The sequence below is a fragment of the Mustela putorius genome, unplaced genomic scaffold, assembly GCF_011764305.1.
Source record: "Mustela putorius furo isolate JIRA1106 unplaced genomic scaffold, ASM1176430v1.1 tig00003896_pilon_pilon_pilon, whole genome shotgun sequence".
Classification (NCBI taxonomy): Eukaryota; Metazoa; Chordata; class Mammalia; order Carnivora; family Mustelidae; genus Mustela; species Mustela putorius.
The window spans coordinates 15,148,876-15,220,964 of NW_025422045.1; the positions used below are offsets into that span (position 1 = coordinate 15,148,876).

The 72,089-nt window shown below is 36.5% G+C and overlaps 3 protein-coding genes and 2 pseudogenes across 3 annotated transcripts; all 5 read left to right on the forward strand.

Moving 5' to 3' along the window:
- Window positions 1–13,487: 13,487 nt before the first annotated feature.
- On the forward strand, window positions 13,488–14,394 carry LOC101689325 (annotated as a pseudogene).
- A 7,950-nt stretch (window positions 14,395–22,344) lies between these two features.
- LOC101690193 (olfactory receptor 4K13-like) lies at window positions 22,345–23,286 on the forward strand. Its single transcript, XM_004782246.1, has one exon. It carries the CDS (start codon window positions 22,345–22,347, stop codon window positions 23,284–23,286), a length of 942 nt encoding a protein of 313 aa, XP_004782303.1.
- An 8,136-nt stretch (window positions 23,287–31,422) lies between these two features.
- Window positions 31,423–34,100, forward strand: LOC101689928 (olfactory receptor 4K13-like). The gene is made up of 2 exons (XM_004782245.2): window positions 31,423–32,344; window positions 34,084–34,100. The coding sequence occupies exons 1-2, from the start codon at window positions 31,423–31,425 to the stop codon at window positions 34,098–34,100; spliced, it is 939 nt and encodes a 312-aa protein (XP_004782302.2).
- Window positions 34,101–52,666: 18,566 nt separating this feature from the next.
- LOC101690864 lies at window positions 52,667–58,454 on the forward strand (annotated as a pseudogene).
- A 10,213-nt stretch (window positions 58,455–68,667) lies between these two features.
- LOC101690573 (olfactory receptor 4K14-like) lies at window positions 68,668–69,609 on the forward strand. The gene has a single exon (XM_004781930.3). It carries the CDS (start codon window positions 68,671–68,673, stop codon window positions 69,607–69,609), a length of 939 nt encoding a protein of 312 aa, XP_004781987.1. The 5' UTR covers window positions 68,668–68,670.
- The last annotated feature ends 2,480 nt before the right edge of the window (window positions 69,610–72,089 follow it).

Here is a 72,089-nt window from a genome sequence, read left to right on the forward strand (position 1 = left end):
ATTTATTTCAAGAACCTGAAGGCTGATTTTAAGTTATGACTTCTGAATTTTGAATTGACTCCTCTTTGCCTAGAAATAGTAAAACAATTGACTTCTCCATAGGATCAAACATCCATATAATAAAAAAAGAAGGAAGGAAGGAAGGAAGGAAGGAAGGAAGGCAGGCAGGGAGGGAGGGGAGAGAAAGAAGAAAAAAAATATATATACATGAATAATAAAATGATGATATCTATTTTTGTCCTGTTAACATCAAACCTCTGTATTGAAGCAAGCTTGACTTCTATTTATTTTATCACCCTATATTTAATATAATTAGGGTTCAAGTTACTAGAAAGAGACCACTGCTTGAAATGATATTTGAAAGCAGTTCACTGATATTATACAGGAATATTTTCTTTAAAGTTTTCATGTGGACTAAACAAAAACAAGCCTAACTATACAGTAATGAAGTATTACTAAGTACAAAATAACATGGATTCAGGAGCTAAAATAGAATAAAGAATGTAACTCCTGGAACATTAGAAAGCAGAGAACAAGTCTCAATCATGGAGGACATGGCTGGAGTAGAAGTTTTAATAGGGCAGGGTAGCCTAGGGGAAATAGGTATCAGAGAACAACCTGAAGTTATTCCTGTAATATTCCTGTAAAAGATTCCACTAGAGCCACTAAACCTGACAGTGAAACACCAAACATACTAACCAACTCACCTGCCTCCTTTGTCACCTTTTCAAAACTTTTTGGATTTCTTCCCTCCTTCTCTTTTTCTTTTTTCTAAGCTATTGATTTCTTCTGCTTTCATCATGAGCAATTTATGATTTTAAAAAATATATTTTAAGTTACAACCCGTGACTTAACACTATCAAGACCTCTATAACTTTCCAGAAATATTAAAATCTCATTATCTAGTCATTCCTTTTTTCTTATCCTGAAGATAAAAGACAGACTGTTTGCTATTATATCTTGTAAAAATTGAGATAGTTTACTTTTCAAAATGGAAATATCATTTTTTAAAATTTCAGACTTAAGTAGTTTGTTTTACTAAGGTTGAAAACATAAAAAAAGACAGATAAGAAAATAAAATGATTCTAGAGAAAGGAGTTTTTCATTATTAGAATTTACAGTTCCCAGTGGGTAGAAATCTGGTTGGTTACTCATGCATTGGTCCAGAAAACCAGAGAGCAGATAGCAGTAGAATAAAACCTAAAAGAATCATTTAGGCAAGAAAACATAACCCAAATATTCATATCTGGGAAAACTGCCACCCAAATAAAAAGACTTAAGACAAAAAATTATAAATAAAGTGGAATAATTCAATTACATATTCTTTCTAAGGAATATTTTAGATCTAGAATAAACTATATTTAACTGCAGTACGTTGGAAAAATGGCTACATTTCTTTGAAGCTATTTCCATAAAAGTAGAGTATGCTTTTATGTTTTCATTAGAACAATGGGATGTAACAGAAATATTTTGTACTACAAATTTCTCTCTTGTCTATATGAATGCTTCTTTGCAATGGAGTATATGTTCCAAAGGTGCATTCTATTTCTCCCTTCCCTTCAAGTCTGGCTGCCTTTGGGACTGATTTGATTAACAGAATGTGATGGAACCACCATTCTGGAATTTCTAAGCTTAAGGTCACTGAAACTAGTTCTTCATGTCCTCAGACATCCAAGAACACCAAGCTGCACAGAAGCCCATGGCAGCCTTCATTGAAATGAGAGGTCATATGAAAAGAGAGGTCCTGAAGTTTGAAAGGGCACATGGAGTAAGAAGCCCACTCATACACCAGCTGCTGTGTGAGACATGGCTGAAGTCATCGTAGATCATTTGCACCCAGTTGACCAACCCAGTCAACACAACATGCCTTTTTTTTTTTTTAATTTTATTTATTTATTTGACAGACGGAGATCACAATTAGGAAGAGAGGCAGACAGAGAGAGAGAGAAGAGGAAGCAGGCTCCCTGTGCAGCAGACAGCCTGATGTGGGGCTCAATCTTAGGACCCTGGGATCATGACCCGAGCCAAAGGCAGAGGCTTTAACCCATTGAGCCACCCAGGCGCCCCCAGTCAACACAACATGGAGAAGACTTGGTTAACACTGTTGAAACACTGCCTGATTTCCAGAATCATGAATAAACAATAAATTATCATTGTTTTAAACTAGTAGGTTATGGGGTAATCTTTTTGCTGTTACAAGTAACAAATGGAGATAGGTACCTGTATTTGGGATATTGCAAACCAAAAACATGTGGCAGCAGCTTTGGGACCAGCAAAGGCAGAGTTTTGAATGTCAGCAAGGAGATAGAGGGGACAGAGTATCAAGTGAGTTATTTGACTTGAAGTATGGAAAAGAGAAGGCCCTTGCATATCATAGTGACATGTTTGGTCAAGTGTCTTCAGATTAAATATGGAAAATGTATAAATATCCTTAAAAATAAGCCTCAAGAATATTGCAGACAAAATGTTGACAGCACCAGAGGATTTTAATCCTGTGTGTGATACAGTACAGGAAGACAGAGAAATCCTAAGAAGAAATACTTATATCTGTTTTCAAAAGATTTTAGGGATGACTGGGTGGCTCAGTCATTAAGTGTCTGCCTTCAGCTCAGGTCATGATTGTGGGGTCCTGAGATCTAGCTCCACATGGGCTCCCTGCTCAGCAGGAAGCCTGATTCTCCCTTTCCTACTCACCCTGCTTATATTCCCTCTTTTGCTGTTTCTCTATCAAATAAATAAAATCTTTAAAAAAAGTATTTTAGACAAAATATGGATAGTCAAGGCTAGTCCCTCCAACTGGCAAAAACAGAAGAAACTTCATGAAAGAAATAACTTCAGAATAAAGAATAAATCAATGATGTGGCTCCAAGCCCCTCTGGCGAATCTTTAGAAACACTAGAGACAATGCCTAGTAGAATATTGGCTGGAAAATAGGATCTCCAAGAATCTTACAGGTTTTGTTCACCTTATCTAAGAACACTTAGTTGCCAGAGAACATTTGATTTGTGTCCCTTTTCATTTTTCTTCCATATTCCTTAGAATATTTGAGATATTCTTCTAGAGAATGGCAAACAATATTATCTCCACCCCTTTACCTCTTCAATTTTCATTATTTCCTGCTACACCTCTGGCTGAACTGGGCATATCTGAATGGAAGTATACTTGATTGTTATATTGTATTTCTTTGTAAAATTTAAGTTTGTTACCTTTGTTAAGTTTGTTAAGTTTGTTACCTTGGTTTTAATATGGCTCAAATTGATCCCATCTTCCCTTTTAATGTATAACAAACTAAATTAAATGGATTTTTATATGATTAAGTATTTTTTCTTTATGTAATATTCTTTTGTTGAAAAGAGAAAGACCTTTATTTTGCTATGGCTGAACACAGGAATTGCATCTCAAAAAAGTGAGTTACTATAAATACAAAGATCAAATAGAGTATTTCTTCTTTCAAAGGGCATTTACCTAAAAGAAGTAGTCTCTAAGACACCCTAAAATTCTCTTATTTAAGGAGAATTATTCCTGAAAAATCTTTTTTGAGCATAATATGCTTTCTTTCTAACTAACTCTTTTGCAGCCATAATATACAGATGCTAACATATACCACTGAGTTAGTCACACTACTTAACCTCTTTTTAAACACCAAACATCACTTACATGAATCATATAAGAAAGATCTAAAATAACCTCCCCAGTGGGGACTTGGCTGGCTCAGTCAGTAGAGCAACAACTCTTGATCTCAGGGTTGTTAAGTTTGAGCCCTGTGTTGGGTGTAGAGACTATTTAAAAATAAAATCTTAAATTAATAAACAAATTAAATGAATAACCTCTCCAGGCTTACTAATTTCATTATGCTTGGTAAACATGTGTGCCATTGCATTATCACTGTCAATGTTAAAATGTCAAATTTGAAATGCTGACATGAGGGGTGCATGGGTGGCTCAGACAGTTAAGCCTCTGCCTTCAGCTCAGGTCATGATCCCAGGGTGCTGAGATCAAGCCCCACATCTGGCTCCCCATTCCACAGAGAGTCTGCGTCTCCCTCTGCCTCTGTTTGCCACTCCCCCTGCTTGTGCTATCAAATAAATAAATAAAATCTTTAAAAAAATAAAAGAAAATTAAAAATAAATGCTGCCACGAGTTTGTGGGGCCTTAGCTGGCACATGTTTTGAATTTCTTTAATCCTTAAAATATTCTTGTCTTATTCTTTTTCTAATTTTACTTGACATTCTAATAATTCCCATTGGATGCATCCTGCATGCTTAAGGTAGCCATAAAATCCCAGAGTATATTCCCTATTGCATCACAAATTAGAGAGCATATTTCAGAATTTACTAAGTCCCACCATGAGAACATATATTTAAAGAATGATTCAGGAATGATCAATTAATCTTTTTTCATCAAAAGGAAGATGATAGCCCTTGTTTGAGAGTAGCACTGGAATCCTAAGGAGCTGAACTATTTGGTCACGCTTCGTATTTAAGAGAAACTGAACTGTTTTAATCAGGAACAGCTGCTGGAGTATAGGGATAGAGGGAATACTCCTGATCTTCATAAAATCTAACAAAGAAAAACCCACAGCAAATATCATCCTCAATGGGAAAAGGTTTTCAGCCTTCCCGTTGAGATCAGGAACACGACAAGGATGTCCACTCTCACCACTCTTGTTCAACATAATATTAGAAATCCTAGCAACAGAAATCAGACAACAAAGAGAAATAAAAGGTATCCAAATTGGCAATGAAGAAGTCAAACTCTCTTTCTTTGCAGATGACATGATTCTTTATGTGAAAAACCCAAAGACTCCATCCCCAAACTACTAGGACTCATACAGCAATTCAGTAACGTGGCAGGATACAAAGTCAATGTACAGAAATCAGTGGCTTTCTTATACACTAACAATGAAAATACAGAAAGAGAAATTAGAGAACCGATTCTATTGACTATAGCACCTAGACCTGTAAGATACCTGGGAATAAACCTAACCAAAGAGGTAAAGGATTTATACTCGAGGAACTATGGAACACTCATGAAAGAAACTGAAGAAGACACAAAAAGATCGAAGACCATTCCATGCTGTTGGATCGGAAGAATAAACATTTTTTAAATGTCTATACTGCCTAGAGCATTCTATACTTTTAATGCCATTCCGATCAAAATTTCACCAGTATTTTTCAAAGAGCTGGAGCAAATAATCCTAAAATTTGTATGGAACCAGAAGAGACCCTGAATTGCTAAGGAAATGTTGGGAAAAAAACAAACAAACAAACTGGGGGCATCACGTTGAAATCATACCTGATTTCAAGCTTTATTACAAAGCTGTGATCACCAAGACAGCATGGTACTGGCATAAAAACAGACACACAGACAAGTGGAACAGAGTAGAGAGCCCAGATATGAATCCTCAGCTCTATGGTCGAATAATCATTGACAAAGCAGGAAAAAATATGCAGTGGAAAAAAGACAGTCTCTTCAATAAATGGTGCAGGGAAAACTGGACAGCTATATGCAGAAGAATGAAACTCGACCATTCTCTTACACTGTACACAAAGATAAACTTGAAATGGATAAAAGACCTCAACGTGAGACAGGAATCCATCAGAATCCTACAGGAGAACATAGGCAGTAACATCTTCAATATCAGCCACAGCAACTTCTTTCAAGATATGTCTCCAAAGGCAAAAAAAACAAAAGCAAAAATGAACTTTTGGGACTTCATCAAATCAAAAGCTTCTGCACAGCAAAGGAAACAGTCAACAAAACAAAGAGACAACTCATGGAATGGGAGAAGATATTTGCAAATGACAGTGCAGACAAAAGGTTGATATCCAGGATCTATAAAGAACTTCTCAAACTCAACACACACAAAACAGATAATCATATCAAAAAATGGACAGAAGACATGAACAGACACTTCTCCAATGAAGACATACAAATGGCTATCAGACACGTGAAAAAATTCATCATCACTATCCATCAGGGAAATCCAAATTAAAACCACATTGAGATACCACTGTACACCAGTTAGAATGGCCAACATTAGCAAGACAGAAAATAACATGTGTTGGAGGGGATGTGGAGAAAGGAGAACCCTTTTACACTGTTGATGAAAATTCAAGTTGGTGCAGCCACTTTGGAGAACAGTGTGGAGATTCCTCAAGAAATTAAAAATAGAGCTTCCCTGCAATTGCACTACTGGGTATTTAGCCCAAAGATACAGATGTCATGAAAAGAAGGGCCATCTGTACCCCAATGTTCATAACAGCAATGGCCACGGTTGCCAAACTGTGGAAGGAATCAAGATACCCTTCAACAGACGAATGGATAAGGAAGATGTGGTCCATATACACTATGGAGTATTATGCCTCCTCAGAAAGGATGAATACCCAACTTTTGTAGCAACATGGACGGGACTGGAAGAGATTATGCTGAGTGAAATAAGTCAAGCAGAGAGAGTCAATTATCATAAGGTTTCACTTATTTGTGGAGCATAACAAATAGCATGGAGGACAAGGGGAGATGGAGAAGAGAAGGGAGTTGAGGGAAATTGGAAGGGGAGATGAACCATGAGAGACTATGGACTCTGAAAAACAATCTGAGGGTTTTGAAGGGGTGGGGATGGGAGTTTAGGGGAGCTAGGTGGTGGGTATTATGGAGGGCACGGATTGCATGGAGCACTGGGAGTGGTGCATAAACAATGAATTCTGTTACACTAAAAAGAAAGAAATAATTTTAAAAAATTGTTGCAAGATTAGCAATAAATCTTGAATCAAAAATCCATGTTGGGTTGTCAGTAGTTGAAAAAGTATTTTAGTATTGAACCTATAGGCTCAGTCTAACCAATATGTATAAATCATTATATTCTTTTTCTTATTAATAAAGGTAAATACATGAAACTTGTAAACTTTTGCACACATTTCTCTAAAGCAGCTGAAAGATCCTGGGTAAACTTTCTTAGACTTTTAAAAGCATGTTAGTAACTCATGTAAGAATGTATACATGTATAAGAAAAACATGTTGCTTTTTCTAAATTTAATATAATGAGAGTTTATAATTTTAAAAATATAACAAAAATATGAACCTGGAAGCGATTAAATAAAAATTGAAAACAAATCAAAAAGGAGAAACTAGAGGGAGAATAGGAAAAAAAAATCATACTATCTGTCTGGGACACCTGCTGCCTTAGAATGCACCAGAAGAGAATTAATCTGCAGAAAAAGAAATATTAATATAAATTCAGACAGCCCTTTCTACGTTATCCCTAAAATATACCTCCCACCAGCACTCCTCATGGATAGTATTATATTAAGGGGACTAAAGTCTTTAATTGCATTATTACAAAAAAGTAAAAATGTCAATTGCTTAGGGAGATTCCACATTTGAATTTACCTTTGCATATCATTCAAATGACTAAATTTTCCCCCATGGTAAATCAGAGATAAGGGGAGAAGAAAATCAGGAGTCACAAGTCACAAATGGCAGGTCAAGTCCAGAGACAGATTTCATGGACTTCACAAGCGTGCAAACGTTTTGGTTTCCACACTCAGCTGGCATGAGTTTCTTCTCCTGCATATGGTCCCAGCATACATTAACATAAGGCCCTGAGTTAAAGATCTTAAAACAGGAAAAATTTGTTTCACAAAACCTAGCTGAATTAGGTTAGAAAACTACAGCCTTCCTTGAAACAACACAAATATTTACCCTGAAGTGACTCAGATTGAAACAGTCACCATCTCTGGGATTAACCCCAGCACAGTGAGAAAAAAAAAATAAATAAATAAAAATAAAATAAATCTCCTGACAGTAGATCCACTTAGCATTTTTTACTAGAATTTGTCTAATTACTAAGGGCTTTCTTAGGTTAGTTTGCATAGATGCATCTTGGCTATTATCTCATTTGATCTTTATATTCAGTTTGTGCAGTAGAGAGAGCAGATATATTATTATTTATAGATTTAAAAAATTCACATTTTAAAAGACTAAATGACTTGCCTAAGATTATACGGTTACCAAATTGCAGAGCTAGTGACTTCAGTAAGATGGAATAATTCCCAAAGAAGGATCCCTCCTGTAACATTCATGATACTATCCAAAATTGTAAAATATTAAAGGACAATAGAGGTTCCCATCATCCAATTTAGTTATCCCACTGAATTGATAACTAGTTGTCTGGGTGAAATTTGTGTAAGTGAATAAAGTTGTATATGATATCAACTGTAGTATCAATTAAATATTTTTTATGTTCTTCAGCTTAACCTACATTTGTCAAAACTCATAGTAATAGGCAAGAATGTATTTTAATGATTAAAACAGGAGAATCAATATCATATCAGAAACCACACTTATTTACAAAATTTCATTAAATAGATCCATGTCATGAGGGGTGGTTTTAAGATTTACTTTACAGCACAAAGATAAGTCACTTTATTTTTATCATATGAGTTAAACAAAATATTTGAGAATGTGAATTAACTAATGAATGGGTGAGACTAAGTAAATTTCAAAAAGGTAATGTTCAGGACAAATTCTTACCAGTGAAGAGCAAGCCATGCTTTCCAATCTGTAGAAGAATCCATTGGCACTGGGTGTTATACAGAACTGATGAATTACTGAACTCTATAGCTGAAATTAATGATGCACTATAAATTGGCTAATTGAATTTTAAAGAAATCCATTAGAATGGAACACCTAGGAAGCACATACTGTGCTCCCTCATCTTGGAGAAAAACAATCTTTTGTTTCAGAATTAATGGAAAGACAAGCACTGAATACAATGATAGAATACATGCCCAAAACAGAGTGAAAATGAATTGACACTCAAAGAATGTGGACAAATGAGAGAAAGAGAATGACAAGAAAGAGAGCAATCAGGAAGGAAAAGCAAAACGTTGGTGGAGAGAAGCTTCATGGGAAATAAAGGAATAAAATATAAGGCAAATGTAAAAAGTAACAGAAAATGAGTGCATAAAACAGAACTAGCAGGAAGAGAATGGGCAAATGGGAAAAATAAAAAAGAAGCAAGAGGAAATGAATGGGGAGAGATGGAGGAGATGCTAGGAAGGTGATCAGTCTCCAAACACCTGGTTCCAGGAGCTGATCTGATGGCAGCTGGAATCCAGGCATCCTCAGCATGGGCTGTGGATACTGTGTCTGCACTCTGAGAAAGACGGGAGGATATGAGCCCCCTCTCCACCTGCACATCTTCAATACCCATGTGTTTTTCCACCAGTTGACATAACAAGGAAGGTTAGGGATGATGAAAACATTCAGGTCTCTATCTGGGCCTACATTGACAATACTTCTTTGTGCTGACAAGAGGAAAATGCTGGTCTCTGTGAGAGTCACTGTTCTGGGCTTCTTTTCCCCAGGAATTCATTTTATGCAGAGTAATGTTCCTCTGATGCATGTCTGTTCTCAGTCTCTGTGAGGAGCACAATTTGAGAAGCACAGGAATAGAAGGTATATAAATGAGAACAGAAGAAAGTAGATTAAAGAATGGTATGCAATTCCATCTGTTACTAACAGGGAATAGAGGTAGATCCAGAAAAATAAAAGTAGAGAAAGAGTAGGAGACTATAACTTTCAGAATGCTCCCTGAGGCTTACAATTGTCAACCCGGAGAAACATGAAGTAACTGTAAGTGAGCACTCAAAAAGCACGAAACCTAAAATTAGGCAGAAGGAGCTAAGGACACTTTCCTAAGAGCAGGTTTCTATAGGGAGAGTAAGAAAGAAATGCAGAGGCCAATAGGTATGTGGGTGGATAAAAGACAGAAAGAAACTCCTACGCTAACCTGAAGGACATTCAAGACTTTTTCCTATTTCAACTTGCTTAGACTTACTATCTGTGTGTTTACATATATGTGAATAAGTATCCCCATGCACAAATATGTGCCCATGTGTTATAAATTCCTTTTGCATAACATTTGGGAGCTAGATACAAATGTTATTAATCACATAGAACATATGTTCTTTTTTTTTTTTTTAAAGATGTTATTTATTTGACAGAGAGAGAGACCATAGGTAGGCAGAGAAGCAGGCAGAGATAGAGGGGAAGTAGGCTCTCCACTGAGCAGAGGGCCTGAAATGGGGCTCGATCCCAGGACCCTGAGATCATGACCTGAGCAGAAGGCAGAGGCTTAACCCACTGAGCCACCCAGGCGCCCCAGAACATATGTTCTGATATTTCCTGATAAGTGTTCCCTAAAACACCAGCATATTGCCTAAATTTCCCATGAGTTTCCTAATAGACTTTTTAAGATTGGTTTTTCTTTAGTCTTCCTTTTTTTTTTTTTTTTTTTTCCTCTTCCTACCTTCTCCTCCTAGGAATGCTATTAAAAGTTTCTGTCAAATGTCTACCTGGAAGTTTTCTTTCTCCAGTTTTCCACATTACTTTTTTTCTTTATTTAGACTCAATTAGCCAATATATAGTACATTAGTTTCAGATATAGTGTTCAATAATTTATCAGTTACATATAAAATCCAGTGCTCATCACATCATTTGCCCTCCTTAATGCCCATCACCCAATTACTCCACTCCCCCTCCCATTTCCCCTCCAGCAAGCCTTACTGTTTATTAGAGTTAAAGGTCTCTCATGGTTTGTCTCCCTCTGATGACTTCCCCTTCAGTTTTCCCTCCACTACCCTCTGATCCTCTGTCCTGTGTCTGATGCTCTATATACGAGAGAAGCCATATAATTATCTTTCTCTGACTGACTTATTTTGCTTAGAAAAGGAACCTCCAGTTCCATCCATGTAAGTGTAAATGATCAGTATTCATCCTTTCTGATGGCTGAATAATATTCCATTGTCTATATATGCTACATCTTCTTCACCCATTCATCTGTCCATGGACATCCCAACTCCTTCCACAGTTTGGCTACTGTGGACATCGCTGCTATGAACACTGGGGTGGAGGTTCCCCTTCAGATCACTACATTTGTATCTTTAGGGTAAATACCTAATAGTGCATTGCTGGGTTTTAGTGTAGCTCTATTTTTATCTTCTTGAGGGACCTACATGCCATTTTCCAGAGTGGCTGTACCATGTCACTTTTGAGGTTTAGTTACATATGGGATAGAGAGAGAGAGAGAGAGAGAGAGAGAGAGAAAGAGTATGAGTAAGGAGAGGAGCAGAGGCAGAGCAAGACAAGCAGACTCTCTACTGAGCAGGGAGCCCAATTTAAGGCTTAATCCCAAGACTCTGATATTATGACCTGAGCTAAAATCAAGAGTCATAAGCTTAACCAACTCAGCCACCCAGTTACCCCCTTCCATACCACTTTTAATGGCACTTAAAAAAAATTCGGGGTCCTGAATGGCTCAGTCTGTTAAGCATCTAACTCTTGATTTCGGCTCAGGTCATGATATCAGCATTGTAAGAAGCCACACATATCACTCCAAACTCAGCACAGAGTCTGCTTGAGATTCTCCCTCTCCCTCTGCCCCTCCCCTTGCTCTATCTCTCTCTAATAAATAAATTTTTTAAAAAAATATTTATTGAAATATAATCAACATATAAAATTTACCATTTTAAATATATAGCTCAAGGGTTTTAAGTGTATGTTCAGGGATAGATAAACATTACCATGATAAATTTTAAAGCATTTTCCTATACCCCAAAAAGAAAACTCATATTATAGTCATTCCCCATTCCACCTACTGCCCTAGGCACTCACTCTTCTATTTCTCATCTCTATCAATTTGCCTTGTCTGCAGTATTTCTTTCTTTCTTTCTTTTTTTTTAAGATTTTATGTATTTATTTGACAGACAGAGATCACAAGCAGGCAGAAAGGGAGGTAGAGAGAGAGGAGAAAGCAGGCTCCCTGCTGAGCTGAGCAGAGAGCCCGATGGCAGGGCTTAATCCCAGAACTCTGAGATCATGACCTGAGCCGAAGGCAGAGGCTTAACCCACTGAGCTACCCAGGCACCTTTGTCTGCAGATTTTCATAAACTGAATTGTACAGGATATGGTCCTTTGTGACTGGCTCCTTTCACATAGAATAATGTTTGAGTTCAAACATCTTGTAGCATGTCACAATATGTCATTCCTTTTTACTGTCAAACTGTATTCCATTATATCCATAGTCCTTTAAAGAAAATTACCATTACATGTAATTCAAAATCAAGAGAAATGTAGTTATATGCTCCATTACAGTACTGCATTACAAAAAGCAATCTTTCATGTTTTAAATAATTCATGCCAATAGTCAAACATGAACAAGTATCACAATATGAGTATTTACTTATAAAATGTCTCTAAATTATAAGAATATACAAAAACATATATAGCAATATAGTAATGTACAATAACATAACCACAAATATAATTCTAAGTAGAATTCTTCCTTAGACCAGATTACAACCTGAAAAGGGGAAATATTTATGCAAGCAATATTATGACCATTTAAGGATCTAAATAAAATTACAACAATGGATGGATGCCAATTATTAACATCCTCATTGGTTTAAAATGAAGAATACACACCTCTTATTTTTCTTACCACTTGTGAATGATAATTTAAAAAATCTCATTTCAAAACTAAGAATCTGAAATGCAATTGCTTTATTTTTCTCATCTGTCAAATGAGTATGTCAAACTGTATGTTCTACATGACCAATTTCAGCTCAACCATGCTTTGATTAGTCAAGATATTTAAAATATTTTATATATTCTGATAAGTTTTACATGGAAATATTTGTGGGCAGGATATCATCTGGCTATCATTCTGAGATCTAAGGGAAAAGTAGGTTATGGATACATGACAAACAAATAAAAGTGTATTAGTATTCATTAGTGTTTAAGAACAGGGTGTACAGCAGATTCAGGATTGGGACCCAACCAAGTGTGTACCTAGGGGGATACCTCTATGTGAGGAGAATACAGGATTTTTGTTAAAGACCCTAAACCAGTTTGGAACAAAGGTGCACGAGGGAACCAAAGCAGAACTATGTGATAGGAACAAATAAGGCACACATCTAGAAAACAAGATTTAGAGATAACAATCAAGAACTAGGGATTCTAGAGGAGCCAAAGAAAGAAGCACTTGCAAAAGTACTTTGCTCTATGGAAATGAAGAAAAGCGACAAAACCCAGTGACAAACCTAAACATTAGAGACAAGGCACCACAGCTAACTGAGAAAACAACACACCTAACAAATTTAATAATGGTTAAGTTCTGTTTTCATTAGGAAATTTCCACTATTCTTCAAGCAAAGTATCCCAGAGTCCTAGAAGAGCGTAATTATATAGAAGCACACGGTTAAATGGGAATGAGAGTATGATTATGAAAAAAAATCTTAGGGATGGGTCAAGAAATGGAGGGTAGAAGGGTCAACTCAAAACATAAGGCACTTATGGGACATGCATTTTTTTCAGCTACACAAGTGTTGGATGTGGTAAATGTATTTACCTGGAGAAGAGCTATGGAAAAGATGAAAAGGTGGTTATAACAGATAATACTTTGTTATCCTACAGACAGAGGAGAGATGGAGAGGGAGAACAGCATGATGGTGACAGAATTCATCCTCCTCAGTCTAACCCAGTCTCAACATGCTCAACTCTTAGTCTTCATGTTAGTCTTAGTTTTCTAACTCATCATCCTTCCTGGAAATTTCCTCTTGATTATCACCATCAGATCAAAACCTGACCTCAAAGCCCCATTCTACTTCCTTTATGGGCAATTTGGCTTTCCTTGATGCATCCTATTCCTTCATTGTGGCTCTGAGGATGCTGGTGGACTTCCTCTCTGAGAAGAAAACAATCTCCTACAGAGGCTGCATCACCCAGCTCTTTTTCTTGCACTTTCTGTGGACAGGGGAGATGTTCTTTCTTGTGATGGCCTTTCACCACGACACCACCTGTCATCCTTTGCACTATTCCATGGTCATGAACCCTAGAGTCTGCTATGTCTTGCTGTTGGCTCTGTGGCTTGGGGGCTTCACTCATTCCAGTACAAGTAGTCCTATTCTCTGCTTACCTTGTGGTCCAAACAAGCTGAATAACTTCTTCTGTGATGTGTCACAGGTCATCAAACTGGCCTGCATAGACACTTTTGTGGTGGAGCTCCTGATGTTCTCCAGCAGTGGCCGGCTCACCTTGCTGTATATCCTGGGACTTCTGGCCTCCTATGCAGTCATCCTCTGCCATGCACAGGGACATTGCTCTGAAGGGAAGAATAAGGCTCTTTCCACACACATTATCATTGTGTTTTTGATGTTTGGACCTGCCATCTTCATCTATACTTGCCTACTCAGAGCCTTCCCAGCTGACCAAGTGGTTTCTCTCTTTCACTTGGTCATCTTTCCTTTGATGAACCCTGTGATTTATAGTTTGCACAACAGGGAAGTGAAAGCTTCCGTGAGAAGGTTGTTGAGTCATCACATGGTTTGCTGAATGAAATAGAAGAATGGGACAAACAACAAAAGAGAAAATCCAGCTAGAATTGATTAAATCACTTATACATTAATGCACTGAATCATTCAGTCATTTTAGCAAATACTGCATTTATTAAGTACTTGCAATTTTCAGGCACTGTTCTAGCTATGTGAATAAGGCAGAAAGATTCCAGGTCTCCTAGGGTTATATTCAGGTAGATAAACACAGTTTAAACTATTAAATTCAAAATAAGCTATAATATCCAAAAGAGATAGTGCTCTGAAGAAAATAAAAAATAGTGCTATGATAGAGAGTTTGACTGGGAGATGCTAGTTGCTTTGCTTTGGGTTGTTAAGCAAGGTCTTTAGAGCAGTGGTTAGCTGATATCCAGTCAACTTGAAAGACACACCCCTGGAATTACATGCGGACAGAAAATTCTAGAAAAAGAGGATGACCAGTATAAGGGTACAAAGATCTTATAAACTGGTACATTTCTAGACCACAAAGAGAATGTAGGAGCTTGTCAAATACGTTGATATACATAAATAAGTATGCATTAAATACTGAGTACAAAAAATATTATGATGTCTTGTTACACACACACACACACACACATATACATGTATGTATGTATATGTTTGTATGTTGCTTATTTTACAGGATCACTGTCATACATATCTCTATATACACATATATGTCTATATATGTGTGTGTGTAAATGCATGACAGTGGTCCTGTAAAATGAGGAACATGTAATAGAAATATTGATATGATTGCATTAAAATCTGTTTTCTTATCAAATGTTTTATATTTCTTTCTATTGTTTCACATTTTCTGCTTTCTTTTGGTTTGATTGATAAAGGCAATATGATTTTAATACTGTAGGAGTTACCCGGACATATGGCCCTAAGTAGTAAGGCTCTTTTCACTCTCTACTGTATCTACTAACATGCCTTTCCAGAACTATGTTCATAAAAACTAGAAACCTTGTGTCAGTAATATTTACACATTAGAATATACAGCCTCTAGAACCTGGAGAGAACTACCAGACATTGTTTTCTTCTTAGTGGTATAGTGAATGAAGTATAAGATGCAATACTTTAACTTTTAAGCTGATGTCTCAGCATACTTTACAAATGTGGCAGGACCCTATCACTTCAAAGAATGAGGTTTTTGTGCTCATTCTGTCTCATTGCTGGTCTGCTAGTAATCAACCATGATTACAGTGTTATGGTTAAGTTAGATAGAGGGTTATTTTCTAGTGTGAAACAAATCATAGTATCTTAGTCCAATGTTGGTATAGTAGTACCACAGTATCACCAGAGACTCGAAAACCTCCTATGTGTATGCTCTTCGTTAAACGATTTGTCATAAAATGCCTGTAGAAATTCCACACACCACACTTGTATTCCAGAAAGACTGAATAATAAAACAATGTATGCCATCATATGTCCATTTTCCTTTTTTAAAAATTTTTTAAAATTTATTTTCAATGTAACAGTATTCATTGTTTTTCCACCACACCCAGTGCTCCATGCAATCCGTGCCCTCTCCAATACCGACCACCTGGTTCCCCCAACCTTCCACCCCCCCGCCTCTTCAAAACCCTCAGATTGTCCATTTTCCTTTCAATCCATTATTTTCATTTCTAAAAATATGCTCTGTATCATAGGCTACCTAATCCATGAAGAATTCATTTGAAGGACTCCAGATGCTTACAAATGAGTATCACTGTTAGATTAACATGAGGTAGGAGGAAAGGACAACAAAGAATACAATCACACACACAAACACACTCACACTGCCTTAGCCCAGACTGCAGCACTTCTGTGGCTCACTCTGAAACTTAGCCACACTTCCATGGCTCTAGCTCTCCTACTGAAATGAGCCACAACACTTCTGACTTTTGCATTGTAGCTGTTATAACCAGAATAATGGTCTCCCAATGAAGTCAACACCCTTATCAGGAAACTGGTGAATATGTTATCTTACATGCAAAAAGACCTTTGCAGATATGATTGTTTACAAACCTTCAGACGAGGAGATTATCCTGGATAATCTGGGTGGACTAATCTAATGCATGAGTATTTAAAAACATTGAACCTTTCAGGGATTCAGAGAAAGCAAAAGGAATACAGGAAGGATGAGACTTGAGGAAGCTTTAATGTACTGTTTCTGACTTTGAAGAGGAAGAAGACATGACCAATGAATACAGGCAATGCCTAAACTGCAAGAACAACCCCAGACTAAATATCAGCAAGGAAATAGAGATGTTATTCTACAACCACCTTGGAATGAAATTTGGCCCATAGCCAACATGAGCCTGGGAGCAGTTCCTCTCTCAAAGCTTCCAGTAAGAAATATTGTCCTGCCAACCACCTGATTGAGACCAATGAGACCAATGTTAGATTTTGGACCTACACAGATACGAGATAATAAATTTGAGTTGAATGAAGCCTCTATGTTTATGGAGACTTGTTAAAGGAGAAGAAGAAAATAGAACATATGGTTACATCCTTGAGATGTCTTCTCTTGTCCTTCCAGCTTAGATCTGGGGGTAGCTTCCAGTTGACATTCATCTTTCATTTCCTTGAACATTTGCTGCTAGCATTTCAACTTTCTTGTCACTAGAATAATTATACTCCTTCTATTTATATATATACCATGTTTAATGGAAAGTGTTTGCCTATAAATATTTACAGGACTTAACATTAGTATAAAACTAACACTTTCCCAATTAGACCTGAGAAAATATGGAGGTGGGGAGAAACAAAGGGCATCACTCTTCCAGAAGTCAGCCCCTACACAGAATTTTTACCAAGTAGCCTCCTGATAATACTATTTACTTTTATGTTATTGACCACTTTTACTTGCAAAGAAGGCTGTACAATGTCATTTAATGCATTCAGGTGTCAGTTACCAATGAGGAATGGGAGAAGGTTACTCTGCAGTCTCTGCTACACAGTTGAGCCTCATGCCTAAGCTAGTCACTGGTGAGGAAAATGAAAAATTGATTGGCTCAGGCTAGTGAGGTGCAGCTTTTTGGACATGGATGGATACTCCATGGGAGTGTGGACATCTGATCCCAAGAAAATCTGCCTTTTTTTTTTTTTTTTCCTTTCAAGAAAGAAGGGTCATGGTTGGGAAACTGCCATAGCCAGTTATAATCACTGTTAGTTTAATATTGCTCTACAACTCTAGTTAATGAAATAAGGCACAAGAAATATATTAGAAAAAATATTATTAATGTTTATAGATCATTTATTAGTAATCCCCCAAAAAGAAGACAATTAACTGGGAAAAATTTACAACTGAGATTTCTACAATGATATCATTTACAACTTAAATATTTTTAAAAAAGGAGACAGGGGCACCTGGGTGGCTCAGTGGGCCTTCGGCTCAGGTCATGATCTCAGGGTCCTGGGATGGAGTCCCACATCGGGCTCTCTGCTCAGCAGGGAGCCTGCTTCCCCCTCTCTCTGCCTGCCTCTCTGCCTATTTATAATCTCTCTCTCTTTGTCAAATAAATAAATAAAATCTTTAAAATAAAATAAAATATAAAGGAAACAATAGCAATTAAAATCAATTATCTCATAGAAAAGATCATACAGCATCAAAGTTTTTTTTTGTTAAATTAAATTTAACAAAAAAAGTTGATAATGAAGATGAAAAAATTTTATTGTGTCATGAAAGGGGCAGAATTAAAATCTTTCTTGATGAAAGACTCAATCTTGTAATTCTGTTCATTTTTTCTATCTTTCTTAAAAGTTTAATGCTGTGTTATCAAAATATCATTGGAACTTGTTTTAACTTTAGAAAATAAGTTTATTTTATTTAGAATTAAAAGATATGAAGCTAGCCAAGAAAACCGTGAATGAATAAAGCAGTGAGAGCAGACTTGCCCTTCCATACATTAAATATGCTGTTAACATAATGAGTAGTAAAATACATAGTACCTCCTCAAAAATTATCAGGGAAAACAAAACAGTAAATGAGCATACCTGAAGAAGAACCTGATCTCTTGGCAAATTTAAAAGCTTATAAAGAAAGTGTAACAAATTCAAAAGGTTATAAAGAAAGCATGATAAGGGGCGCCTGGGTGGTTCAGTGGGTTAAAGCCTCTGCTTTTGGCTCAGGTTATGATCTCAGGGTCCTGGGACCAAGCCCCGCATCAGGCTCTCTGCTTGGCGGGGAGCCTGCTTCCCTCTCTCTCTCTGCCTACCTCCCTACCTACTTGTGATCTCTCTCTCTGTGTCAAATAAATAATAAAAATCTATAAAAAATGGCATAATAAACTCAAAAGGTTATAAAGAAAGCAAAACAAATTCTTAGTTGAATGGTTATTTAATTGCAAAGATGAGAAATGATCTCACATTAGTTTTTTTAAGATATTTATGTATTTATTTATTTATTTGACAGACAGAGATCACAAGTAGGCAGAGAGGCAGGCAGAGAGAGAAAGAAGCTGGCTCCCTGCTGAGCAGAGAGCCTGATGTGGGGTTCCATCCCAGGACCCCTGCATCATGACCTGAGCTGAAGGCAGAGGCTTTAACCCACTGAGCCACCCAGGTGCCCCTATCTCACATGATTTATCAATAAATTCCAGCTAGAGTTTAAATGTGAAAATTTCAGTCTTACTAAAATTTAGAATTAAAATAATCCAGAATATTTTTATTTTTCCTAAATATCACATTAATCAATGCTTAATGTAGAAAACAAACTACAACAAAAGAATGAATGTCATACAAGTTTCTCATAATTCAACTCTAGTCCTATCTTTCCACTGCCTACCTGAATACTGAATATTGTCTTTAAAGTATTATCAATTTTATAGATGGAAAATGGTGTCTCATTTCTGTCATATCAAAACTGCATTTAAAAATCCCAATTACTTATTTACTACCAGTCTCTGAGGAATTTAAAACAATCAAATGAGTTTTCTCCTCTGTGCCTTCTACCAAGGGATACATTGATATACTATTGTCTTTTGAATTTCAGAGCAGAAAATAAAATCACTGGATGATTAAGCTCTATTTCATACTGATGTTACTTCTGAAGTCCGAGTGAAAACCGGTAGGTTACATAATCCTGACCTGTTACTTTACCTTACATACCACATCTATCTCATTATTTTCATTAACAACCTTAAATGTGTCCGTAAATGTTAATTACAAATGCCAAAACGATAGCTAAAGGGAAAGCTGAAAGGGAAAAATTAACCTTGAACATACCTGATTTCTTACAACTGGAAAAAAATTACAAAAATCAGAAACACCACACCAATGATTGCTGGAAATTAAGATAATTCAGCAATCCAGACTAAGTAAATTATTCTCAGAGAAAAGAAATCTAAGTATGTTCAAATTGTTTGACCAGCCTTATCAGGTTGAATGATCTCATTCTTTGAATTACAGCAGAAATATAGAAAACGTTCCTCAGTTTGTTGTGAGATTAACTGAGGAACGTTTTCTATATTTCTGCTGTAATTCAAAGAATGAGATCATTCAACCTGATAAGGGATAAAAATATATGTTTATAAAAAATAAAAAATTAAAAAAAAATTAAAAAAAAAAAAAAAAAAAAAAAAAAAAAAAAAAGAAAACGTTCCTTTGTTGTTTTTAGAAATTATTTTAAAAGAAATAAATAATAGAAATGCAAGGATAAAGTGCCTGATTCATGGCTTTGAAAAATCACAGAATGTCACCACTCATAAAATATTCAGGCTATCATTAACTTCTTAGGAATCATTAGAAAAACATGTGAGAAAATTCAACTTTCCTATGGCAACATTCTGAAAATGACCAAATAGTTAAATGCTCATTAAGAAAAAAAGATTTAGAGATAGCATCTTGTCTAGGACCCTATCTCTGCCAGACCCATGTGCACCTGCAAATGTACTTACTGCATACTTCAGACAAATAAAGAAGGTCCAGGGGCTATAGCTTAGGTAAGTAAGATTGCTATCTTATAGGCAGGGTATGAAGCACAAAGAAGAAGTACATATTCATATCTGTGAATGAGAACTAACAAACATTTTTATTTTCAGTTCTATTACCTTGTGAAAGAAGGAAGTTTTTATATACTCTTAATGATGGTGTCAAACATAATGGAAGATTATGAGCCATTTACATTAACTGTGCATTTTAGTGACAGTAACTATACATAGAAAGGAAAATATGATTAAATGTTATTACAGTTATCTAGATAGACTATATTTTTAAAAATTTGAACTGTGTAACTCAAAAGTTAAAATGTACCCCAAAACCATGTATATTCTATTTTCTTTTCTGACAATCTGCATTAGTCCTGGGTCTAGGCTTTCATAAAAGCAAGGGAAGGACTGGAGATGAACAACAAGCCTGGAATAAGACTTGAAAGAGCTACAATCAGGCAAACAGGAAGGTTTTTAAAAAGTGAATTTGTATACATCAAGCACTGATATATTTCCCTGACATGTGTGTATTTTTTAAAAGTTCATTTAGCTTAGAAGAATCCACTTTAGTTGGTAACATAATACCTATGACTTCTTCCATCTCAGCAAAGTTAAAGGTAAAAAGAACTTAAAGGAAATAACTGTGAGAAAGGATAGGTCCAAGGAAGCTAAGTAACCCAAGATGACACTCTATTCAAACAATCCATTATATTTTAATTTTTTAAGAGATCTTTTATCTATTTAATAGACATCAAGAGATACAGTGGGAGAAGGAACACGCAAGGGGAGTGAGAGAGGGAGAAGCAGGCTTCCCGCTGAGTAGAGAGCCTGATGTGGGGCTCAATCCCAGGACCCTGAGATCATGACCTAAGCCGAAAGCAGATGCTTAATGACTGAGCCACCCAGGGGCCCTCATATTTTAAATTTTTTAAAGCCATGTTTACAAATGTCAGTGATTCACCTTACATATCTTTACCCCTCACTAATGGAGTTAAGTGGAACAAGACTACAATGGTAAACTTCACTAGTCTTAACAAAAGTGATTTAGATGTTTCTATACACTTACATATGTGAAAACATATGACTTAAAAACAGATACCAGATAAAATAGATATTTAATTCAATTTTGCAACAACTGGATAAGCATGCACAGATAGGATACACTTTATGTCTAATCACTTGAAGAGTTAAGCAATATGTAAAGGAGCACATGTAGTTCTGAGAGTCAATCTGGTCATTCAAGTCTAAAAAGTTTAATATTTCTCAGTAATTGCCTTTAATCTCAGCTATAAGTGTTTATACATGCAAACTTCTATCCACAGTATGTTCATGGGCTATAATCAGTTCAGGAAGCATAATGCAGATTATGTGACTTCAGCAATATTTGATATGGCAAATCTTTTTTTTTTTTTTTTAAGATTTTATTTATTTGAGAGAGGATGAGCAGAGGGAGAGGGAGAAGGAATCTGAAGATGTCTCCATGGATTCATCTCAAGCCTCCAAGGGGCTCATCTATTCATGATATCATGACCTGAGCTGAAACCAAGAGCTGGATGCTTAAGTGATTGAGCCCACCCACGTGCCCCTAATATGATAAACTTTTTACTGCATACTGAGACTGTCACACACAAAAAAAGTGTCAGTAAATGACTTCCTGAAAGATAAAAATCTGCTTTGCTGATGCCTTCCAGAACTGTTTTCTATCATTCTAATAAGTTAAATGTTCACATACAGCCTGATTTGCAGCTGAACAAGAAGGGAGAGGTTTTCTCAAATGTCTAACTGACCTTACCCCTATAACCAACACACACATTTCACTTATTTGACTCCATGCCCTCCACACTTTCTACTGTCATGCAGTCCTATGAAATATCTCCTGCAAAATACCTGCAAAGTAATCATGTTACCAAAATGGTTGTTTGCCTACATATGAGACAGCATGTAAGTAAAGATCAGGTTTACTGACTTCTGAGTCCCTATGGCACCCTGTTTTTTTCTTCTTCTAGGCAACCTCTGACAAACATGCAAAAGGATAAATGGATCTCCTGAACAACAGATCAAGTGTTTCTGAGTTCATCTTGCTCGGACTTTCGAGTTCTCAAGAAATTCAAATACTCTTTTTTGCAATCTTCTTTCTTGTCTATGTAGCCATCATAGTAGGAAACCTCCTCATTGTGATCTCTGTAATAGTTGACAACCATCTTCATTCCCCCATGTATTTCTTTCTGGCAAATTTATCATTTTTTGACCTGTGTCTTTCTTCTGCTACAACTCCCAAAGTGATTGCAGACTTCCTTAGAAAACACAAGACCATCTCCTTATGGGGCTGCATGGCCCAGATGTTTTTGGTACATTTCTTTGGGGGTGGAGAGATGTCTCTTCTGATAGCTATGGCCATGGATAGGTATGTTGCCATATGTAAACCCTTGCACTATAAGACCGTCATGAATCGCAGGGCTCTCATCGTACTTCTACTGCTCTCGTGGGCAATTGGGTTCATACATACCACAAGCCAGATGGTTTTCACTGCAGGTTTACCTTTCTGTGGTCCCAGCGTTGTGGACAGCATTTTCTGTGACCTTCCCCTGGTCATCAAGCTTGCCTGCACTGATACCTATATCCTAGAGCTCTTGGTGATTGCAAACAGTGGACTCCTCTCCCTGGTCTGCTTCATTTTCTTGCTCATATCCTATATTGTCATGCTGGTCACCATCTGGCAGCACTCCTCTAGGGCATCCTCCAAGGCAGTGTCCACACTATCTGCTCATATCACTGTGGTCACACTTTTCTTTGGTCCCACTATCTTCATCTATGCTTTCCCATTCAGTAGTTACTCTGTAGATAAGTTTCTTTCTGTGTTTTACTCTATAATCACTCCTCTCCTTAATCCAATTATTTATACTCTGAGGAATCAGGAAATGAAAGCAGCCATTAAGAGACTCAGCAGCCAGCATCTTGGTTCCTGGTTCACTTCCTAAGTAATGTCTATAACAACTGATTATTTGTGGTCTCTGCTATTTGGGGGTTTTGAGTCTTACATATTTATTGGAATAATTACAATGAAAATGTTAAATACTATTTATTGCCCTCAAAATTCATAGAACCACTAATGTCACTTTTATTAAAAATTTAATGGAAAATACTCATTAACACAGATTCAATATATAATTAAACATGAATTCATTAATTCCTTGTCAGGATTTAAGGAAGCAACCAATTGAATGTTTAAAACACCTAATTATAAATATTCCTACAAAAATTTCATATAGTTTTAATGGCTCAGTATGTAAAAATAGGTAAATTTAGTATGACAACACATTAAATGGTGTTTAACATCAATTTTTTCCCTAAAACTGCATTTAGTATCATAATAGGTATTAAAATATCTGTCAATATTTGTCAACCCATATGAGGTCTTCACAGAGGAATTGTGATTTGAATGAGGGTAACTTTCTCACTATATAGCCTCAGTATACTACATATTTAGTAGAAGGTAAAAATATGCCTAAAATAAATATTTTCAACATATCTCTGAGTACTTGAATAGTTTTCAAAGAATCAATATCAACTGAAATATTAAAAATTAAAACCATGAACTGTTTAGTGTAGCTTGCTCTACCAGATCACATGGACACTTAATTTCTTAAAATTTATTTATTTAACAGAGAGAAAGAGAAAGAGAGAGAGAGAGAGAGAGAGACAGCAAGAGAGGGAATACAAGCATGGAGAATGGAAGAGGGAGAAGCCTCTGAGCAGAGAGCCTGATGCAGGGCTTAATCCCAGAAGCCTGGGATCATGACCTGAGCTGAAGACAGAGGCTTAAGGACTGAGCCACCAGGCACCCCTCACTCATATTTACTAGGTACCAATCATTGTCCAAAGCAATATAGATACATGGTTATAGATACAGACCTGGTTCCTGTTCTGGAGAGAGTAACCAAGGGGAAGGATCTATGTTAGGGGCGGTGGTCGCAGAAGACCACTTTAAAGGGAGGCATTCATACAAACCAGTTAAAAAAAAAACTTCAGAATTAGAGATTTGAGCAAAGAAAAGAGCCTTCCAGACAAAAGGTCTAGTGTAAACAGACACGGTAAAGTGAGAGTTTGTTAAGTATTAAAGGTCGACTTTGGTGAAGATTGATGAATAAAAGGGAGAAGATCTATGCTGAGATTTTATAGAAAGGGAAACCAGAACTTTCAGGCATAGTAGATTCCTCTTTATTGTCAACGTAAAGCCGCTAATGTGTTTTGAAAATAAGGAGGATGGGACCCAACATACATTACATTATGGTATACCTCTGTCCTCTTAAGTAGAGAACATAATGTAGCTAAAGTGAAAGCAGAGGGAAGAGTTAATGGACTGTTTAAGGCAGGAAGCCTGAATTTGTTAATAATACAAATATTGAGTTTGTGGAATCTATAAAGACTTCCAAAGACAATTAGAAAACCTAAAGCTATTTTAACATCTTGGGGACCAAGATGGCTTTTTTGATGTCTTTTTAATATATTTTTAAATGTCTCAGGTTTAAAAATATTTTAATATTTTGTTTTATTATGACAACTTTTGAGTATAGTTCACACACACATTACATTAGTTTCAGGTGTACAGCATAGTGATTTGAGAAATTTTATGTATTATGCTACTATGCTTACCAGAAGTATAACTCCATCTGTCACCATACAACACCATTACAATATCATTGACTATATTGTTTATGCTGTGACTTTTATTCCTGTGACTTCTTCTTTCCATAACTGAAAGCCTGTATCTCCCACTCACCTTCACCTTCCTGTCCCCCCAACTGCCTCACCTCTGGCAACCATCAGTTTGTTCTCTGTATTTATATATCTAATTCTGCTTTTTGTTTTTTTGTTCATTTGTATATTGTCAACACATGCGTGATGTCATATGGTATTTGTTTTTCTCTGACTCATTTCACCTAACATAACACCCTCTAGGTTCATCCATGTTGTTGCAAATGCAGTATTTCATTCTTTTTATGGCTGAGTAATATACCATTGTGTATATGTATATATATATATATATATATATATATATATATATATATACTATATATATACTATACCTTACCCATTCATCTAGTGATGAACACTGGTTGCTTCCATAGCTTGGCTATTGTGAACAATGCTTCAATAAATGTAGTGGTGCATATATCTTTTCAAATCAGCATTTTCATTTTCTTTGGTTAAATACCCAGCAGTGAATTACTGGATCAAACTGTAATTCTATTTTAATTTTTTGAGGAATCTCCATACTGTTTCTGTTTGTGGCTGTACCAATTATATTCCCACCAACATAACTTAAGAGTTCCTTATTTTCCACACCCTCACCAACACTGTGTTTTGTCTTGTGATTCTAGACATTCTGACAAATGTAAGGGGGATGATATGTCATTGTGGTTTGTCATTGTGGTTGATTTGCACTTCCCTAATGATTATCATATTGGGCATCTTTGCATGAGTCTGTTGACCATCTGTTTGGCTTCCTTTGGAAAATATATCAATGGAGGACCTTTGTCCATTTTTATTCAGATTGTTTGTTTGTTTTTTGTTTTTATTTTTTTGGTGTTGACTTATATATATTCTTTATGTATTTTAGATATTAACCCATTATTAGATATATCACTCCCAAATATCTTTCCCCAGTCAGTAGGTTCCTTTTTTATATTGCCGATGGTTTCCTTTGCTGTGCAAAAGTTTTAAAATTTACCTTGAATATTGAACTTACATATTTTCCCTTCTTATCACTTTTTCTTCCTTTTAAGTATATCTGTCCTATTTGAGTTTGGCACTAGACCATATACTCCTAACAGTTCAACTTTATTTTGAAAAATTCAATGATTTGGGTAATCAAGTCAGGACATACAATATTGGTCTAATATTATCTTCCTAATTTCTGTATTAAAGACTCCTTTTCTTTCTTTCAAACATCTCAAATGCCACACTACACTGTGGCATATATCTCCCTAGCAAAATATTTTTTTAAAGATTTTATTTATTTATTTGACAGATGGAGATCACAGGTAGGCAGAGAAGCAGGCAGAGAGAGAGAAGAGGAAGCAGGTTCCCTGCTGAGCAGAGAGCCCAATGCCGGTCTCAATCCCAGGACTCGATCCCAGGACTCTGGGATCATGACCTGAGCCAAAGGCAGAGGCTTTAACCCACTGAGCCACCCAGGCACCCCAGAAAAATATGTTTTAAAAACTTATTTTTCATGGCAATTCTAATTGCTAATGGCTGCATAGGTAAAATAAATTTTAAAAACTGTTAACTAAATTGAATTTAAATTAAAAAAAATTCCTAGGCTCAGTCAGAAAGAATGAGAAACCTATTAGGAATGTCTTCTATGGACTTTGGAAATGAATGTGGCACCACATTTATCATACATTTACTCCCCTTACTTTCTTGTAAACTTTTCAAGAGTATTCTAATTATACAAACATGGAAGAGCTATAATACAAGGGACCCAGAAATAATTCTGTGGCAAATGAACTCATGAGCAACCGTACATTGTCACACTGCTAGCCTTTATTTTATTTATCTATATTGTTTTACTATAAAAGTTTTACTATAGTTGCCTCCATGATCTTCTTTTCATAGTCTTGAGTCATCATCAAATTCTACATAATTGTAAAGGACTAAAGAATTCTAAATGTTTAGAATGGTCATTGAATGCTAAACTCCACTAACTCATCATTTATTGCTTACCATGATGAAAGCCTCTCCTTGCTCATTCTTTGTGTGTGCTGGTTCACTTGCTCTTTTTCTCTCCTCTCTCTCTCTGTTCTCTCCCCTTCTCTGGTAAAATAAGATTTTTTTCCTGCTCAAAACTGGTCTCTAGTATATAAATTTCCTTATAAGCCTTGCTCAGTGTAGATTACTTTAATTTTACTTGAATAATTGCATTCAGTTACTAATTATAAGTATTCAGATTGATGAAATCTAATTAATAGAATAATAATTTCCTCAAGTATATCATTTATGATAGATCATTTTGTATGATTGGTTATCAAAACACTTGAGTTAGTGATTTTTCTGGAAAGCACTTACTAGAGAAAGTTCACGTAGCTGATACACTTGGAGAATTACAATTCACTTAAATAATGAGAGAAGTCCTTGTTCTGAACTCTTGGGAACACCACCATGTTTATTTTAGTAATTCCCTTTAGGGAACTGATCACCAGCCTTCATTTTATTTATGTTTCTTGTCCTTGTCCTTTTTTTTTTTTTTTTTTTTTTTGGTACCTGCAAATTATTGTCCTGTATATTCATGAAGGCAAAAAAGATAAACAATATATATTCAGGATCTAACTGTTTCTGCACACCTTTGAAGAGGCCACTCCTCAGAACTGGTAGGTTTAAATGGCAGTGCTAACAAAAAAACTGCAATTGTATACTTTAATAAAGGAGGAGTTGTTTTATAAGAAACTTAGAACTGAATGAAACAATATTATTCTGATCATGAGGGCAACAGTAAAAGATAATTTTGGTCAACTAGCAATTTTACAATGTATCTACTTTCACTAAGAACAAGAGCCACATTCCTGATTTGAGGGGTCAGTTTTATAGTTCAAGTTTGTATTCTAGGATTATAAACAAATTAGTTATCACTATGAGATAAAAAGACAAAATGATTTAGAATATTAAAAGAATGGAAAAATTAGGTTCCTCCTTGGCTAAGTATAGCATCCGTGATAAGTCTGAAACATAAAATAATAAAGTCTCATATTAAGAAAATAAGAAACATTGATTTCATATTACTTATCAACATTACTGAGTATTTATTTCAATACAGAAAGCACATGAAATAAGTAAGATAAATGATTAATTTAAATAAATTTAAAAAATTTCCTCCCCCAAGTACGCTTATTTTGTTCACTGAAGTCATTTAACCTTTCATTCAATATAATTACCTAATTGCACTGCTAATAAATCTCTTTGGTAATTTTAGAACCCAAGGACTATTTCCTATTCTTCTAAACACACTGGCCTTTTTTCTACCTACGTTTAAAGCAATTAATTTTAATATTTTAAATTTGGTCATTATATGGAACAAAGCCCTTTGTACATCTTAAACACTGAGCCTTTTTCTATTAAGTGTACAAGTTAACTTTTTAATTAAAAAATATTTATAATGGTTATTCTGACAGCAAGTCTGATTTTTCCATTCCAAACATTTTTTGTGGTGAGTGAATAATACTTAGGCATGGGTTATCTAAACTATACATGACTTAACTCTCGCATAAAAAAAGACTCATAAAAAAATCCCTCAGGATCAATACAAACTGTACAACTCTTATTTTATTAAAAGTTATGTATATATTTCTACATACGCTGTTTAAGCCCTTTTGTGTAAATGTATAGAAAAGACATTATTACTAAATATAGACACTCAGTATTGGACATTTCATAGCATTTTTTTCCCTAGGCAGGCCACCAAAGTTGAAAAAAGGGCACTAATTTTTCATCCTTAAGTCACATAAATGTCACAGAAAGATCTAGGCTCTCCAATCACAGGTTATCCATTCTCAGACAAAATTCCTGCCAGAGAGAAACCAAACCATGCTTGATTCATTTTTCTTTTTTAATAAAATTTTCAGTGTGGCCGGCTTTGCTTTTTTTGATTCACATTTATTCAATTATTTTTTATTTCATTTCAGTTCACTGTATTTGTATAATTTACACTCTCAAATGTTTAAATTTTCCATTTGAGGTTTAATTGGTTCAAGTTAGGAAGAATTTTCTTTTCATTCTCCAATTTATTTCTACTTGTCTCTAAGTAGAAAAAATATATTTTAAAGATATTTCATCTTTGGTCATATGTACAAATTGTCATATTGAATGATTTCATCTATAATAACATATTTGAATCCATCTATATGTACACTTAGCTGTATATATTTTATAAAGAGACTCATGAAATTCCAAAAAATCCTAAATTAGTAAGTATTGGTTTTTGCTGATTATTTTCCAATTTTACTTATTGAACTATAAAAATTACTTTAATAATTCTCAAGATTTTTTCCTTTAATATTTTGAGTCTGAAGACTGCATTGTTTTGAAACTTCACATAAATAGTACGTGACTCAATTACTACATGAAATAGAATACCAATGATGATAATAAATCTTTATAATGGAGACAAATAGGTAATTATATCATTAAATTTAACAGAGAAAAACATTCATTTAGACTGTCTGTTTTTCCAAGTCTTCCATAGTAAAATTCTTCTGTGGTTCTTACTGGTTTGGGTAACTTTATAATCACCAAAAAATGATATAATGCTAAAGACAGAATTTTGTGAATGCACATCCATAGTACCTATGGGTATACAATGAAATACACAAATATAGTCCATATATGTTATCCTTGGTAGTCTCATAACAATCTGTGAGGTTGAAGAGTAGGTATTACTTTATATATATATATTGAAAAATAAATCAATGTTCAAAAAATTAAGACCATATTTCCCTAGTAAATGTAGAGGCCAGGACTAGAATATAAATCTTGACTCTTGGTTCGAGGTTTTTTGTTTTTGTTTTTCCGTTATTCTGATAGTTGGGCTAAATAATAATGTCTGAGTATTTTATGAACTATTAAGTCAAAAAAATTATATTCAGAATAGATTTTACACAATCTGTTCTGGGGCTCCAGAATTAGAACATGGTATATGTATTTTTGTTTATGTGTATATGTATGATTCTGTAACTATGTCTGTGTCTTTGTGTGTATCACTAATAGTTTTTCAAAAAGAAGAAAACAGGAAAAAAAATCTGGGATGAAAAGATCTAAATCAAAATGAAAAAGTATTTAAAAGTGATCAGTGTCAGCTCAATATGGGAATACACACAAAGTACGAGTGGCAAAGATACATGAGCCAGTGTAAGAGTCAAGAAAAAGTCTGCATACAAGTATGAAACATCTGAGGAAAGCACTGGGTACAAAAGAAGATAAGCGTGTAGGGACCAAGGAAACATTTACTTGTAAAAAATCTGCTGGTTGGTCATCGTCCACCTATAAACTGATTGCAAAGGGACAAGAAAGCAAACTTCAGCCAAGAACCTAGCAACAAGAGACTGATGCAAATAGGCAAAAAGGCTAAAGAGCCAAAGTCAGCAGTTTTGTCCAGAAACCAAAGTATTTAAGATAAAGAGCTCTACAGAAGAACAAAGAGGAGGTGGTAGTTGAGGAGGAGGGGCAGGAAAGGGTGGAAGAGGTAGAGAAAGAGGAGGAGGAGGGGAAGGAGAGGAGAGGAGAAGAGAAGGAAGGGAGAGGGGGAAAGAAAAAGAAGACAGGAAAGAAACAAGGAGGGAAAACAGGGGGAAGAGGAGGAAAAGGAGGGGGAGGGGAAAGGAGGGGGAGGGAAAGGAGAAGAGAGGAGGGTAAGGGAAGTGAGAGGAGAAATGAGAGAGGAGCGGAGGGGTGAAGAAAAGAAAAGAATAAAGGAAATCTGTACACTAAGAAGTATTTATGTTCCTGGGCAGAAACTGGGAAGTTTGTTTTATTATAGTTTTTGTGGGGGCGGGTAAGAACGCACCACAGGCTATAGCCAGTTTAAAGCTTCGGGAAGAATTTGCTAAATTCCTGAAGTTATTTGCTGAGTAGGAACATAATTCAAGTCACATGCACTTACCTGACTATTTCAGATTACAGCAGGGGAAAGGGGTAAACGATAAAATAATAGGCACCACAGTTCAATGACTATGTTTCTATACACTTGAACTAACTCATTTGACTAACGCCCTTTTGGCTCTTGGACTGCTTGACCCATTGAACTCATTGCTCATAAACTCTGGATAAAAACAAATCAATGTGGAGACAATCTGTGCCTGCAAACTATGTTTAAAATTTTTATGACAAACTTCTCATCTTTTATGACTTTTCTTACTGAAAAAAAAATACAGTAATGTGAATGTTGCATGAATTAATCAATTAAAATATATTTTTCAGAAATGTCCATCTTCTCTCTTTGTATATAAATCAAATACTACTTTCTATATGGCCATATCTTCAAAATTATCACAGATTAAACTGTTACTTTTTCCAGATTTTCTACATTTTAACGACTTTCTGCAAACCCCTACGTAGACTAGATGAATAAGATGAATAGCTCAATGGTAACAGAGTTTGTTTTGTTAGGACTCACCAAAACGTGGGAACTTGAAATTTTCTTTTTTTTCATATTTTTGTTGGCCTATGTAGCAATTATGGCAGGAAACCTTCTCATCGTGGTCACTGTAACCTTTGACTCACTTCTGTACTCCACACCAATGTACTTCCTTCTTGGAAATCTCTCCTTCCTGGATATGTGTATTTCCACAATCACAACTCCTAAGATGGTCACAGATTTCCTCACAGAGTATAAAACTATTTCTTTGTGGGGCTGTATGGCTCAGATGTTCCTCCTCCACTTTTTAGGCGGCAGTGAGATGACTCTTCTCATAGTCATGGCTGTTGATCGATACATTGCAATATGCAAACCTCTTCACTACACATCCATCATGAATCGCCGGGTCCTCGTGGGCTCCGTGCTGCTCTCATGGGCTGTTGGTTTTGTGCATACGATGAGCCAGATGGTTTTTACTATCACCTTGCCTTTTTGTGGCCCCAACATAGTAGATGATATTTTTTGTGACCTTCCCCGTGTTCTAAAACTTGCCTGCACTGAGACCTACATTCTGGAGTTGCTGGTAACTGTTGACAGTGGACTGTTGTCTTTCATCTGCTTCATACTCCTGCTCATTTCCTACACTGTCATTCTGGTAACTGTCCGACGTCGATCCTCTGGTGGACTCTCCAAGGCTCTGTCCACACTGTCTGCTCACATTACTGTGGTCACTCTATTTTTTGGGCCAATTATCTTCATTTATGCTTGGCCATCTAGTGGCTTTTCAGTGGATAAATTTCTTTCTGTGTTTTATTCAATTATTACACCTTTACTGAATCCCATCATTTATACTCTGAGAAATCAGGAGATGAAAGCAGCCATTAGTAGACTGAGGACCAAACATATCCTCAGAATAAACTGGTATTAATTTGTGTTTTTTTGTAGATTTTTTTAAAAATATTCATAATGTATACTGAATTTATCAAATGTTCACTTCATCACATTTATATGACATGTTTGGTTTCTTCCCAACTATACTTATTTTCGTTGAAATTTAATCCAGTTGAAGCTAATAATAGTTTTAATGTAATAAAGAGTTAAAGAGAAAAAAACAAAAAAAACAAAAAACAAAAAACCTGATCCACTAACTATAGTTGCACAACCAGAAATGTTAAAGACTAAATTCCATTAAGTAAAGAGAAATCGCAGTCTGGGCGCGCACAAATTGTTGTAGGGATCTCTTGGGTCACACTCAGAGAGAAAGTGTCCCTTCCAGGAGTACATTTGGAAGGAAGTATATTGCCTCTTCAAGAACAAAAGACCTTGCAGGTGCCCCCAAATAGTCTTTCACTGGCAGGGACATGCACAGAGGTTGGATAACCTTGTTGCTGCTTTTCACTGTGCTACACCATAGATTCTTTGCACTGCACAGAAACTGGACCATTTTTTCTAAGACAAAGGACACCAGACACAGCATGGACAGGCTTTTCTCTGGAGGAAAGGAATGGGTCTGCAATGTACAGGTCCCTTAAGATTTGGTCTTGAATCCCAGCCTCCGGCCAAAGATAAAATCCAGGAGAGCTCTTCATGCTCAGTGAATTGATGGCCTTGGCTATTCTTTAAGGGCTTCCTTATTAGCAGGAGGTGTGAGATCCCCGGTCTTTGGTCAAGAGGGATGACACCATTTCTGTCTTCACCACCAAAACTGCAGGACTGAGAGCAACAGAGTGGCCCTCAGTGAAAATGGGACCCCTTTATACCAAACCCTGTGCCTCTGTGTCTCTCAAGTGCATATATCCTAGGGCAGGTCTGACTCTAAGCCAGCATGATATTTCTCTCTCCCAGAAGGCCAGCACAGGCAGTACCCCTTCTCCTGCTGGATTTAAGCTATATTTGCTGTTCTCTTTTCCAGCCCCTTTAGGTATAAGGTTAGGTTGTATATTTGAGACTTTTCTTGCTTCTTGAAGAACGCCTGTATTGCTATATACTGCCCTCTTAGGAATGCCTTTGCTGCATCCCAAAGGGATTTGACTGTCACTTTTCATTTTCATTTGCCTCCATCTATTTTTTAAATTCTCCTTTAGTTTCCTGCTTAACCCATTCATATCTTTATTTTATTTCCACTTAGATTTTTTAATGTTTTATTATTTTTAATTTTTTCCCAGAGATTTGATGTTATTTTTTATTTAAATTCAATTAGCCAAGGTACAGTACATTATTAGTTTTTGATATAATGTTCACATGATTTGTTAGTTGAGTATAACACCCAATGCTCATCATTTCACATGCCCTCTTTAGTTCTGTTTTTTAAAAATATTATTTTTAGAGAGCATATAAGTGGGCAGAGGGAGAAGGTGAGAGAAATTTTCTCACAGATTCTGCACTTAATGCACAGCCCAATGTGGGGCTGGATTTCATGACCCCAAGAGCATGACCTGAGCTGAAATCAAGACTCAAGACTCTTAACCGACTGAGCCACGTAGGCAACCCAACTCATTCATTCTTTAGTAAGATGTTCTTTAATCTCCATGAATTTGTAACCATTTGAATTTTTTCTTGTAGTTGACTTCAAGTTTCATAGCACTGTGGTCTGAAAATATGCAAGGTATCATCTCAGTCTTTTTGTAGGGGTCAAGGCCTGATTTGTGACCCTTTAAAATGTGATCTATTCTGGAGAATGTTCCATGTGCACTCAAAAAGAATGTATATTCTGCTGCTTTAGGATGAAATGCTCTGTATATATCTGTTAGTATAGTCCACTGTGTCATTCAAAGCCCTGTTTCCTCTTTGATCATTTGCTCATTGCTATGAGTGGGGTGTTAAAGTCCTCTACTATTATTGTATTATTACCAATGAGTTTAAGTTTGTTATTAACTGATTTATATATTTGGCTGCTCCCAGGTTAGGGGCATAAATATTTACAATTGTTTGATCTTCTTGTTGGAAAACCCCTTTATAATGATATAGTGCCCATCTTCATTTCTTATTAAAGTCTTTGGTTTAAAATCTAGTTTGTCCTATATAAGGATGGATACTCCAGCTTTCTTTTGATGTCCATTAGCATGATAAATGTCTCTCTACTTTCAATCTGGAGGAGTCTTTGAGTTTAAAATGAGTCTTGTAAGCAGCATATTGGTGGGTCGGGTTTTTGTTTTGTTTTGTTTTGCTTCTAAATCTATTCTGATGCCCTATGGGTTCTGATTGGAAAAGTTAGTTCATTTACATTCAGAGTTAATTACTGAACAATATGAGTTTTGTGCCATTGTATCATCTCTAAAGTAGCTCCCCTTGAAGACTGTCTTTGTTCCTTTCTAGTCTTTGTTACTTTTGATCTCTCTTTCCTACTCTAAGTGCCGCCTTTAATATTTCCTGAAGGCTTAGTGTTCACAAAACTTTAGAATTTGCTTATCTTAGAAAATCTTTAGCTTTCCTTCTATTCTGAATGACAGCCTTGCTGGATAAAGTATTCTTTGCTGCATTTTTTTTTTTCCATTTAGCACCTTAAATATATTATGCCACTTGTCTTCTGGCCTGCTAGGTCTGTGTAGATGGGTCTGCTGCCTGTCTTATGTGTCTGCCATTATAAGTTAAGGACTTTTTCTCTGGAGCTTCGTTTAGTATTCTCTCCTTATCTTTATATTTTACAAGTTTTACTATGATGTGTCATGATGTTGACTTGTTTTTGTGGTTTTAAGGGTAGTTCTCTATGCCTTTTGGGCCTGAAAGCCCATTTCCTTCCCCAGATTAGGGACATTCTCAGCTATTATTTGTTCAAATAAACCTTCTGCCCTTTTCCTCCACCCTGGCTCTTCCTCTTCTGGAACTCCTATAACACAGATACTATCTCGATCTATGGAATCACTGAGTCCCCTAAATCTAAAAAAAGAGGTCATACACTGTCCTGGGCCTGGGACTTCAGGAAGTGTTTCTGGTTTATGTTGTGTGCACTCTGCTGTTGTGTTGTGGCTTTTCTTTTCCACTCTTCTGTCCTCTATGGAGTTCTTCCTTGCTTATAGTGGGTAGTGTTTGGACCTTTAACTAGGTGGGCTTTGATTTTTTTTAAAAAAGATTTTATTTATTTGACAGAAAGAGAGACAGCAGAGAGGGAACCCAAGCAGGGGGAGTGCGAGAGGGAGAAGCAGCCCTCCCACCAAGCAGGGAGCCCAAGGCAGGGCTCAGTCCCAGAATCCTGCGATTAGGACCTGAGTCAAAGGCAGAGGCTTAACAGCTGAGTCACCCAAGCACCCCTGATTTATTAATATAAGTCTTGCATCTGCCACAATCTCTCTCTCCAATTGTTCGGATTCCTTTCTTAGTCCTCATATTTCTAGATGTTCAAAATAGTTTGATGTTTATCCAACTGTCTGAGAAGCAAGGAAAGCTCAGGGTCCCCCTAGTACCTCACCATTTAACTCCTCCCCTCCTAGTATTTTCTTTCTAAATTCTTGACTGCAATTCTCTTCAAATAGTCACCATTCTAAACGAATTTACTATTTCCCTTTAAATATGTCAATTTCTTCATAATATAGGAACCACTGCTCTATGAATGTACATGATTTAATTTACAAAATGCCATTGTATGTCCTTTACCCCTAAATATAATTCACACTGTTTTATAGAGAGAGGGAGCTTATACTTCAAAGCATTGCTATTATTCAGTAGTACAAAAAAACTCACCTTACTGTCTATTCACCAAATGATGGACAGTTTAACTGCTTATGATTTTCTATTACTATAAATGATTTCATGATTAACAACAGTCCAATAGCCCTATGGTGTTAGAATTTCTCTAAGATAAATACATAGAAGTGAAAAAATAACTGTACAATAAAGCACTTATCCACTAATTTTGACTAAATATTTCATACTGCTTTTCAGAATGACTCTAATTCCATCTAAAGAGCAGGATACATTGTTCATATCCTCACTAAAAAATTTGATATAATTTGCCTTCCTAAATTTTTGTTTCCATATAAAATAATACCATGTTGATTTAATTCACCTTCTTTTTGTTATCAGTGAATTTGGAGCCCCTCTCATACCTATTGGCTTTACTACTCCTGTAAGATCTTGGTCCACATAACATGGGTTTTCTGTGCTCTTCTTGTTGATTTGCATCCTGTGCATCTGCACGATTCAATACAGTAGCTAGTAACATATGTCTGTTTAAATACTAATTTGAATAAATAAAAATAAATAACGTTGAAATTTTAGTTCCTCCCACAAGTCTCATTCTGGGATTCAATAGTTATATGTGAACAGTGGCTACATTATTGAGTAAGACAGATATAAAATATCTTCATAAACACTTTCATCATTATAGAAAAGGCCTTTGGGCAGCACTCATCTAGATATTGATCACTTATTAATTTAATATATTACAAATATTTCTGTTGAATTTGTCATTTGTATACCAATCTCTTGTTTCCTTGATAGCAAAAAAAAAGTTTGTATTCTGAAATTTAATTAAAAGCTTACCTTTTCATTCATTTTTAAAAGATTTGCTTATAAGATATTCTTCCTAAAACAAAAATCACAAAAATATTCTTCAACATTTTCTTCCTATCATATCACATTTTTTCATATTTTGTTGTTAAATATTTCTGGAGCCTACCTTTGTGTATTGGGAATGTAGGAACCCAACTTTATTTTTCTCCTTTTAGGAAATCACTGGCCTCAGCACCAACTACAAATTAATGTGTCCTTTCTCCATTATTTTACTTTGCCATTAAATAAGGTTGTGTGTGTGTGTCTCTGTGTGTGTGTGTGTGTGTGTACACACATACACTATACATATGTGTATCATATATGTATATACACATATGAGCATACATGTACATTTCATATATGCACATATTATGTGTGTGAATATATCTCAGACTATATATACGTGCATATAAATATAACATTTAGTTTTGTATTCACTTCCATTTTTTGTCTTTCATTTTACCAGTATCTTATTATTTTGGTACCATAAACTGGCATATGACTTAATATCTAGTTATTTTTGGGATACTTGGATGGCTCAGTTCATTAGGATGCTGCCTTCAGCTCAGGTCATGATCCCAGTGTCCTGGGTTCAAGTCCTACATCAGGCTCCTTGCTTAGCTGGGAGCCTGTTTCTGGCCACTCTGCCTGCTTGAGGGCTCTCTCTCTCTCTCTAACAAATAAATAAATAAAATCTTTTAAAAAATCCAGTTATTTTCAATTTGCAAATATCAATTTGCTTTAAGTTTGCCTACTATAATTAACACTTTTATTTTGTTATTAATAGTCAATATTGTTTTTTATGTATATAAGGTATATAGATATATATTTTTTTCTTTTTTCTTTTTTATAAACATATAATGCTTTTTTATCCCCAGGGGTACAGGTCTGTGAATTGCCAGTTTTACACACTTCACAGCACTCACCATAGCACATACCCTCCCCAATGTCCATAACCCAACCCCTCTCTCCCAAAACCCCTCCCCCTAGAAACCCTCAGTTTGTTTTGTGAGATTAAGAGTCACTTATGGTTTGTCTCCCTCCCAATCCCATCTTGTTTCATTTATTCCTCTCCTACCCCTTAGCCCCCCATGTTGCATCTCCACTTCCTCATATCAGGGAGATAATATGCTAGTTGTCTTTTCTGATTGACTTACTTCGCTCAGCGTGATACCTTCTAGTTCCATCCACGTCGTCACAAATGGCAAGATTTCATTTCTTTTGATGGCTGCATATTATTCCATTGTGTATATATACCACCTTTCTTTATCCATTCATCTGTTGATGGACATCTAGGTTCTTTCCATAGTTTGGCTATTGCAGACATTGCTGCTATAAACATTTGGGTGCATGTGCCCCTTCAGATCACTATGTTTGTATCTTTAGGGTAAATACCCAGTAGTGCAATTGCTGGGTCATAGGGTAGTTCTATTTTCAACATTTTGAGGAACTTCCAAGCTGTTTTCCAGAGTGGTTGCACCAGCTTGCATTCCCACCAACAGCGAAGGAGGGTTCCCCTTTCTCCACATCCTCGCCAGCATCTGTCATTTCCTGACTTTTTTTTTTTTTTTTTTTTTTTTTTTTTTTGGCCATTCTGAATGGTGTGAGGTGATATCTCATTGTGGTTTTGATTTGTATTTCCCTGATGCCAAGTGATGTGGAGCATTTTTTTCATGTGTCTGTTGGCCATCCGAATGTTTTCTTTGCAGAAATGTCTGTTCATGTCTTCTGCCCATTTCTTGATTGGATTATTTGTTCTTTGGGTGTGGTGAGTTTGCTAAGTTCTTTATAGATATTGGACACTAAAAAATTTATCTGATATTTCGTTTGCAAATATCTTCTCCCATTCTGTCAGTTGTCTTTGGTTTTGTTAACTGTTTCCTTTGCTGTGCAAAAGCTTTTGATCTTGATGAAATCCTGATAGTTCATTTTTGCCCTTGCTTCCCTTGTCTTTGGCAAGGTTCTTAGGAAGATGTTGCTGTGGCCGATGTTGAAAAGGTTGCTGCCTGTGTTCTCCTCAAGGATTTTGATGGATTCCTTTCTCACATTGAGGCCTTTCATCCATTATGAGTCTATTTGTGTACGTGGTGTAAGAAAATGGTCCAATTTCATTTTTCTGCATGTGGCTGTCCAATTTTCCCAAAAACATTGGTTGAAGAGGCTGGCTTTTTTCCACTGGACATTCTTTCCTGCTTTGTCAAAGATTAGTTGACCATAGAGTTGAAGGTCTATTTCTGAGCTCTATTCTGTTCCATTGATCTATGTGTCTCTTTTTGTGCCAGTACCATGCTGTCTTGATGATGACAGCTTTGTAATAGAACTTGAAGTCTGGAATTGTGATGCCACCAACTTTTGCTTTCTTTTTCAATATTCCTTTGGCTATTCGAGGTCTTTTCTGGTTCCATATAAATTTTAGGGTTATTTGTTCCATTTCATTGAAAAAAAGGATGATATTTTGGTAGGAATTGCATTAAATGTGTAAATTGCTTTAGGTAGCATAGACATTTTCACAATATTTATTCTTCCAATCCAGGAGCATGGAACATTTTTCCATTTCTTTGTGTCTTCCTCAGTTTCTTTCATGAGTACTTTATACTTTTCTGAGTATAAATTCTTAGCCTCCTGGTTAGGTTTATTCCTAGGTATCTTATAGTTTTGGGTGCAATTGTAAATAGGATTGACTCCTAAATTTTGCTTTCTTCTGTCTTGTTGTTGCTGTAGAGAAATGCAACTGATTTCTGTGCATTGATTTTATATCCTGACACTTTACTGAATTCCTGTACAAGTTCTAGCAGCTTTGGAATAGAGTCTTTTGGGTTTTCCATATATAGTGTCATATCATCTATGAAGACTGATAGTTTGAATTCTTTGCCAATTTGGATGCCTTGAATTTCCTCTGGTTGTCTGATTGCTGAGGCTAGGACTTCTAGTACTATGTTGAAGAACAGTGGTGATAACGGACATCCATGCCATGTTCCTGACCTTAGAAGAAAAGCTTTCAGTTTTTCTCCATTGAGAATGATATGTGCAGTGGGTTTTTCATAGATGGCATTGATAATATTGAGGTATGTGCCCTCTATTCCTACACTTTGAAGACTTTTGATCAGGAAGGGATGCTGTTCTTTGTCAAATGCTTTTTATTATTATTATTATTATTATTATTATTATTAAATTAATTTATTTATTTTCAGAAAGACATTATTCATTATTTTTACACCACACCCAGTGCTCCATGCAACCCGTGCCCTCTATAATACCCACCACCTGATACCCCAACATCACATCCCCCTGCCACTTCACACCCCTCAGATTGTTTTTCAGAGTCCATAGTCTCTCAGGATTCACCTCCCCTTCCAATTTACCCCAACTCCCTTCTCCTCTCTAATACCCCTTGTCCTCCATGATATTTGTTATGCTCCACAAATAAGTGAAACTATATGATAGTTGACTCTCTCTGCTTGCCTTATTTCACTCAGCATAATCTCTTCGAGTCCTGTCCATGTTGCTACAAAAGTTGGGTATTCGTCCTTTCTGATGGAGGCATAATACTCCATAGTGTATATAGACCACATCTTCCTTATTCATCCGTCCGTTGAAGGGCATCTTGGTTCTTTCCATCGTTTGGCAACTGTGGTCATTGCTGCTATAAAATTGGGGTACAGATGGCCCTTCTTTCCATGACATCTGTATCTTTGGGGTAAATATCCAGTAGTTCAATGGCAGGGTCATAGGGAAGTTCTATTTTTAATTTTTTGAGGAATCTCCACACTATTCTCCAAAGAGGCTGCAGCAACTTGCATTCCCACCAATAGTGGAAGAGGGTTCCCCTTTCTCCACATCCTCTCTAACACATGTTGTTTCCTGTTTTGTTAATTTTGGCCATTCTAACTGGTGTAAGGTGGTATCTCAATGTGGTTTTAATTTGAATCTCCCTGAGGGCTAGTGATGATGAACATTTTTTCATGTGTCTGATAGCCATTTGTATGTCTTCATTGGAGAAGTGTCTGTTCATATCTTCTGCCCATTTTTTGATATGTTTGCCTGTGTTCGTGTGTGTTGAGTTTGAGGAGTTCATTATAGATCCTGGATATCAACCTTTTGTCTATACTGTCATTTGCAAATATCTTCTCCCATTCCGTGGGTTGCTTCTTTGTTTTCTTGACTGTTTCCTTTGCTGTGCAGATGCTTTTGATTTTGATGAAGTCCCAAAAGTTTATTTTCACTTTTGTTTCCTTTGCCTTTGGAGACATATCTTGAAAGAAATTGCTGTGGCTGATATTGAAGAGATTACTCCCTCTGTTCTCCTCTAGGATTCTGATGGATTCCTGTCTCATGTTGAGGTATTTTATCCATTTTGAGTTTATCTTTGTGTACGGTGTAAGAGAATGGTCGAGTTTCATTCTTCTACATATAGCTGTCCAGTTTTCCCAGTACCATTTAATGAAGAGACTGTCTTTTTTTCCACTGTATATTTTTTTTACTGTTTTGTTAAAGATTAATTAACCATAAAGTTGAGGGTCCATATCTGGGCTATCTACTCTGTTCCACTGGTCTATGTGTCTGTTTTTATGCCAGTACCATGCTGTCTTGGTGATCACAGATTTGTAATAAAGCTTGAAATCAGGTAACGTGATGCCCCCAGTTTTATTTTTGTTTTTCAACATTTCCTTAGTGATTCGAGGTCTCTTCTGATTCCATACAAATTTTTGATTATTTGCTCCAGCTCTTTGAAGAATGCTTTTTCAGCATCTATTGAGAGTAGCATATGGTTCTTGTTCTTTCTTTTATTAATGTATTGTATCACATTGATTGATTTGCGGATGTTGAACCAACCTTACAGCCCTGGAATAAATCCCACTTGGTCTTGGTGAATAATCCTTTTAATGTACTTTTGAATATTATTGGCTAGTATTTTGGTGAGAATTTTTGCATCTGTGTTCATCAAGAATATTGGTCTGTAGTTCTCTTTTTTGATGGGATCCTTGTCTGGTTTTGGGATCAAGTGATGTGGGCCTGGTTAAATGGGTTTGGAAGTTTTCCTTCCATTGTTATTTTTTAGAACATTTTCAGGAGAATTGGAATTAGTTCTTCTTTAAACGTTTGTAGAATTCCCCTGGAATACCGTCTGGCCCGGGCTTTTGTTTCTTTGGAGATTTTTATTGACTGTTTTAATCTCCTTACTGGTTATGGGTCTGTTCAGGTTTTATATTTATTCCTGGTTCAGTTGTGGTAGTTTATATGTCTCTAGGAATGAATCCATTTCTTCCAGATTGTCAAATTTGTTGGTGTAGAGTTGCTCATAGTATGTTCTTATAATAGTTTGTATTTCTTTGGCGTTGGTTGTGATCTCTCCTCTTTCATTCATGATTTTATTTATTTGGGTCCTTTCTCTTTTCTTTTTGATAAGTCTGGCCAGAGGTTTATCAATCTTATTAATTCTTTCAAAGAACAAGCTACTAGTTTCATTGATTTGTTCTATTGTTTTTTTTTTTTTTGTTTCTATTTCATTTATCTTTATTATTTCTCTTCTCCTGCAGGGTTTAGGGTTTCCTTCTTGTTCTTTCTCCAGCTCCTTTAGGTGTAGGCTTAGGTTGTGTACTTGAGAACTTTCTTGTTTCTTGAGAAAGGCTTGTACTGCTATATATTTTCTTCTCAGGACTGCCTTTGCTGTGTCCCATAGATTTTGAACCTTTGTGTTTTCATTATCATTTGTTTCCATGAATTTTTTCAATTCTTCTTTAATTTCCTGGTTGACTCATTCATTCTTTAGAAGGATGCTGTTCATTCTCCATGTATTTGGGTTCTTTCCAAATTTCCTCTTGTAATTGAGTTATAGCTTCAGAGCATTGTGGTCAGAATGCAGGGAATGATCCCAATCTTTTGATACCGGTTGAGACCTGATTTAGGACCCAGGATGTGCTCTATTCTGGAGAATGTTCCATGTGCACCAGAGAAAAATATGTATTCTGTTGCTTTGGGATGAAATGTTCTGAATATATCCGTGACGTCCATCTGGTCCAGTGTGTCATTTAAGGTCTTTATTTCCTTGATCTTTTGCTTGGATGATCTGTCCATTTCAGTGAGGGGAATGTTAAAGTCCCCTACTATTATTGTACTATTGTTGATGTGTTTCTTTGATATTCTTATTAATTGGTTTATATAGTTGGCTGCTCCAACGTTATGGGCATACATATTTAAAATTGTTAGATCTTCTAGTTGGACAGATCCTTTGAGTATGATATAGTGTCCCTCCTCATCTCTTATTATAGTCTTTAGCTTAAAATCTAATATCTGATATAAGGATTGCCACCCTTGCTTTCTTCTGATGTCCATTAGCATGGTAAATTGTTTTCCACCCTCTCACATTAAATCTGGAGGTGTCTTCAGGTCTGAAATAAGTTTCTTGTAGGCAAAATATAGATGGGTTTTGTGTTTTTATCCATTCTGATACCCTGTGTCTTTTGTTGGGGCTTTTAGCTCATTAACATTCGGGGTAACTATTGAGAGATATGAATTTAGTGCCATTGTATTGCCTATAAGGTGACTATTACTGTATATTGTCTCTGTTCCTTTCTGATCAACTACTTTTGGCTCTCTCTTTGCTTAGAGGACCCCTTTCAAGATTTCCTGTAGAGCTGGTTTGGTGTTTGCAAATTCTTTCAGTTTTCGTTTGTCCTAGAAGCTTTTTATCTCTCCTTCTATTTTCAATGATAGCCTAGTGGATATAGTATTCTTGGCTGCATGTTTTTCTCGTTTAGTGCTCTGAATATATCATGCCAGTTCTTTCTGGCCTGCCAGGTCTCTGTGGATAAGTCTGCTGCCAATCTAATATTTTTACCATAGTATGTTACAGACTTCTTTTCCCTGGATGCTTTCAGGATTTTCCCTTTGTCACTAAGACTTGTAAATTTTACTATTAGGTGACGGGGTGTGGACCTATTCTTGATTTTGAGGGGCGTTCTCTGCACCTCCTGAATTCTGATGCTTGTTCCCTTTGCCATGTTGGGGAAATTCTCCCCAATAATTCTCTCCAGTATACCTTCTGCTCCCCTCTCTCTTTCTTCTTCTTCTGGAATCCCAATTATTCTAAAGTTGTTTCGTCTTATGGTGTCACTTATCTCTTGAATTCTCCCCTCGTGGTCCAGTAGCTGTTTGTCCCTCTTTTTCTCAGCTTCTTTATTCTCTGTCATTTGGTTTTCCATATCACTAATTCTTTCTTCTGCCTCATTTATCCTAGCAGTGAGAGCCTCCATGTTTGATTGCACCTCATTAATAGCTTTTTTAATTTCAACTTGGTTAGATTTTAGTTCTTTTATTTCTCCAGAAATGTCTTTTATATCTCCTGAGAGGGTTTCTCTAATATCTTCCATGCCTTTTTCAAGACCAGCTAAAACCTTGAGAATTGTCATTCTGAACTCTATATCTGACATATTACCAATGTCTGTATTGATTATGTCCTAGCCTTTGGTACAGCCTCTTGTTCTTTTTTTTTTTTTTTTTCCCCCCGTAGGGAATTTTTCCGCCTTGTCATTTTGTCCAGGTAAGAGTATATGGAGGATCAAGTAAAATACTAAAAGGATTGCAAAGTCCACAGGAAAATACACTTTAACCAAATCAGAAGACACCCCAAATTATAAGGCAGGGGATAAAGGGGTTAAAAAGAGGTTCAGAGAAAAAAAAGAAACAAAAAAAGAAAACAAATAAAGACAAAAATATAAAAAAGAAAAAATATATATATTAAACTAGTTAAATGTTAAAAAAGAATAGGTTAAAAGTTAAAAAAAATTTAGCAGAAGAAAGAAAATATATTGAAAAAACAAGTTAAATTAACTGCAAGACTAATGAATCTTGGGGAGAAAGCCATGAGTTCAGTGCTTTGCTTTCTCATCCTCTGGAGTTCCGCTGCTCTCCTTGGTATTGGACCTGCACTCCTTGGTAGGCGAACTTGGTCCCGGCTGGATTTCTTGTTGATCTTCTGGGGGAGGGGCCTGTTGTAGTGATTCTCAAGTGTCTTTGCCCCAGGTGGAATTGCACTGCCCTTACCAGAGACCGGGCTGAGTAATTCGCTCGGGTTTGCTTTGGGGAACTTTTGTTCCCTGAATGCTTTCAGTAGAATTCCAGAGGACGGGAATGAAAATGGCAGCCTCCCAGTCTCCAGCCCAGAGGAGCTGAAAGCTCAGGGCCCCACTACTCAGTGCGCCCTCAGAGAATAGCGCCCAATAACTCCCGACTCCCTGGCCTCCAGCCAAGCTCTGAGCTCACCCAGGCTGTGACCAGGTTCAAGGTATCCCCAAGCTGAGACCTCACTCCTCGGCTCTGTCTCTGTAGCTGGCTTCCCCATTCTAATACCTGCAAGCTCTGTGACACTCAGACACCCCCAATCCTTCTGTGACCCTGCAGGACCTGGGGCCACGCTAACCCCATCTGGGCTTCACCCCCGTTTAGCCTCTGGAGCAATGTCCCTCAGCGAAACAGACTTTTAAAAGTCCCATTTTTGTGCTCCATTGCTCCACCACTTGCCAGGAGCCGGCCCCTCCCCCCAAGGTCTATCTTCCTGTCGCTTTGGATTTACTTCTCTGCCAGTCCTACCTTTCAGAAAGTGGTTGATTTTCTATTTCTAGAATTGTTGTTTTTCTTCTCTTCGATCTCCCATTGGATTTTTAGGTGTTTTCAATGTTTAGATAAGCTCTCTAGCTGATCTCCTGCTACCTGATGTAGCCTCAGCCTGCTACTTCTCTGCCATCTTGACTCCAATCCTATATATATATATATTAAATTATATTTACCTGTATATAATTATTAATACAGATATATTAATATGTCTATATTACATATATAATTATATACATACATAATTTTATTTCTGAACCTTGAGAGTAAGTTATAAACATGGTTTTCTTTTAGCTCTGGCTACCTTGGTGAGTATTTCTCCCAAAAAAATATAATTTTCAAATTTTTAATTTTTATTTTTAATTGTTAATGTATTTGAATTCAACAATGTAATTTTTTCTTAATTTCTTTTCAGTGTAACAGTATTCATTGTTTTTGCAACACACCCAGTGCTCCATGCAGTCTGTGCCCTCCCTAACACCCGCCAATTAGTTCCCCGAACCTCCCACCCCACCACCACTTCAAGACCCTCAAGATATTTTTCAGAGTCCATAGTCTCTCATGGTTCACCTCCCCTTCCAATTTCCCTCAACTCCCTTCTCCTCTCCATCTCCCCTTGTCCTCCATGTTATTTGTTATACTCCACAAATAAGTGAAACCATATGATAATTGACTTTTTCTGCTTGACTTATTTCACTCAGCATAATCTCTTCCAGACCCATCCATGTTGCTACAAAATTGGGTATTCATCCTTTCTGATGGAGGCATAATACTCCATAGTGTATATGGACCACATCTTCTTCTCCATTCGTCTGTTGACAGACATCTTGGTTCTTTTCACAGTTTGGCGACCGTGGCCATTGCTGCTATAAACATTGGGGTACAGATGGCCCTTCTTTTCAAGACATCTGTATCTTTGGGACAAATACACAATAGTGTAATTGCAGGGCCATAGGGAAGCTCTATTTTTAATTTCTTGAGGACTCTCCACACTGTTCTCCAAAGTGGCTGCACCAACTTGAATTCTCATCAATAGTGTAAGAAGGTTCCCTTTTATCCACATCCTCTCCAACACATGTTGTTTCCTGTCTTGCTAATTTTGGCCATTCTAACTGGTGTAAGGTGGTATCTCAATGTGGTTTTAATTTGAATCTCCCTGATGGCTAGTGATGATGAACATTTTTTCATGTGTCTGATAGCCCTTTTTGTGTCTTCATTGGAGAAGTGTCTGTTCATATCTTCTGCCCATTTTATTTTTATATGATTATCTGTTTTGTGTGTGTAGAGTTTGAGAATTTCATTATAGATCCTGGATATCAACCTTTTGTCTGTACTGTCACTTGCAAATATCTTCTCCCATTCCATGGGTTGCCTCTTTGTTTTGTTGACTGTTTCCTTTGCTGTGCAGAAGCATTTGATCTTGATGAAGTCCCCAAAATACCTTTTCGTTTTTGTTTCCTTTGCCTTTGGAGACATATCTTGAAAGAAGTTGCTGTGGCTAATATCGAAAAGATTACAGCCTATGTTCCCCTCTAGGATTCTGATGGATTCCTGTCTCACATTGAGGTATTTTATCCATTTTGAGTTTATCTTTGTGCACGATGTAAGAGAATGGTCAAGTTTCATTCTTCTACATATAGCTGCCCAGTTTTCCCAGCACCATTTATTGAAGAAACTGCCTTTTTTCCACTGTATATTTTTTCCTGTTTTGTCAAAGATTATTTGACCATAGACTTGAGGGTCCATATCTGGGCTCTTTCCTCTGTTCCACTGGTCTATGTGTCTGTTTTTATGCCAGTACCATGCTGTCTTGGTGATCACATCTTTGTAATTAAGCTTGAAATCAGATAATGTAATGCCCCCAGTTTTATTTTTGTTTTTCAACATTTCCTTAGCAATTCGGGATCTCTTCTGGTTCCATACAAATTTTAGGATTATTTGCTCCAGCCCTTTGAAAAATACGGGGGAATTTTGATCAGAATGGCATTAAAAGTATAGATTGCTCTAGGCAGTATAGACATTTTAGCAATGTTTATTCTTCTGATCCAAGAGCATGGAATGGTCTTCCATCTTTTTGTGTCTTCTTCAATTTCTTTCCTGAGTGTTCTGTAGTTCCTCATTGCAAATGATTTATATGTAGAGACTTCTAGGTTTTGTGGCTTCTTTTTGTTTTTTTAAGATTTCACTTTTTTATTTATTTGAGAAAGAGGGACCATGGCATGGGCAGGGAGGGGTAGAAGGTAGAGGGCAAAGCAGACTCCCCATTGAGCAGGGAGCTAGACATGGGTCTTTATTCCATGCCAGAACCTGGGATTGTGACCTGAGCCAAATGCAGATGCTTAACCAACTGAGCCACCCACGTGCCCCTGTGTTGTGGCTTCTTAAAAGTTTTGAATACCTTCACATTTTGGTAATCCCACTAGAATAACAGTGACTTGCCAATTAAAGATTTTTTTTAAAAGATTCATTTCCCATAACAAATATCATGGAGGACAAGGGGTGTTAGAGAGGAGAAGGGAGTTGGGGGAAATTGGAAGGGGAGGTGAACCATGGGAGACTATGGACTCTGAACAACAATCTGAGGGGTTTGAAGTGGTGGGGGGTGGGAGGTTGGGGTACCAGGTGGTGGGTATTATAGAGGGCACTGATTACATGGAGCACTGGGTGTGGTGAAAAAATAATGAATACTGTTTTTCTGAAAATAAATAAATTGAAAAAATTAAAAGAAAAAATCTAGCTTCCAATCACTTTTAAAAAAAATATTCATTTCCCAAAGTTACTCATTGCCAAGGTATAGGTTGAAAATGAGTCTTATAAATAAGAAGGCTGGAAACAGTCATTCATTTTGCTGGTACCAGCAGCAACAAAATTTATTTAATATGATTATTTTACAACCAACATTTTTTAAAAAGTTAATGGTCTCAACAGCCACCTGAAGAGGAGAAGGAAAAAAAAAAAAAACACTAGATCTAAAAATCTCTTTAATCTCTATAGTGGGTGGAACTTTATCCGTCCTTTCAAGCTGTTATTGATTCTAAAAGACAAAACCACCACAAAACACTTTTTGTGTGTTTATCCTCTTACCAGAACAGAATTCCGTATTAGAATCACCTATTGAATATTCCCAAAACTTACTAGACACTACCGAATATTAACAGAAACTGAATTAGGAAGTCCCTGCACTGATACATCTTAGCGATCTGTTCCTTCTTAAAGCACTATGAATTCAGAATTCCTGGCCATCTAGATATTTTCCCATCTGAACACACTCCCTATAACTGCTTCTGGACTGGTAGGCAAAGGAGATGTTGCAAACATAATACAGTCAATACATTTGCCTGTTAAGCTCACACAAAATAGCAAATGTTAACTGAGTTTGTTACAATCAGCAGTGAAAGGCACAATCTCAGGTTTGGGAAAACATGTCATAGGTTATGGATAATAAGACAGGAAGCAAATTTCACTTAGAGTTATGAAAATTAAGAGAGATGTTTTATATTCTGGATAATAAGCCAGAAAGAAAATTGCACTCAGAGCTATGAAAATTAAGTGAGATGATTTATGTGAAGTTCCTAAAAATGTAATCTGACAAATAGCAGAACCACAATAAATGACTGCATTTATTGTCACAAGATTTTTCTGCCAGGCACTGTGCTAGATCCTAAGAGGACAATAAATAAATTTTAAAAATTCATAATCTTGCGAGACAGAAATATATAAAAATAACTACATCACTATTAAAAAGGCAAGTAGATACCATGAGGGTACACAGAAGAGAAGCTTTAATTCCAGCTTGGCCTGTTAGGAAAAAAATCTACTGAGAATCTATTATTTGATACAGGCATTAATGACAAATAGAAGTGAGAATGTCAAGTGGATTCATATACGCAGATGCATTTACTTCTTGATACGGAGATAAATTTTCTGACATCATCCTTTCTAGAAGCCTTTGCAAAAAGAGTGCACCTGCATCTAAATTAAACTATTAAAACATATAGCCAACTCTCAATAACCCATGTTAATTTAAGAAAATCTAAGTATTTTCTATCCAACAGGTAGCTGTATGTGGGGTTTTGTTTTAGTGCAGTTGCTTCAGTTTTACCAGCTCCAATAAAGAAAATGTTACCATTGCTGATCTTGGACTATTTTTTATGACACTGAAAAGAATAAAGAAGAGCTTAGAAAATATAAGAATGTGCTAGACAAGAAATACAGACCTTTCCTGTACTACTGTTAGAACATGCATAAACACCAGAAATGAGATCACTTGAGATCAGCTGTATTCCAGGGACCTCACCCATAATTACCTCTACTTCTCTAAGCCTGGGCTTCCATTTTTTGTGTGTGTGTGATCTGCTCAACAGCCCTGTCCATTCCTCTCACTAATGGGAAGAGTAAAATTTCATTACTTACTTTCTCTTCATTATATCTTGGGCTAGAAAACAAAAGAAATGGGGCTCTGGTAAGACAGGCTAGGTCGAAGTAAGGAAAAGAAATTAGACCTTACCGTTTATCTAAAGAGGAAAACAATGGGAGTCAATAAGTGGGCATATAATATTTATAGTTGGGTGAGCTTGGTGGGAGGCAGAAAGGGAGAGTTACTGGGAGTGGAGGAGTTCTAGTAAGGAAAGGGATTGAGGAATCCTGAACACTGGTAAGTGTTAGTTCCTTCTTTGGAAACTATGAATTCAGAAATAAAATATTAATTCCTAAATTTAAAAACAATACACTAGAGAACACATATAAGATTATCTTAGAGATCCTGAGGTATGGTTCCAGATGACTAAAATAAGCAAATATTATAATAGAGTCACAAGAATTTTGTTTCCCAGTGCATATAAAAGCTATGTTTATATTACAGACTATTCAGTGTGCAACAGAATTGTGTCTAAAGAAAACAATGTCTATACCTTAGTTTAAAAAAACCACTGCTAAAAAAATAATAACCATGATCTGAGCTTTCATCAAGTTTTAATATTTGTGCTGGTGGGCAGTCCTGCCTGCATGTTGATGGCTGCTGACTGATCAAGGTGGTAGTTGCTGAAGGCTGGGGTGGCTGTTACAATTTCTTAAAAAAATACAATAGTGAAGTTTGCTACATCAACTGATTCTTTCATTATCAAATTCTCCATAGCATACAATTCTGTTTGATAGCATTTTACCCATAATAATACTTCTTTGAAAATTGGAGTCAATTCTTCCCAACTCTGCTGCTTTATCAACCAAGTTTATGTAATATTATAAATCCTTTGTTGTCATTTCCATAACCTTCACAATAGGTTATGTAGATCTTTATCAGGAATACACAGTAGATAAAGTAGATCTTTACCAGGGGTGGATTCTTATCTAAAGAAACCACTTTCTTTGCTCATCTAAAAGAAGCAACACCTCACCTGCTAATGTTTTATTAAGATTGTAGCAATTAATTCACTTTTTAAGGCCCCTCTTATAATTCTATTTCTTTTGCTATTTGTATAATATCTATAGTTACTTCCCCCACTGAAATCTTAAACCCCTCAAAGTCATCCATGAGGGTTGGAATCGACTTCTTCCAAATACATGTTCATGTTGCTCTTTTGACCTCTTCCCATGGATCACAGATATTATTAATGGGATAAAGAATGGTGAATACTTTCCAAAAGGTATTCAATTGACTTTGCCCAGATCCAACAGAGGAATCAATATCTACAGTAGCTATAGGCTTATGCAGTATATTTCTTAAATATTAAAACTTGACACAGAAGGGAGGAGGGTGGCGGATAGGTAACTGGGTAATGGGTATTAAGGAGGGCACATGCGGTGATGAGGACTGGGTGTTATATGCAACTAGTGAATTGTTGAACACTACATCAAAAACTAATGATATACTATATGCTGGCTAATTGAACATGATAATAAGAAAAAGACTTTAAAATTGAAATTACTTTTTTATAAGGTTTTTTTTTAATTTTTTATTTTTTTATAAACATATATTTTTATCCCCAGGGGTACAGGTCTGTGAATCACCAGGTTTACACACTTCACAGCACTCACCAAAGCACATGCCCTCCCCAATGTCCATAATCCCACCCCCTTCTCCCAAAATAATTGTCTTTTCTGAAAGGTAAAAAAAAAAAAAAAAAAAAAAAAGATAGCTTTTCCAATTCCAATGTTATGAAGCTTCCTCTTCATTTTTTGTTTGTTTGTTGGGTTCTTTTGCCTAAGAATTTTATAGTTTTACCTCTCACATTTAGGTTTTTATCCATTCTGGGTTTTTTGTTGTTGTTTTGTTTTGTTTTGTTTTTAGACAGAGAAAGTGGGCATGAGCAGGGGGGAAGGACAGCAGGAGAGGGGGAGAGAGAATCTCAAGCAGGCTCCATCCTTAGTATGGAGCTCAATGCGAGACTTGAACCCAGGATCCTGAAATCATGACCTAAGCCAAAATTGAGCTGGATGCCTAACTGACTGAGTCACTCATGTGCCCCCAGTGTCTGATCCATTTTGAACTAGTTTTTGTATATGGTGAAAGATAAAAATCCAACTCCATTATTTATTTACACTTGGATATCCAGTTTCCCCAAATACCTTTTCTTTAAAAGACTGACTTTTCCTCCCTCAATGGTCTTGATACCCTTGTCAAAATCATTTCATTTTCATATATGTAAGAGGTTATCTCTGGACTTTGTATTCTATTCCATTGGTCTAAATGTCTATCCTTATGCCAGATCCCCATTATTTTGGTTAGTGTAGCTTTGTAGTAAGTTTTGATATCAAGAAGTGGGGCGCCTGGGTGGCTCAGTGGGTTAAGCCACTGCCTTCGGCTCAGGTCATGATCTCAGGGTCCTGGGATCGAGTCCCGCATTGGGCTCTCTGCTCAGCAGGGAACCTGCTTCCCTCTCTCTCTGCCTGCCTCTGCTTACTTGTGATCTCTGTCAAAAAATTAAATAAAATCTTAAAAAAAAATAAAAAAATAAAAGAAATAAAAAAAATAAAATAAAATAAAAAAAAATAATTGAAATTACTCCTTATCTGTGAGCTGCAGAATGCATGTAGATCTAACTAGAGAAATGTGACCAAGATCTAAGGTAACAGACTTATGATTGAAAGTGAAAACAATAAAGCAATGGTTCTCAACCAGAGACAATCTGTCTCCCATGGGATATTTGGCAATCTCTGGAGACATTTTTGGTAGCCACAGTGAAGAGGAGCTGCAGGTAACTAGCAAGTAGAGACTAGGGATAGGATTAAGTACCTTACAATGTAAAAGACAGCCCCTGTAACCAAGAATTACTCAGCCCCCAATGTTAAAGGTGTGAGAAATCCTGATGTGTAAGAATATAATAGAGTGAGGCATAAAAATATGGGTATACTGAGCTGTTTTAGGTGGAATCTTAATTAAAATACTAGTTAGGGTTTCACAATCACATTATATCAGAGAAAAAAATTTGTATTTTAAAGAAGTGGATTATACATTCGACATCAGCCACAGCAACTTCTTTCAAGATATGTCTCCAAAGGCAAAAAAAAAAAAATAAGTCAAGCAGACAGAGTCAATTATCATATGGTTTCGCTTATTTGTGGAGCATAACAAATAGCATGGAGGACATGGGGAGTTAGAGTGGAGAAGGGAGTTGGGGGAAATTGGAAGGGGAGGTGAACCATGAGAGACTATGGACTCTGAAAAACAATCTGAGGGTTTTGAAGGGACGGGGGGGGTGGGAGGTCGGGGTACCAGGTGGTGGGTATTATAGAGGGCGCGGATTGCATGGAGCACTGGGTGTGGTGTAAAAATAATGAATATTATTACGTTGAAAATAAAAAATAAATTAAAAACAAACAAACAAACAAAAAACAAAAACAAAAATGAACTTTTGGGATTTCATCAAGATCAAAAGCTTCTGCACAGCAAAGGAACAGTCAACAAAGAGGCAACCTATGGAATGGGAGGAGATATTCACAAATGACACTACAGACAAAGGGCTGATATCCAAGATATAAAGAACTCCTCAAACTCAACACACAAAAAATGAATAATCATGTCAAAAAATGGGCAGAAGACATAAACAGACACTTCTCCAAAGAAGACATACAAGTGTCTAACAGACACATGAAAAAATGTTCATCATCATTAGCCATCAGGGAGAATCAAATCAAACCCACACTGAGATACCACCTAACACCAATTATAATGGCCAAATCTGGGGAGCCTGGGTGGTTCAGCAGGTTACACCTCTGCCCTTGGCTCAGCTCATGAGCTTGGGGTCCTGGGTTCGAGCCCTGCTTCCCCTCTCTGCCTGCCTCTCTGCCTATTTGTGATCTCTCTATCTCTGTCAAATAAATAAATAAATCTTAAAAACAAATGGCCAGAATTAACAAGACAGTAAACATGTGTTGGAGAGGATGTGAAGAAAGGGGAATCCTCTTACCCTGTTGGTGGAAATGCAAGTTGGTGCAGCCACTTTGGAAAACAGTGTGGAGATTCCTTAAGAAATTAAAAATAGAACTACCCTGTGACGCTGCAATTACACTACTGAATATTTACCCCAAAGATACTGATGTAGTGAAAAGAAGAGCCATATGTACCCCAATGTTCATAGCAGCAATGGCCACAGTCGCCAAACTGTGGATAGAGAACCAAGATGCCCTTCGACAGACGAATGGATAAAAAAAGATATGGTCCATATATACTATGGAGTATTATGCCTCCGTCAGAAAGGATGAATACCCAACTCAACTTTTTATCAACATGGACAGGGCTAGAAGAGATTATGCTGAGTGAAATAATTCAAGCAGAGAGCGTCAATTATCATATGGTTTCACTTACTTGTGGAACATTAGGAATAACACAGAGGACATGGGGAGATGGAGCAGAGAAATGAGTTGGGGGAAATTGGAGGGGAAGACGAAAGATGAGAGACTGTGGGCTCTGAGAAACAAACTGAAGGTTTTGGAGGGGAGGAGGACGGGGGTTGGGTGAACCTGGTAGTGGGTATTATGGAGGGCACGTATTGCATGGAGCACTGGATGTGGTGCATAAGAAAATGAATACTGGAACACTGAAAATAAATAAAATAAAATAAAATGGAAAAAAATAAAAAAATAAAGTAGTGGATTATAAAAAGCATTTTTTAATGATTTTGAGTTGCCACAGATACTTGTTTTGAAGTACACATGCAAGTTGGCAGAATGAAGACTCTTCAGAAAGGAAATCATTGTGCACAGCCACACTTGAAGTAGATCCTCTATGACCACCAGTTAGGGTAAGGGAGTATAGACAGGTAATATGGGACACATACAAAAAAATGTGTCAACCAAAAATCTGTGTTAATTATTATTATATTATATTTTATTTATTTATATTAATATTTTATTTATTTATATTTTATTTTATTTTATAATAATTCTATATGTAAATATTTCTAATTACACTTAATGTCTACAAAGTAAGATTATACTATGCAAAGTGCATTGTAACTTGCTTTTTTTTTTTTTTCATTTAAATAATAAAATAAGTCCACTCCCTTTGCTGGATCTTTCTCCTTCACTTACTGGGTAGAACTGAAATGGAACTTTTGGTCTTCATAGCACATGACAGATATGTGGCTATTTGTAAACTCCTACATTGCACAACCATCATGAACAGGAAGGTGAATGTTCTGCTGGTAGTGACCTCATGATTCTTAGGTCTTCATTTAGGGCTTTAGATACTCTGTTGTGAATTTGCCTTTCTGTGGTCCCAATGTGGTGGACAGCATTTCCTGTGATCTCCCTCTGTTTACTAAGCTTGCCTGCATAGATACCTACAGATTGTCATTGTTGCCAGCAGTGGGATAATCTCTGAGCCGGTTCTTGACTTTGCTTATCTCCTCCAGTCTGTTCCTCATAACCACTAAGAGTGACTCTTCTACCAGAAATCCAAAGCTCATTCCACTTTGATCACATCACAGTGGTAATTCTCTTTCTTGGCCCATGTATCTTCACCTGTATCTTGTCTCTTCAGCAACCACTCTGAGGATAAGTTCCTTGCTGTATTTTACACCACTGTTACCCCATCTTGAATCTAATTATCTACACTGTGAAACAAAGAAATGAAGACAGCCATGAAGAAATTCTGTCATGATTTTGTGAGTTCAAGAGAGAATAGTTAGATTAAAATTTAATTTTTAAAGGAAACTTTAGATCTTTTAAAAACTGTTATTGATATGATACAGAGTATATAAGACTTAAAAAAGTCAGACCTTCAAGGATATTTTAAATCTAGTACCAACAACAACAACAAAATAAATTAATAGCATTAGATATTTTATACAATTCCAACTAATTATAAAAATTGTCCATTAAAAATTCACTCTTAGGGATGCCTGGGTGGCTCAGTCTAAGTGTCTGCCTTTGGCTCAGGTCATGATCCTCAGGTCCTGAAATCAAGTCCCACATCTGGCTCCCTGTGTGGCGGGGAGCCTGCTTCTCTCTCTGCCTGCTGTTCCCCCCTGCTTGTGCTTGCTCACTTTCTCTCTCTATGACAAATAAATCAATAAAACCTTAAAAAAATTCACCTGTATTTAAGATATATCAAATATATGCTTCATTTGAGTATAAGAATGGCATTGGTTGAAAGGGAAAATAAAGCAAATCTCCAGAAAGTCTACCATATTTTTCTGTATAGTCAGAATGATTTGGCACTTACTGTGCACCCAAGGTTGGTTCTCTGTCTCCTCAAGAATTTTAATGTCTGAGTCAGCACTTACACGTGGTGCTTCCTAAGAAAACAGTAACTTTGAGTTTCAGTATCTATGGATATACTGCCACAGTACACTAATTTTTCTTGTGCCTCCAAAATGAGTTTTCATAGATACTTTTAAGGCTCCTAATATCATTAAAATTTATTTCCATCTTCTCACTCCAAAATTTCTCAGTTTCAGAATCTATGTCCTTGACTCAAAAAAAAAAAAAAAAAAAGTTACCAAATTCAGGATACACCCATGGTTTCCTTAAGAGTAAACTGAATTTACAATATGATATTAAATAATAAATTACATTTTGCATGTTACCATTCTCCAGGAAAGTAATGTAACAACATTTGGATATCATCACATCACTAGTAATTCCCATTGATAAGACACAGTTCAGTGGAGTTTCTGTAGCTGTGAATTTGAATAGATTCATTCACAACTTGTCATTAGTCCTCTTTATAAAACATGCATTGACACATGAAATTAAAAAAAAAAGTGGCTATAAGAAGTTTTGTTTGTTTGTTTGTTTGAGAGAGAGAGGAGGGCAGGGGAAGGGCAGATGGGGAGAGAGAATCCTGAAGCAGACTTCCCACTAAGTGCAAAGCCCAAGACAGGGCTTGCTCTCAAGATCCTGAGATCATGACCAGAGCTTAAATCAAAGGCGCTTGACTGAGCCACCCAGGTACCCCAAGAAGTTGTGTTTTATGTTTTCAACAAGTCTAATGTAGACACAAGTAGAGTTTTGACAACAAAAGAAGATCAATAGCTATCTTTAGACAATTTTCTCCAATTTACATATCACATAATCACAATCACAAAAACCAGAATTTAATGATTACAAAAAAAAAAAAAAAAAAAAACCAAACTTGAAATCTTGGGGAAGAAATTTAAGGTAGTGGAAGCAAATGTGGTTACAGAAACAAAAAGAAATAGGAAAATAACCCTGTGTATTCACTCAATGAAAACTAATAATGTGAATAACACGACAATAATCAAATGTTTTATTTAACGTTAATGATGTCAAGTTGAGAACAAGACAATATTTATAATAGGTAAGTCTATTATACAATGGTAAAACTGTCTCAAAATATATTTCTGATAAATTCCAAATTTCTCAGAGATTATTTCCTTATGTTCTATTGTGGAGTGGAGCCATAAGGCCCTGTGCAGTGTGGCAGTCACTGGTATCACCTGCCTACCACCAGCTCCTTCATCTGCAGGTTTGTGCCCTTGCCTGGCCTGCCCGCACTGCTCCCACAGCAGCTTCAGCACCTGGACCAAGAACAGTGTGTAAAGTAGCTGTGCTAGGACTTTTGGAGGAATAGGGCAGCCCCTTTCACTTCTCCTCAAAACATACCCTTGGTAAGCCTCCTGAATGTCTACAATGTTGCTCATGTACCTGAGTAGCCACAGGTCAAAGCCACATTGAGATCAAAGCAACTATGAAAGGCTACCTTGAACCTAAGCAGTTGTCAGACTGCCTGAAAGATTGTGATGTGGTAGTTATTCCAGTAGGAGTCTTGAGAAAACCAGGCATGACACAGGATATCTGTTCCAGACCAATGCCACAGTTGTGGCTACCCTGACTACTGCCTGTGCCCAGCATTGCCCTGAGGCCATGAGCTGTACCACTTTAAATGTGATTAACTCCACCATCCCAATCACAACAGCATTTTCAAGAAACATGGAACATACAACCCCAATAAAATCTTTGGGGTGACAACCCTGGGCATTATCAAAACCAACACTAATTATAGAACTGAAGGGGTTTGGATCCAACTCCAGTCAGTGTTCATGTCACTGGTGGCCATGCTGAGAAACCATCATCCCCCAACCACTCTAAAAATGGACCTTCCCCAGGACCAGCTGACAGCTGTCATTGGGAGGATCCAGGAGGCCAGCACCAGGGTAGTAAAGGCCACAGATGCAGCAGGCTCTCCCACACCGTCTGTGGTGTATGCTGGAGCCCAATATGTCTTCTCCCTTGTGGATGCAATGAATAGAAAGGAAGGAGTTGTCAAATGTTTATTAATTCCCAAGAAATGGAGTGCCCCTATTTCTCTACACCATTACTGCTGGGGGAAAAGGGAATCAAAAAGAATCTAGGCATCAGTACCACTTTCCTTTCCCAGAGAGGATGATAGTTGAAGTCATCTCTGAGCTGAAGGTGTCCATCAAAAAAGGAGAAGAGTTCATGAAGAACATGAAATGAGAAAGCAGTTAGTGAGTAGTCTATTTCCCCAACTTATTAAGGCATCATGTCACTGTGAAGACGTATCAGACCCCTTTGTGTTTCAGTTGTGTTAATGATGAGTATTGTATTAATGTTGCTGTCCCTTCCAAATCACAGGTCTATCTGTTGATGGATAAATAAAAGTAGGCTTTATCTTTTTTTTTTTAAGATTTTATTTATTTATTTTACAGACAGAAATCACAAGTAGGCAGAGAGGCAGGCAGGGGGGCGGCGGGTGAAGCAGGCTCCTTGCTGAACAGAGAACCCGAGGTGGCGCTTGATCCCAGGATCCTGGGATCATGATCTAAGCCAAAGGCAGAGGCTTTAATCCACTGAACCACCCAGGCACCCTGCCTTTATCTTCTTCAAAATGAAACAAAACAAAACATACATCCACACACAAACAAATGTAGACGTATTTGCTGATGTGTTCAATGGGGCCTGAAAGAGTCCCTTGCCCAAAATCTTCACTCAGTATAGCTTGTCACAGGACCTGAAATTCCACTATATTTTCTCATTCTTTTAGTGATAAAACCATATGCTTTTAATAAATTCATTATTTAAATATACAAAAATACAAATGGTAACATATCTGCTTGTTTTCAGTCATGCATATCATATCATGAATGAGTTTAATTATTCTCCTCTATGACAACCAGCTGAGGTCAAACCCTTGCAGAAATGGTGGCCTGATGGGGGTAGATACTAAGAACAGGGAAAAGACAGAGAAAGACAGGAAAAATGGCCTAGGAAGCACAAAGATTTTACATATTTTCTAACTTTTTTAGACAAGCTTTGCTCATACTATAATGAATTGAAGAGCACTGGCCAAGAGGTGAGAACAACTTTGAAGTTCTATTTGTGTAACAGGAAAATGAGTCTAACTCTAAGAAACTGCATGTGAAGATCTGGGGTCCTAGTGAGAATCCCAGACTCTGCAGGCACTGCTATTTGGCACATTCACATTAAAATGTACTGATTACAGCTGACCCCTGAACAACATGGCTTTGAACTGCCTGGGCCCACCTATATGCCAATTTCTTTTGAAAAATAAAGTATGCTACTACAAATATATGTTCTCTTCCTTATGGCATTTTCTTGTGTTTAACTTACTTTATTGTAAGAATATAGTATATAATGCACAAAACATACAAGATACATGTTAATCAACATTTTATGTTATTGGTAAGGCTTCCAGTCAACACTAGGCTACTAGTTGTTGGGTTTTAGAAGACTGAAAGTTATACATGGATTTTTGACTATGCAAGGGGTTAGCACCCTTAATCCCTGCTTTGTTTAAGGTTCAACAATATTATATTGTCTCTATTATACACAAAGACTTTGCAAATGTTGATAGAAGCTCAATTCATTATCACCAGCATCTGTAAAAACATAAATGGATAAGCAAACTGTGACATATCCATATGTTGAACAATAAAAAGGAATAAAATAGGATTTGAAAATCATCTTCCAAGAGAAACAGCAATAAAACTGGAAAAAGTTTTCAGACAAAAGTACCCAAAACAAAAGAAAACCTTTAAACTTTTTCAAGTCTAAGGAAAATAACCAGAGGGCATACAACAAATTGAGAAATATTTATTCAAGAATCTCAGTAATAGCAGAGGAAGTCTCTGACATTAAGCCAGATTCTGCACCTATTTCTCCCAGTTCTCTACTGTCAAAGTTCTCTGCTACATAGGTGCTGCATCCCATAAGGAAAAGCAGCTCCCATTATCCCTCCAAGCTCCAGAACTGAGACAAAGAGATTATATCCCAGGTGGTACTAAGGCTGGTCATGATAACTGATGGCTCCCATCTCCCCAACTTGGCTCTGGCTCCACACTGTGGAGATATGCCCATGGTGTGGAGATCTGCCCAGGTGAGCATTGCAGAAAAGAAAAACATGGAAGCCCTGCCTGAGGAAGGTGATTTTATCTGGAGAGCAATGCAAAAATTCTATGTCTGTGGCCTACTATTTGAAATGATCAGGGTCACAGTGGAAACATCTCTAATGATCCTATAAAAATAAAAAATATATATATTTTAAAGGAATACTCTGGAAAACTATGTACCAACAAATTAGGTAACTCATATGAAAGGGACAAATGCCTAAAAATATACAATAATAGAAAATCTAAAGAGACATATAAGAAATAGACATTGTTAGTATTTTTTTAAATTTCCCAAAGGAAAACTCCAGGCTCTGGTGGCTTCATTGGTAAATTCTGGCAAATTTTTAAAGAAATAGGACCCATTCCTCTAAAACTCTTCCAAGAAATGGAGAAATAGGAAACATTTCACAACTCATTCTATGAGGGCAATTTTACCCTGATACCAAAGCCAGACAAAGACAGCACAAAAATAAATAAACAAACAAACAAACAAACAAACTATAGACCAACACTTCTTACCAATTCAACTATATACTACAGAACAGAAACACATTTTAAATGTAAAGTCATAGATAGGTTAAATCTGTGAGGATGAAGGAAGAGAACAAAGTCAAAGAACAGACACTACCCACGTTCAGAACTTAACTATAAAGCTACAGTAACAAAGATAATGTGGTATTGACATATATCAATGGGATGAGATAGAATGTCCAGAAATAGACTCACATAAATTTAGGCAACTGATCTTTGAAAAAAGCAAAAGTAATGCAGGGGAGCAAAGAGAGTATTTTCCACAAATGCTACTTGAACAACTGGACATCCATGTGCCAAAAAATGAGAGAGAGAGAGAGAGAGAGAGAGAGAGAAGAGGAGGAGGAGGAGGAGGGGGAGGGGGATGAGGGGGGGAGGAATGAGGGGGGGGGGGGAGGGGAGGGAGGGGGGGGGGGGGGGGGGAGGGGGAGGAAAAAGAAAAAAGAAAAGAAAAGAAAAGAAAAAGAGAAACCAACATACACCTTACACTTTTCACAAAATTTAACCCAAAAGGATCATAGACCTTTTGTGAAGTAAAAAATATAAATCTTCTAGAAGATAACATAGAAAAAAGGCTAGATGACCTTGTGTGTGGCAGTGACTTTTAAAATATACCACCGAAGGCACAATCCATGAAAGAAATAACTGACAAGCTGTACTGCGTGAAAATTTAGAACATTTTCTCTGCAAATGACAATGCCAAGAGAATGAGAAGAAAAGCCACTCTGGGAAAAAAATATTTACAAGAGACCTATCTGATAAAGTGTTGCTATCCAGTATACTCAAAGATCTCTTTAAACTCAACAACAAAGAAGCAACCTCATTAAAAAAAAAAAAATCATCAAGACACCTGATTAAAAACCTCACTAAAGAATATAGGGGTGCCTGGGTGGCTCAGTCAGTTAAGCATGTGCCCTTGGCTCAGGTTATGATCCCAGGGTCCTGAGATCGAGCCCCATATGGGCTCCCTTCTCAGCAGGGAGCCTTCTTCTCCCTCTCAGCTGCCCTGTGCTTGTATTCCCTCTCTTGCTATCTCTTTGTCATAAATAAATAAAATGTTCTTTTAAAAAAGAATATATACAGATGACAAATAAGCATGTGAAAAGATGCTCAGCATCATGTATCATCAAAGAATTAAAAATTAAAACAAGATCCACTATAAACTGATTGGGATTACTAAATCTAAAACATTGATAACATCAAATGCTGGCAAGGATATGGGGCAACAGGGACTCTAATCCTGATGGGAATCCAAAATGGTACACCTACTTTGGAAGACAATTGGCAGTTGCTTACAAAACTAAATAAACACTTACCATTCAGTCCACCAGCTGTGCTGCTTAGCATTTACCCAAATACATTGGAACAAAAACCTCCATACTGAAGATCTCCTTCAGAAGGTGAATGGATAAATAGACCATGGTAAGTCCAGACAATGAAATTTCTTCAGTGCTAAAAAGAAATAAGCTATCACGCTACAAAAAGACATGTAAGAAACTGAAATGCATATTACTAAGGGAAAAAACCCAATGTATGTTGTATAATTCCAACTATATGCCATTCTGGAAAAGGCCAAACTATGCAATCCATAAAATTAGTAGTTGCCAGGGATTGCACTATTAGGTATTTATCTCAAAGATAGAGATGTAGTGAAAAGAAGGGCCATCTGTACCCCAATGATCATAGCAGCAATGGTCACAGTTGCCAAACTGTGGAAAGAACCAAGATGCCCTTCAACAGATGAAAAGATAAAGAAGATGTGGTACTCATATACTATGGAGTATTACGCCTCCATCAGAAAGGATGAATACCCAACTTTTGTATCAACATGGATGGGACTAGAAGAGATTATGCTGAGTGAAATAAGTCAAGGAGAAAGAGTCAATTATCATATGGTTTCACTTATTTGTGGAGCAAAGGAATAACATGGAGGACATAGGGAGATGGAGCGGAAAAGTGAGTTGGGGAAATTGGAGGTGAAGATCAAAGATGAGAGACTGTGGATTCTGAGAAACAAACTGAGGGTTTTGGAAGGGAGGTGAGAGAGGGGTTGGGTAAGCCTGGTAGTGGGTATTAGGGAGGACATATATTGCATGGAGCACTGGGTGTGGTACATAAACAATGAATTCTGGAACACTGAAGAAAAAAAAAATTAGTAGTTGCCAGGGATTAAGAAAGAGGGGAAAGTAAATAGGCAGAGCACATATGATTTCAGGGCAGTGGAACTATTCTGTATGACACTACAATGGTGAATACATGTTATTATATATTTGTAATAACCTATAGTGTATACAACATCAAAAGTGAACCCTAATATAAACAATGGATTTTGAGTGATAGTGATATGTCAGTGTGGGTTCACTGATTGGAAAGATGTATCACTGTGGTATCAAATGTTGACCATGAGGGAAGTTGTGCATATGGGGGGTGCTCAGGAGGTATATGAAAACTCTTTGTATGTTCCACCAAATTTTGGCGTAAATCTAAAACTATTCTAAAGGAAAAGGCTATTTAAAAAAAAAAAAAAAAAAATAAAGGACAGAAAAATATAGAAAAAAGATATATCATATGAACACAGATCAAAAGAATTCATCAGAGGCCATTTTAATATCAAAGTACATTTCAGAGCAAAGAATAATACCAGGGATAAGAATGTCATTTCATGGGGTGCTTGGGTGGCTCAGTCAGTTCAGTGTCTCCTGTAGGCTCAGGTCGAGATCCCAGAATCCTGGGATTGAGGCTACCTCCCCCTGCCACCCAGGCCCCCTGCTCAGCGGGGAATCTGCTTCTCCCTCTCTCCTTTTGCCCCTCTCCCACTTAGGCTCTTGCATGTGTTCTCTTTCTCAAATAAACAAAATATTTTTAAAAAAGCAATTTCATATTGAGAAAGAAATCAATTAATCAGGAAGTAGTAATGATTTAATTATTTATGTTCCTGACATCAGAATTAAAAGCAAAAACTGAAAGAGTTGCAAGGAGAAATAATTTTTTTAAAAATATAATCAGCAAACTGGAGGGGAAGGTCATAAAGAGGATGTGACCACCAGTTCACCCATGAGCTGGACCTGGGCAATTGGAGGTTTCTCACCACCTACACTGTCCTTGGAATGTGCATTCTACTTGCCTACCCTGCTCCCAGAAGCTGCCTGAAGGATACAGCCTTTAGAGAGTGATGTGGTGTTGACACTGTCCATATAGTATACATGGCTGAACCCACTTAAGGCCTCTAAATTAACCTAAAGATTTGGCCAGTGGGTACAGAGATCTACTCATCTTGCAGCCACCCATGATGGTGGTTATAGAATACACTAGTCAAGATATGACTTCCCTTGCAACTAGCACTAAAACCTTAACTGAATTTGATGACAAAAATCTAGTTAGAGAATAAGATTGCAGAAGACATCTTCTTGGTACTTATATGTTAAATGATAAAAATTTAAAACTTCACTAATGTTTAATGCATAGCTGCTTTATATGTGATTTTTCTTATCTCCTTGTTCTGATTTCTTGAATATGGAAAGGTTATTCCCAAGAGATGTCCAACAGAAATTATTTTCATAATTTTTGTCCTACCCAGAATACATAATAGGAAAATTTCACCCAAGGGATTCTTCTAGTGATGAATATATGTCAGGTCGAGGGAAAGTGCTTCTACAGATACTGTCTCCACCCAACTGTGGATGTCATCTCAAGCATACACCAGAAGAGAAGAGGAAAAAGCAATTTAGTCTTAGGAATAAATTCATATTTGGTAAGCTATCTCGTGTTCCCTGTGACTCTCTTCTTTAATTTTTAAAAAATCTGTATTTATCTGTATTGCCCATGCTCACCCATGACATCTTGAGTGTGGCTTGTTTAACTCCTGACCTTAAAGAGGGTAATACAGGGGTGCCTGGGTGGCTCAGTGAGTTAAAGTCTCTGCCTTCGGCTCAGGTCATGATCTCGGGGTCCTGGGATCAGGTCCCTCATCGGGCTCTCTGCTCAGCAGGGAGGCTGCTTCCTCCTCTCTGCCTGCCTCTCTGCCTACTTGTGATCTCTGCCTGTCAAATAAATAAATCTTTAAAAAATCTTTAAAAAAAGTAAAAACAGTTATATATCCAGTGAGAAATGACATAATTCAGTTACTAGAGAAGTAAGATAAAACTACAATCTGAAAGAAAAGGAAGGCATCTTAAGCTGAAGAAGAAAGTCGGACTTTCTCCCTGTGCACCTCACCCAGTGTGTATCTCAGGCAATTCATTAAATTATTTGAGTCCAAGTTTCTCTTATAAAAACATAAATGTTGAGAATCTCAGTTTTATGATGATTATTGTTTAAAAAAATCTTAGTGGATGAACATTGAGTCTAGAAGACCATGAAAAATGTGTTGCCATATTTAATACTCCTACAAAAGTATCTCAATTTGTCTCCTTTCCCTGATTTCTCAATTTTACTAATCCCAAGGTTATCATTACTTCCTTTATGAAAATTCTCCAAGTTAAAGTTAAGAATTTCAAAGGTGCTTTAATAAAATGTGCTACTGCCTCATGTAAGGTTTCTTAAAATGTGAATAACCCCTCTCAGACAAAAGCAGAAGTGAAAAGTAAAAAAGATACAAAGCTACTGAAAGCAGGTAGCAGGTCTGAACTTCTTTTGCATCTGTATAACCTGCTAAGGGTGTGCTTGTTAATGTAGAAAAAATGTTAATTTAAATCTCCCTGATGGCTAGTGATGATGAATATTTTTTCATATGTCTTATAGCCATTTGTATGTCTTCATTGGAGAAGTGTCTGTTCATATCAGAACAGTGTGGAGATTCCTCAAGAATTTAAAAATAGAGCTTCCCTATAACCCTGCAATTGCACTATTGGGTATTTACCCCAAAGATACAGATGACGTGAAAAGAAGGGCCATCTGTACCTCAATGTTTCATAGCAGCAACGGCCACGGTTGCCAAACTGTGGAAAGAACCAAGATGCCCTTCAATGGACAAATGGATAAGGAAGATGTGGTCCATATACACTATGGAGTATTATGCCTCCATCAGAAAGGACGAATACCCAACTTTTGTAGCAACATGGACAGGACTGGAAGAGATTATGCTGAGTGAAATAAATCAAGCAGAGAGAGTCAATTATCATATGGTTTCACTTATTTGTGGAGCATAACAAAAATCATGGAGGACATGGGGAGATAGAGAGGAAAAGGGAGTTGGGGGAAATTGGAAGGGGAGGTGAACCATGAGAGACTATGGACTCTGGAAAACAATCTGAGAGATTTGAAGGGGCAGGGGGTGGGAGGTTGGGGGATCCAGGTGGTGGGTATTGGAGAGGGTATGGATTGCCTGGAGCACTGGGTGTGGTTCAAAAACAATGAATACTGTTATGCTGAAAAAATTTTAAAAATAAAAAAAATAAAGTAATAAATAAAAAAAAAGGTAAAAAAGAAAGAGACATATTAAAAAGTGAAAAAAAAGGAAAGGGAAAGAAATAGTAAAAGGAGAATAGAGATATAAAATTATCTTTTTATCATCCAATGAGAAAAGGTATGAGTGTACTTAAGGATGAATATAAAGAATATTTACCCCAAAGATACAGATGTAGTGAAAAGAAGGGCCATCTGTACCCCAATGTTTATAGCAGCAATGGCCACAGTCGCCAAACTGTGGAAAGAACCAAGATGCCCTTTAACGGACGAATGGATAAGGAAGATGTGGTCCATATACACTGTGGAGTATTATGCCTCCATCAGAAAGGATAAATACCCAACTTTTGTAGCAACATGGACAGGACTGGAAGAGATTATGCTGAGTGAAATAAGTCAAGCAGAGAGAGTCAATTATCATATGGTTTCACTTATTTGTGGAGCATAACAAATAGCATGGAGGAGATGGGGAGTTAGAGAGGAGAAGGGATTTGCGGGAAATTGGAAGGGGAGGTGAATCATGAGAGACTATGGACTCTGAAAAACAATCTGGGGGTTTTGAAGAGGTGGGGGTTGGGAGGTCAGGGTACCAGGTGGTGGGTATTATAGAGGGCATGGATTGCATGGAGCAGTGGGTGTGGTGCAAAAACAATGAATACTGTCATGCTGGAAAAAAAAAAAAAAGAATGTCATTATTATACTTACATAGTATTTCTACAAAATAAGAAATTATAAATATTTATTGGGGTGCCTGGTTGGCTCAGTGTGTTAAAGCCTCTGCCTTCAGCTCAGATCATGATCTCAGGATCCTGGGATCGAGCCCTACATTGGGCTCTCTGCATAGCAGGAAGCCTGCTTCCCCCTCTCTCTGTCTCTGCCTGCCTCTTTGCCTGCTTGTGATCTCTGTCTGTCAAATAAATAAATAAAAAAAATATTTTGAAAAAGAAATTATAAATATTTACATATTATATTTAGAGGTATATAACTGATGATCTCAAATTTTATCTTTGTCCTCACTCAGCGTTAAGAGTCAAAGATGTACTTTACTTCCATAAGTCTACAATATATTTACATCCTAGAAATGACACATAGATATTTCAAACCTGTATGGCATTATTTGAAAACCTAGGGATTTCCTAGCATCTATGAATACATAGCTGACCCTTGAAAAATGGAGTCAAAAATTTGTGTACAACTTTTGAATCATCCAAAATTTAACAATAGTCTACTGTTGACCAAAAAGCACTACTGACAACAAAAATATTTTGTATATGTATTGTATATTGAATTATCACAGTGAAGCTAGAAAAAGGAAAACATTATTTAAAAAGTCATAAGAGAAAATATATTTACAGTACTGTACCTACTGAAAAAAATCAGCATATTAAAAAACCCCTCCACAGTTCACCTGGGTTGTTCATAACACCTGTGTCGTTCAAAAGTCAACTGTAAATGAACACAAATATCTTATGTTGATAAATTTGAATATTTATTATATTTTGGTTATATATTTGCTATCATTCAGATTTCCCGTTAGACTCTGAGTCGGAGTTATCTTCCTCTTTGGTGAATCCCTTTCTCAGACAACTCTCCAAATTTTTTTCTAATACATTTAGTTCACTAAATGCATTTCATTTCATTGTGGTCTTAATAATAAATTATGTGCCTCATTTTGCATTTGAATTATCATGCCAAGATATTATAAGGCTTTCTATAACTTCTCTCCAACAGATTGTTCCAACACATATTTTATAGTAATAAAATAGTTTTATGATATTTTATAAAAGAGGTTCAACTGAGGTTTGAAGGAATCTTTATGCATAATACAATGAAACTGTAATTTCCTACCATGTCAATTGCTCTGGATTTGATACCTGCTCACTATAATTTTCTTAAATAGATGACTTAAATTTTAGTTATTTCATGTAATGGTTATTGGTAGTACCCCACTCAGATGCTTTTTACTGGAGTGGTGGACTGAAGCTAATTTCCAGATGACACCATAACTATTTTTTTTTTTTTTTTTTTAGCATTTTCTTTAGCTGTGCTGCTTTCCTCACTCACTTTTTACAAGAGCACCCTCTCAATAAATCATTTACATGAAAATCCCATCTCAGACTTTGCTTTTTGGAAAGTCAATCTTAGACATTTAGCTTCTTTTAAAAGGCATTATGGCATAAATATTTTGCCAAGATTTGTCTTCCCAGCTATATTTTTACTCTCAGATATAAATGCTCATTTTCAGTGAAAATTAACTTTCAATGAAATTAATTTCCAACTGAAGTCTAAAAATTAAGTACCCTTTCCCATGCCAGTAACTGACAATCTATCCTTTTCTCTAGGTTATTTTAGAGGACACACTGAATAAAATGGATAACGGAAATGTGTCTACAGTGTCAGAATTTGTGCTTCTGGGACTTTGCCACTCATGGAATATGCAGATCTTATTCTTAATAATATTTTTTATACTTTACCTGATTATTATATCTGGAAATATTGTCATTATGATCCTAATCATCACTGACCCCCATCTTCATTGCCCCATGTACTTCTTGTTGGCCAACCTGTCCTTTGTTGATATGTGGCTTTCTTCAGTCACCACTCCAAAGATGATCACAGACTTTCTTAGGGAGAACAAGACTATTTCCTTTGGAGGGTGTATGTGCCAGATCCTCTATGTACATTTTGTTGGAGGGGGTGAGATGGTGCTATTAGTAGTAATGGCCTATGACCGCTTTGTAGCCATCTGCAAGCCACTGCACTATTCAACCATTATGAGCCTGCAAAAATGCACTGGGCTGGTGGTGACTTCCTGGACCATTGGCTTTGTGCATGCTATGAGTCAAATGGCTGTGATTGTGCAATTGCCCTTCTGTGGCCCCAGGGAAATTGACAGCTTCTTCTGTGACATACCCCTGGTAATCAAGCTTGCCTGCATAGATTCCTACAATTTGGGAATATTAATGAACACTGACAGTGGGGTTCTGGCCATGACCTGCTTTATTCTGTTGTTGATATCCTATACCTATATTCTTCTTACTATCCGCCAAAGCTCTAAAGCTGGTGCATCTAAGGCACTATCTACCTGTACTGCTCACATTACGGTGGTGGTGCTTTTCTTTGGGCCTTGCATCTTCATCTACGTCTGGCCACTCAGCATCACCTGGGTGGACAAATTTCTTGCTGTCTTTTACTCTGTTATTACACCTCTCCTAAACCCAGCTATTTATACCCTGAGAAATAAAGAGATAAAAGATGCCATGAAAAGATTCAGACACTACTACATGGATTCCAAGGGAAATATTTAATGCCCAGAAAACTTACTGTAAGCACTTCAAATTGAAAATACATTGACCTTTTAAAATAGGTTGAAAATCTAGGAATTCAGTTTATTTCTATATGTTATGGCTGTCTCCAAGAGCAGGAATAGGGTTAGTAGAATTTTAAAAATCAAATTTATTTACTCAACCAGTAGACCACCACCAAAATATATTCCTAAAACCCCACATTAGTGATTCTTCTTTCTGAGGGAATTATCTAATCAGCCTTCCTGTGCCTTTAACTATGTTAAATGAGAACCTAAAATTCATTGCACAAAGCCATCCACTCATCCTGATGGATAGTGTATCTTAATAAACCTTCTCCTAACTTCATTTGAGAAGTATTCCTCTGACATTGACCTCTTCCCTTAAAACTTCATCTAACCTCTTGTCAAGAGGCAACTGGATTATTTTTTAACTTAACTTCCTACTCATATACTAATAAGAAAGAGTGGGAGAAAAAAATAGAGATAATGCAATGAAAGTGGAAAATATGTAGGGAATAGAAATGGAAGGTATTCTGTGTTTCATTTCCATTAACTCAGTACCCATAAAAAATGGTAAAAGCTAATATTTCCCTTGGTTATCTTAGTCTTAAGGACCAATATTTATTATGTCTTACACTGTTATTAACCATTTGTGTGAAAGTCATGAAATGTAAGCTCAAGGGCAAGAGCCATGCTTTTGCTTGATTAATTCCTAAAATGGCAGTACTTAATACATGGTTTAATATATAGTAAACAATAGATTTTAATGAACATATAAAGGACAATTTTTTCCATTCAAAACTTGTAACATGTATTGATTATGGCATACTGAAGTACAGTCTTTTGTATTTAAAAAATTCCTAGGTTTCCACTTACAACTAAAATTTACCTTCTTTCTTGTAGAATTATAAATTAAGTGGATTGAAATTCATTTCTAATAATCAACAATAAAAGTCATAAAATAAATATTTGATATATGCACAGGTTTTTTCTCTTAACATGGAAACAAAATACAACAAAGTGACAAAAATAATGTACTTATCCTTGAAAGTCTACTCTATACCTTTGTGTTATATGCATTAATTTAAATGTTATTATTATTTCCAATATATGACTAAGAAAATGAAACTCAGATATGTGAATTAAAGTTCTTCAGATAACACAGCCTTGTTTTTTTCTTCACTCAGGATTCAAAGATCAATTTTAATTCCAAGACTGTTCATTTAATAAATAACACTACCCAATATGATAGAAAATTATTTCTAACAAAGAAAATGAAAGAGTGAAATATGTCAAGAATACCAGAGTATTTCTATTAACCTAACAAAATAAACAATATATTGGAAATAGCATAATTTTCAATCAATTTGACCATGCAATATAAACTGGGACTGAGAGATACATCGCCTATAGACAAGCCCACACACAAATGGTAGAAAAGTATTAAGAGTCAACCATTTACTTGTCTCTATCTTGGCCTGTAGCCTCAATTCATTCTCATGAGTACACCATTAATTCACTATACTGTCACCACTGTATGTTTTAAGCAGTCTTTTTTTTTCTGCTCAGAATACTGAGAGTCTTTTTTCTCTGTCTATCCTTATTAGATAAACCTGAGTGTTAAATATGATTTTTATTGATTTCCTAATATTGCAAAAGTAGAAGGGCTTAAGAATATAATCTGCCATAACAAAATCTAAGATCTACATGCTCTCAATTCAAACGTTTTAGTCACTTTCTTCCATGCTAAGTTTAGTATTTATATCCTTAATTCTGACTGGTTTCTATTAGAATCAGCTTCACAGACATTAATCTAGAGGACTAGTAGTTAAGCATACTCTCTAGTCAAACTCAAATGGCCAATAATGAGTCTTAATTTCCACTTAATGAAAATGTTATCTACTCTGGTGGAAGCATTTCTTCCTTAGGCACCAAGACCTCCAACACAGTAGAGCTTAGAGTGATAGAGATGAAAAGCAAAAATTTTTGAGTGAGTTGTTATGTGTAACAGTGAGAGGATCTACCATATCTACAGTATGATACCCAAATTCAGAGAAGAAAGATCTCATCTTCAAAAAGAGCCATAAAGTCTTCAGTATACCATTCTACCATTCTATTAGACCATTTGTTTGTGAGTGAACAAGTGTTAATATCAGTGCATTCCATGGTCATGAGACCACTGCTGAACCTGTTTGGTTATAAAATAAATTCCCTGATCAGATGCAGTGTAATTCAGAATACCACCATTGTGATAAAGCATTTTTAAATCCATGGATGGTAGAGTAGCCTATGATATTGGTAGAGTAGCCTGTGATATTTGGTTGGGAAAAAACTTCATACCCATAATACATGTTCATTTCAGTAGTCAAAATTGTACTTTTTCAATAATGGAAATGTCTCAATACAATTTTTTTTAAAAGAAGTTATTTATTTGACAGAGAGAGAGCATAAGCAGTGAGCAGCAGAAGGAGAAGGAGAAGG

What these genes read in the sequence shown, in the direction of transcription:
- LOC101690193 (XM_004782246.1), top strand. Translation starts at nt 22,345, where the DNA reads ATGGATCTCCTGAACAACAGATCAAGTGTTTCTGAGTTCATCTTGCTC.
- LOC101689928 (XM_004782245.2), top strand. Translation starts at nt 31,423, where the DNA reads ATGAATAAGATGAATAGCTCAATGGTAACAGAGTTTGTTTTGTTAGGA.
- LOC101690573 (XM_004781930.3), top strand. Translation starts at nt 68,671, where the DNA reads ATGGATAACGGAAATGTGTCTACAGTGTCAGAATTTGTGCTTCTGGGA.